This window comes from Peromyscus leucopus, chromosome 1 (assembly GCF_004664715.2).
Source record: "Peromyscus leucopus breed LL Stock chromosome 1, UCI_PerLeu_2.1, whole genome shotgun sequence".
Taxonomy (NCBI): domain Eukaryota; kingdom Metazoa; phylum Chordata; class Mammalia; order Rodentia; family Cricetidae; genus Peromyscus; species Peromyscus leucopus.
The window spans coordinates 5,600,531-5,666,627 of record NC_051063.1 but is presented as its reverse complement, the minus strand read 5'-3'; the positions used below and the strand labels follow the sequence as shown (position 1 = coordinate 5,666,627).

At 39.8% G+C, this 66,097-nt stretch overlaps 3 protein-coding genes across 4 annotated transcripts; all 3 read left to right on the top strand.

The window, feature by feature from the left end:
* Positions 1 to 6,883: 6,883 nt before the first annotated feature.
* Positions 6,884 to 14,523, top strand: Oosp2 (oocyte secreted protein 2). The gene is made up of 4 exons (XM_028884288.2): positions 6,884 to 6,959; positions 9,883 to 10,064; positions 11,915 to 12,018; positions 14,268 to 14,523. Exons 1-4 carry the CDS (start codon positions 6,884 to 6,886, stop codon positions 14,398 to 14,400), a joined length of 495 nt encoding a protein of 164 aa, XP_028740121.1. The 3' UTR covers positions 14,401 to 14,523.
* A 4,127-nt stretch (positions 14,524 to 18,650) lies between these two features.
* Positions 18,651 to 32,622, top strand: Ms4a3 (membrane spanning 4-domains A3). Its single transcript, XM_028884304.2, is given in 8 exon segments — positions 18,651 to 18,897; positions 20,219 to 20,377; positions 21,953 to 22,090; positions 25,206 to 25,262; positions 29,680 to 29,838; positions 30,717 to 30,818; positions 32,350 to 32,409; positions 32,412 to 32,622. Coding segments are annotated over 7 exon segments (693 nt in total). The 5' UTR covers positions 18,651 to 18,897; positions 20,219 to 20,239; the 3' UTR covers positions 32,451 to 32,622.
* Positions 32,623 to 39,925: 7,303 nt separating this feature from the next.
* Ms4a2 (membrane spanning 4-domains A2) lies at positions 39,926 to 49,700 on the top strand. 2 transcript variants are annotated; one of them, XM_037204880.1, is made up of 7 exons: positions 39,926 to 40,276; positions 41,070 to 41,193; positions 41,710 to 41,844; positions 44,560 to 44,616; positions 45,229 to 45,387; positions 45,724 to 45,822; positions 46,945 to 49,700. In XM_037204880.1, the coding sequence occupies exons 1-7, from the start codon at positions 40,215 to 40,217 to the stop codon at positions 47,041 to 47,043; spliced, it is 735 nt and encodes a 244-aa protein (XP_037060775.1). In that variant the 5' UTR covers positions 39,926 to 40,214; the 3' UTR covers positions 47,044 to 49,700. The 2 variants fall into 2 exon arrangements, with proteins under 2 accessions (XP_037060775.1, XP_028740172.1); XM_028884339.2 differs by having other exon boundaries at positions 39,927 to 40,276; positions 45,232 to 45,387.
* The last annotated feature ends 16,397 nt before the right edge of the window (positions 49,701 to 66,097 follow it).

Sequence of the window (66,097 nt, the reverse complement as noted above, 5' to 3'; positions counted from 1 at the left end):
ATTTTTGATACACTTGGGTAATGTCATCAATGATATTTCAAAAATAGAGATTTGATTCTTCCTATTGCTTCAGGTTGAGCATCTGAGGTTTTTGGAAAAGGTGCTGGGTGAGCTTTCTATGAAAGTGATTTTTAACTGCTTTCCCCTTAACCCACAGGACCAACTGCCTGTGAACCACTGGATTAATAGTTCCTGTGTTAAGACTCTCTTTGTTCCCTGAGATATAGAAGCAAGTGGTGGAATACTAGCCTGGGACCCAGTTTCGGCCACACTGTTGTTTTGTTCAAGACCAGTAGTGACATCTGTTAACCTGTTTAAATGCCTTCTGGAATTTAGGAGACTATAGCTCTGTAATGTCATGTTTAAATGTTTTACTGAGTTATTTCTAAGGGCATTTGTCACCAGAACTTTCTATATGGAGGCCAAAGTTCTAATAAAGCTGTTACCATATGAGAGCTTCCTTGTAAGTCAGGCCGCATGATGATTCCTTCTCCCACATTAAAATATGAAACACTCAAAGAGCATGTGTCTCTCAGCTTGAATTTGGGCTTAAAAGGGGTGTTCTAATTCATCTGTGAATTTAAATTATCCAGTATATCTGTAAAGATAATTTCATAGCAATATGGAAGTCTATGCTTCTGAGCACACATTGTTAAGGGTGCTGGGCCAAACTCATTCTCATTGGCCCAAATCACATGAAAATGAAGACAACTAATGAAGTGAAAGAAAGCACACTGACTGTTAGCTTCAAAGCTCAGCCCTGAGCTTGCTCCAGAATCCTACAACACAACAAACGGGTCCAAGCAACTCCTAATGGGATGTCCTCTATGGGTTCCATGCAAGTTTGGGACAATTGAAAACAGAGTTCTTTGAGTTATTTTTCTATTTCTGTGTAGAGACACCATGACCAGAGCAACTTAAAGAAAGCATGCAATTTTTTTTTTGGGGGGGGGAGTCATGGTTGTAGAGTGTGGTTAGGTCCATAACCATCATGGTGGGGAGCATGGCAGCAGGCAGTTAGGCATGGCACTGAGCAGTAGCTGAGAGCTTACATAAGATCCACAAGCATGAAGCAGAGAGAGGGACAATTGGAATGGTTTCGACTTCTGAAGCCTCAAAGCCCAGTGACACACTTCCTCTAACAAAGCTACACCTTCTAATCCTTCCCAAACAGTTCGCCAACTAGGCCAAGCATTCAAACATGAGGCTAGAGGAGGTCATTTTTATTTAAACCACCACACTCAGTAAATCCAAATCAGTAAATATGAATGCTCGTTTTCTCTTCTTTGAGATTGTGTCTCACCATGTAATTCTGTCTTGGAATTCACTATGTAGACCAGGCTGTCTCTGAACTCAGAGATCCTCCTACCTCTGCCTCTTGAATGTTGAAAATGAAGGCATGTACTAGCATACTTGGTAAGTGCTCAGTTTTTTTTTAAAAATATACTTGTTGAATTTTTGATATTTTGGTAAACTTGATTGTGTCATTTGAAACTGAATAGAGTCTTTGTTTCAAATATACCTGGGCTTACTTTATTGGTGCTTATTTTTAATAGAAATCCCATTTAGTATGCTGTACCTCTGGGTGTATTATTGGTGTATTTATTTTTCCTATTGATCCATAAATAGTTTCTTTTAAAGTGTAGACAGTTATTTATGTTGATGTGAAGTAACCTCTATAGACTTTTTTTGATCTATTATGTCAATCCACTCTGGCTAGCAAAGCTAAGTCTCCACACATCGAAGGATAGCCCGAAAGATCTGTGTGGGATAAACAGGGGCCTCCAAGAATTTGCACTCAAGAGTAATGCAAACAAAGCCCTTCTCATTTTTTATTATTATATCAAGCAAAAACATGAGATGATGTTTATAGTTAGTGTAAGCAAAAATAAAAGTACAACAAGGGACTACACTGGATGTTTTGTCTTATCTTTTGGTCATGTGAAAAGAGCCAAAATATTTCTCCTAGGCCTTTGCCTTTCCCACAGAGATAATATGCACATGTCCAGACATTCCCTTCATGTTCACTTTATGTGCATTCACTTATTGTAGATGAAATTTTCTTTGGTCCTGCCCAGCCACTGCTCCCTGGATAGAGGGCTGGCATCTCCTGACTTAGCCTTTATCTTCCCAGAATTCTCCTTGTCTGTTTATCCTGCCTATACTATACTTCCTGCCTGGCTACTGGCCAATCAGCATTTTATTTATCAACCAATTAGAGCAACACATTCACAGCATACAGAGCAATATCACCCATCAACTTATTATAGTTTATGCAATTCTTTCTGGAAGGCTACCTTGTGGGAAGAACATTCTGCACTCTTTACCATCCACACTTCACGTCTTTCTTACGTGGGACCCCACATACTAAACTCACTCCAATCAAGCCTTCACTAAGACAGTTCCATATTGGCAAATCTAGAAGCTGAGTCTCAGTCTTGGCAGCAGCACCAGACACAATGGAAAAACGTAAGAATTCCAATTTCCTATTGGAACAATGTAAGTGGGGACACTTCCATGACACACCACCCTTCCTTAGTGACTGCTGCTATCTTCAGGAGATCCATCCTGACTGAAACTCCTCTTCATATTCTGGGGTTAAGGGTGCGTCCCTAGGTGGCTAATCTTATGTCCCTATAGTTAGTTCCCTCTTGGTGAGCTCATCCATATTAGTTACTCTAATTGGAATCTCTATGCTGATAGACTTAAGTTGTATTTCAAGCTTAGGCTCTATCTCCTAGCCCTTGTCTTAGAATATACATTTAAATGTGCATTTTCCTGTACAAATTCATTAGGTTATTGAATAGAAGGGTTGGTCAAGTATGTGATACAAGCCAGTGCACACAGCTTGCCGTGAGAAGATCTTTATCCATGTGCAGCCGCAATGTTTTCTGTGTGTTTCCTTTGGCCACTCACAGTCTTGAGAAACTTGCACTTAAGGACTGATATCTAAATATTTTTTACTGCTTCAGGTCTTAAATGAAACCAGCTTTCTCTCTTTATAGCAAGGACACAGGAATGTAGACTATAAGGATGGCCTCAAACGGTGTGGGATGCTGTTTAGAGGCACTCAGCAGGCAGTGTGTGCAAACATCTGTACATGCATCAACATAAAAGATGTCATAGTATTCAGTTTGATTCTGTGAGCCCTCAGACTTCCACGGGCCACATATCAACTTTGCTTGCTTAAATAAAGCTAGGCACAGTGGTGTACACCTGCAAACCCAGCCAGAGGGAAGTAGAGACAGGAGAGTCAGGAACTCAAGGCCAGCTTGGGATACATAAGACCCTGTTTCAAAACACCTGAAAAGTGCTTGAATAAGGTTTAAGATTTTTACCTCTGCTTCATCTCTGTTCAATTTTCTTTGTAGTTACATTTTGATTTCATCACTAACAGCAAAACTCTGTATTAAAACTGGATTGTGAAGATGGATTTTGTTTATTTCTTGCCTTTGTGTAATCTTTGGAATATCCCTAAAACTCTACAACCAGCTGAGCTTAAGTTTGAGGAAAATGGTCATATGGTTTATATACATACATACATACATACACACACAAATATGTATATGTACTGATAATTTGGAATAGAGTGTTCACACTTGGTATGTCTCTTAGTATTCACCACAATTTATGTAGTATTTCTGTTTTCTTTGTACAGACACATGCCTTAAATTTTCTTTATTTTTGAGAATTTCATGAATGAATACAATAAAATATGATTACCCCCTTTTCCCTCCAACTTCTTTCATGTCCCTCCCAACATGTCCCCTCCTTACTTCATATCTTTTTAAATTAAAACAAATTTAAAAATTATTCTACATGTATGGGGTGTTTTGCCTGAATGTATGTCTGAGCACCACATGTGTGTCTGGTGACTGAGAAGACCAGAAGAGGGTTTCATATCCCCTGGAACTGGAAATACATATGGCTGTGAGCTGTCATCTGGCTGCTGGGAACTGAACCCAGGACTTCTTGAAGAGCAATCAGTGCTCTTAATCACAAAGCCATCTCTCCAGCCCCCACCCCTATTTCTGATAACTCAGTAGGTCCAGTTAGGGCTGCCCATATGTGCATGGATGTAAGACCATCCACTGGAGTGGGGAACCTACCAGTGGCCCCACCCTCAAAAAGAAAGCTGCTTCCTCTCAGCATCTATCACCTGCCAATAGCTTCTCAGTAAGGGGTAGGGCATGGACAGCATCCCCCCAATCAGTGCTGGAGTTCCAGCTGAGCCTTAGTTTATTTAAATTTCTAAAATTTACATGACTAGACTGGAAAGGATGGTAAGTCTAGAGGTTAAGCCATTTCCTAGTCAAGGCCTTTTAAAATTACCTTAAATGTTTATACAGGCATTGTTTAAAATGTAAATGGAGCCCAAACAGATATTAGATTACAGCAGAAATATTAGTAACATTGGTGAAATGTTTAGAAAAGGAAAATGAAAGAAAAATATCAGATGGCTTATTCCGTCTTCTCCTGGTAGTTGGTAACTGGGCTTTTCAAGCTTTAGCTTTTTTATTGTTATGTGTACATGTGCTTTGCCTGCATTTATGTTGATGTACACTACTATGTGCTTGCAGTTCCCATAGAGGTCAGAAGAGGGTGTCTGATCCTCTGGGACTGGAGTTTCACACAGTTGTTAACTGCCATGTGGGTGCTAGGAATCAAGCCCAGGTCTTCTGGAAGAGCAGCCAGTGCTCTAAACAGCTGAACTGTCTTTGGCCCCCATCCAAGCTTTCATGATACAGAGGGTGGTGTAGAACACAGACTTAGGGACTATGTTGCTTATCTTCTCATGTGATGCTGGAAATGGAAGTTCTTTTGATAACACTCAGAGAAGCATTGTGTTTGTACAGCTGCCCAGACTTGGTGGGGGATTTGCTCCAGGACTCTCCACAGACACCCACATCTCCATATGTTAAAGTCCCTTTTATATCACATAATTTGCCTTTTGTGTATAAACTATACATATTTTCAAATACTTTTAATCATCTCTATATTGCCTTTAGTACTGGGTACAGTGCAAATGCCACAGAGAACATCACACTGTGTTATTGAAATAACGGCAGGAGTCTGAAGATGTTAGCACAGATACATGTTTTTTTTTCAAATATTTGCATACAGAATTGGTTGTATCTGCAGATGTGGAACCAACACATATAGGGAATTGACCATACCCTTTGAAACAGACTGAAACCTTGAAAATATAATTAACATGTAACTGAGCAATAATAGACATTCAATCCAGACTCCTAATCTTATGTATTGTTACCTGTTGACATCCAACTTTACTTTATACAGTCAGTATTCCTTAGCTTCTTGTCTAGGGTTGGGCTCCTACAAGGTTTCCCTTTTCCATGTTATCATGTATGCTGATGTTGCTCTTGTTCACATCATGTAATTCCCTGACGTTTCTGGTCCTCCTCTGCCTCTTATAAGTTTTGTGACCCCTCTTCCACGATGTTCCCTGAGTCTTAAGTGCAGGAGTTGTGGAGCTGGGCACCACATGATCCTTTCTTTTCTGCATTTTGATTAGTTGTGTGGTTTCCTGTAATGGTCTCTATTGCAAAGAGAACCACAGGTAAATCAGAAATGCTGAGAGCAGGAGAAAAGTCTTCTCAGAGAGGAGTCCCCCAGTTGGTTATCTAAGTGGTCAGCCCTGAAATCATATACATAAGTAACATTATATAGACTGAGCAGGTCATAGCTACATATTTAGGAATATGTATGTTTATATTTTATATGTAGATATGCATATATATATTTATACACACACATATATATGTTTAACAACAAGGAAAAAGAGGGCAGAGGCTGTGAATTTGAGAGAGAACAAGGATGGAGAACATAGAAGAGGCTGAAGGGAGAAAAGAGAAAGGAGAGATTAAGTAATTATATTTTAATTTCAAAAATAAAAAATATAAAGACTACACTCTCATGTCCTTGTCATGACTGACACAACCAGAATATGAAGTAGACATACTTGTCCCGTACCTATATTGCTTAGTATTGGGATATGAATAAAGTTGTGTATTATATATCCATATGAAGTATTTTCTTCTGATAAAATGATAGCAAGGTTTGAAAGGATTGATATAATTAAAACACTACTAGGAGGAGTCAATAGAGTTGGATCTGTGGAGTTTTGTTATTCTAAGAAAAACGTTTTTTTCCTTTGGGTTCCCCTTGTCTAGGCATTTATATTCCTAATCAATACTTTTTATCTTTTTTTGGTAACTCAGCCATCCAAACTCATGTCAATTAAGAAATAATTGTCTTTTAATTTAACATATATATGATTTAGAGTATTCGTATATCAGCTCAAAGCTTATGACACCTGAAAATTATGCAATAAACACTATTTCCAACAACATGGTAGTTACTGTCAATATTGTAATTGTGGGCATCCAGGTGACTTTAACAGCCCATATGCAAACAGTTATCAATTGACACATTTTAAAATATAATATTTTAATTAATTCTTTGAGAATTTCATATATTATACAGTGTGATTTAATAATATTTACTACTGACTCTTCCTCATAATTTTTCTCAGCTCTGCCCCTCTCTTGATGCCCCCCTCCCCCCTTCTTGGGCTCTCTTTGTTGTAATTTGTGTAATTTGTGCTGCACAGCTGTGGGACCATCCGTTGGCCCATGATCAACCTACCAGGTAAGCCTCTTTGAACTTTGGGGTTTAAGTAATCAGAAGAACCTGACTTTTAAGTAGTTAGCATATTGATGAGAGTCCCTCACCCCTGCAGGCTGCCTAAATAAGTAGAAAAGTGAAGACAGCTGAACTTGGGCTGCCAGACAAAATCACTTAAACCAGTCATGACTTCCCCTTTGTTTCCATAGTGGTTCTGAGCTGGAGGTCTGCCTAAATGAAGGTCTCTATGGCTTTGGAGGTCTTAGTTCTCTTTCCTGTCTTGGTTTGGCCTTGTGCTGAGAACATCGAAGGTAAATGAGCATTTGGAGATACTTCCTTTAAAGGGTTGTGCATGAGAGTGCCTCCTTGAAAGGGTAGTGTGAAATGTTTCTTTTCCGTTCAGGTCCTCTCCTCTCTGCAGAGCTGTGATGTTGCTATAAATTTTCTGGAATACAAATACTTTCAGGCCAAGTAGACATTTTCCTCTTTCTGCCGGATGTCTAAGTTCTCAGACATCTCCTTTTCCTATGTTTTGGTCTTTTCTCTGTCATGCATCTCACTTACATAAATACTCCATGCTTCTATGTCTCAGCCTTTTCAAACCTACTGGCAATTATCTGTTCGTGGTAGTAATGAAATTTATCGTATTCTGTCTCTGAAACTGACCTTCCTGCTTCCAGAATCTTCATATTTCCACTTGATGATATTACTTTTTGTTCTTTTAAAAGTATTGCCTTCGCTAATAGTGGTGATAGAAGTCTATAATTCTAGGACTTGGGAAGGGGAAGCTGAGAATCAGGAGTTGAAGATCATCTTTGGCTACATAGCAATTTCAAGGCTAGCCTTGGCTACAGAAACATACCCACAAAAGTACTGCTCTGAGAGTTATCCACATCAGATCTTTGATGATCCTAGGAAGCCAAGAAGATTAAAATAAATCAATTTTGTCTTGTTTACAAGTTTATTTTGATATCTTTCCCCCATTTTACCTGGAATCAAGGTATTTCTTAGCTTTAAGAACTGACTAAATGCTAGCTTTTCTAAGGCAGAATTCTTTGTTATTATTAACAAAGTTGACTTGTCTATTGCCCTCTGTTGGGAGTGGGGTTTCTTTCAGAACTGATGTGCAGGTTTCTTATCTCTTTGGTCTGGAAACCTTGTAGGAGTAAGGACCATATACAGTCTGACATCCTGTCACTTTAAGATGAACCCTTTAGGCTAGTGCAGCTGAATTAGTGCAGTAGTTAATTGCTGAAATTAATGGCACATGCAGAGACAAAGTGATAACTGGCCTATTCTGGCTCTCTGAGATGCAATGAGTACAGTATCTGTGCCCTGGTCATAGTTAATGTTTTTGGGGGCAAGGAAGAATTTGCTTCAGTTAATATATCCACCAGCTATCTATACATGGTCCTTAGTAGTTTCTCAGATGTTGGAGGGACCACTGTACAGCACCAAGCTGATTGTAATGTGGGGATGGGTAGGATGGGTAGCAATAGTGAAGCTAAAAGCATGGACTTCCAGTATGCCCAAGTCTACTTACTCTTTCAAACCCAGTTTTAATCTCAGGTGTTGAGATATATTTTTTATTTTTATTTTGTTATATTCAACATCTTTTTTGTTGTATTTTTTATTTTATAATTTAATTTAATTTTACATATCAGCCACGGATTCCCTTGTCCTCCCCCCCCCCGCCTTCTCCCCAGCCCACCCCTCATTCCCATCTCCTCCAGGGAAAAGACTCCCTTGGGGATTGAGTTCAACCTGGTAGATTCAGTTCAGGCAGGTACGGTCCCCTCCTCCCAGGCTGAGCTAAGTGTCCCTGCATAAGGAAGATCTTCCTGATTCTCCTATTGAGGGGATATTAGAATAACATTTTAAACACACAAAGATGCATAGATGTAGAACACCTGCCTTCTCCAAACCTGAATTTCCCCAAATTTGCCTTTCTTCTTGTTGGTGGATTATCTGTAAAGGCCAAGAACTCACAGGCCCCATTGATTTTGGAGGCCTCTTTGGCCACACACTCATTGACTACATATATTTTCCATTATGGGAAAATCCAGTATGGGAAGCTCTTCCTAATGCATCCATTAAGAGCAGTGTAAGTGGTTGACTTCTGAAAATTTCAATGCAGAGGCCAAGGGTGAGTTGTAACTAAGGGCAGGTTTTACAACTCTTTCAGCACTTCCAAACCTGGAGGTGGGGGAGTTTTCTCTCTTTCTCTTCCTTCCTCTCATGGCTGAGGCTGTTTTGAGTTTTTCTGGACTATATTTTCTCTTTGTCTTCTCCCAAAGATTGTGAGAATACATCATTCCCTTTCACATACTCCTGAATATAGCATCCTTTGTGGAATCTCAGTTCTTCACTGTAGTAGCAGTGTTACTTTTGTTTATGTTGCATTTGTTTAACTTTGTGAAGCTGTGTTACTGTGCCTGTCTAAAACACCTGATGGTCTAATAAAGAACTGGCCAATATCGAGGCAGGAGAGAGAATTAGGCGGGGCTGGCAGGCAGAGAGGATAAATAGGAGAAATCTGTGTGGAGAGGAAAAAAAGAGTGCTAGCAGCCAGAGAAGGAGGATTCCAGGGGCCAGCCACCCAGCTACACAGCAAACCATAGAGTGAGAGTAAGATTTACAGAAGTAAGAGAATAAGAAAACCCAGAGGCAAAACATAGATGGGTTACTTTAAGGAAAGCTGGCAAGAAACTAAGCCAAGCTAAGGCTGAGCATTCGTAAGTAATAATAAGCCTTTGTGTGTGTGATTTATTTGGGAGCTGGGTGGCAGGCCCCCTATAAAGAGAAAAAGGAGCCAAGAAACAAACAATACTTCAGAAGGAAAAAATAATTTTATTTTGTTATCTTTGTATATTGATGATTTTCACCTGTGAAGTATCAGGCATCTATGTATGTGAGAGTAATTAAAGAGATGTATTTTGGGGCTGGAGAGATGGCTCAGAGGTTAAGAGCACCGACTGCTCTTCCAGAGGTCCTGAGTTCAATTCCCAGCACCCACATGGTGGCTCACAACCATCTGTAATGAGATCTGGCACCCTCTTCTGTGTACATAATAAATAAATAAATCTTTAAAAAAAAAGATGTATTTTGAAGATAATGGCAATCTCAAAGTCTTTCATAGGCTGTTATTTAAGCCATGTTTGCCTTTGACAGAAAAGTAGCTCTCTCTTGAAGGTAATACACACCTGACACTTTCTCATGTGTATCTTTCTGCAGTGGTGATAAATTGTTCTATAGACTGGGTGATGGTCTTCGTTAGCACACATTCCAAGAACAGAATCTGTCCATATATTTTTGCTGATGAGTTAGTTCTGGGACAGGGCTGTCCTGCAACTCAAATACATACATATCGGTACGATTTTGTCTACCCTGTTCATGACTGTGGCATCAGGACAAAGGTGAGAATGATGCTGTCTATAAAAGTATTAAGTGTTCTGTCATGCTTATTTGTTTACTGTTAACATTATGGTCCTTTAATCAAACTACATCCCTAATCCTATTGATATTAACTAATGAGTTCAGTCCATTCAGCTCTCCCACTTACCTGTCCCTGATTATTTGGTCAATTGCTTGCCCAGAACCTTGTAGCACAGATCCGAATAGATCCTAGTCTATTTCACAAAAGCTTAGCAAACAGCTTTTAAGCAAGATTTTATTTTTATTTATTTGTATTTGTGTATGAATATGTACACTGTATCCAGGTGCCTGTGAAGGCCAAAAGAGGACTTTTGATCCCTGGAAGTTGGAGTTATAGACAATTGTGAGCTACCTGACATGGGTGCTGGGAACCAAGCTTGGGTTCTCTGCAAGAGCCTCGAGCATTTTTGCTCACTTAGCCATCTTCCCAGCCCCTTGGCAAACAGTTTTACTTTTTTAAGTGCTCCTAATGTGCCAGACCGTCAATCTTCACAATATGCGTGATAGTGTCCAGTCATCTGAAATCTGTCCATGCTCCAATAGGATGTGTGCCTATAGGGCAGTGGATTTTCATTGGAATTAAGTATCTGTTGGCTATTCAGCTAGGGATGAATCTGAAACTGTACTCTCATTCTGAGACATTGTTTTCCTATAGATTTTAAATTTATATTTGTACTAAAGTATTATTTTGAGCCATTCACTGGTTATCTTAGTCACCTATGATAGGGCCCTGCATTTGAAAAATGAGGCACCTGCAGTTTCAGATGGTGTTTTCATAGTTGGCCTGGGGTGATTAAGGGACTGGTGGAGGTTACGATATCAAGACAGACCAATTTCCTGCCAAAACACGTGGCTTAAATCACTTTTGTTATTTGACTCTAAACTCTGTTCCTCAACCAACCAAACAAAACAAAACAAAAAAAAAAAAAACTGCCGAGGGCTAGAGAGATGGTCGTACAGATAAGAGTGCTTTCTCTGCAAACACCAGAACCTGAGTCTGAAAGCCCACAAATCATGTAAAAGGCCAGGCATGGCTGTATAGGCCTGCAGTCCTAGCACTGGCAAGTGGAGATAGCTGGATGCCGAGGGTAGGCTAGCCAGCAAGCTGAGTCCAAATGGTAAGCTTCTGGTTTAATGAGAGCTCCTGTCTACTGGCGATAGGTGGCATATGACAGAGGAAGACACTTACATCATACTTAGGCCTCTGTATGTGCCAATGGGTGGGTACACCCATACACTCACATATATCAGTACATAGAAAGAGATGGAGACAGACAGAGACAGATAGACAGACAGAGACATAGAGAGACATAGAGACACACACTGAGACAGAGACGAAGACAGAGTCAGAGAGGTACAGAGACACACACAAAGACACACACAGAGACACACAGACAGAGACACAGAGAGAGATGACAAAGAGATAGAGAGATAGACAAATAGAAACAGGGATCCACAGAGAGAGAGACACACAGAGAGGAATAGAGAGAGACACACAGACACACACAGAGATACACAGACAGACAGAGAGAGAGAGAGAGACAGACACAGACATAGATAACTATTGAAAGCTTTTCATTGATAATTTATTACACAATCTCTTCAGTGGCAGTTTGTTTGCTGCTATGTCTTGGGATGCTCCTATCTGTACTTTCAATTCCCTATTACAGTCCTTTTCTGTCTCATTCTTCAGTGGCTGGACCTTTACATGCACCTGAGAATGACAGAAGCCATCTTTTGAGATAATTGAGGCTTTATGTTTTGTGTTCACATCTCTGCATGGCTCTTGCATTGCTGGGGTACTCTCCTCCTAAACCGTATGATTTCCTAGGTTATCTCAAAGGACACTCTCTGTTTTGAAACTGAGCTGTACTTTATGCCAAGGAGGACTCGTTGTGAACCTCAGACGATCCCTTTGCAGTGTTCTGCCTCACGGTGAGTCCTGCAGACCGTCTCCTTTGACCTGCTCTCGCGGGAGCAGAGATTTTAGAGGCTATATCCTGACTTGCCCATGAGAAGAATGCAAACAAACCCCAAATTATTATTAATAAACTAGTTCAGTAGATGCCCTCTTATCTTTCATTTTTAAAAATTAAATACATTACCTAATTTTAGAATCAAAACATTACAGAGTTGAAAGATTCTAATATATAATCTAGTGGACTGAGATTATTTTACAGTTTTGTAGTTTACAGATACAAATCAAGATAATCAAATACTTTATCATCTTTATTAAGTAGAAGAATTAGACATTGAGACGTACATACTTTCTATAAAATTTTATATATATATTTGGGAATCTGGAAATTTAGTTTTGTAACATTTACTTGTTCATTTAATTATTTTGTGTGTGTGGATATGTGATCCAGTGTTTGTATGGAGGTCAGTGGACAACTTGTGGGAATTGTTGCTCTCCCTTCCAATCCGTGGGGTCTGGGCATTGATCTCGGGCCATAAGACTTGTTGACATACACCTTTACCTGTTGAGCCATCTCACTGATCCATGGCATCAATGTATTTTGCTGTTATCTCCTTTATAGTACACTTCTGCTAAACTTCATTTCATGTGAGGAGACTGCATGGCTAAAATGTGAATGGAAAATCAATCTGCCCCTTTCATATGAACTTGCAGAGGATGAAGAAGAATTTGTCCACCTGTATGATTAAATGCAATTGCTTACAGTTTTATGGAACTAATATTGGATCCTGAATGTCTTAGTTTAGGTTTTTATTGCTGTGAAGAGACACTGTGACCATGGCAACTCTTATAAAGAAAACACTTATTTGAGGTGGCTTGCTTACAGTTTTAGAGGTTCAGTCCATTATCATGGTGGGGAGCATGGTGACATGTAGGCAGATGTGGTACTGGAGCTGAGAGTGCTACATCTTGCAGGCAACAGGAAGTCAACTATCTGAGCCTGCCAGCACAGTGACACACTTCCTCCAACAAGGCCATGTAACAGTGCCACTCCCTTTGGAGACTGTTTTCTTTCAAAGCACCACATGCCCTACAGGAACTTTGAGATGGAATGCAATAGCATTCTTGTGCACTATTTACCATGTCATAGAAATGTTTATGTTGAATGTTGTAGACCCTTAGGGGAGAGGTGTAGAAATCACAGAACAACTTATATAACCTTGTCTAATGTATAAAAATACTTAACATCAAAAGAGAATTTAGAACTCAGAGCAAATGTGCAATATCTTTTAATATAGCAAATTATACTTCTGGGTTTGTTTTTGTTTCTTTCACTGTGGTAAAATACAAGATAAAATTGACCATCTTTGCCACCTTGAAGTGTGGATTTTAGCAGCAAGAAATACGTTTACCTTGCTAGTATTTCTGACCTTCCATATAACTATTTCCCAAGGTAAACCAAGTTGGATTTAGTGACATTGTGGGTTGTAACAGAACCCCTAATAAAAGCCAAACTTGATTAAGTCATGTATATACACATGCATATACATGCATAGATACACACAACTTTTCCATATACTACCAATTGCTGGTGTAATGTGGAGTTCTGACCTGTTGCCTCAGGCCTAGAGCTTCTGCAGAGTCTTTCAGATTAACAAGAGATGAATGGACATTCCTCTTCAACAGTAATTACTGTCTTGTTTCTTGCTTACCTTCCTTAGAAAAATGATGGCTATGGGCTGGAGAGATGGCTCAGCAACTAAGAGCACTTATTTCTTTTGCAGATGACCTGGGTTCGATTCCTAGCACCCATATGGTAGTTCACAGCCATTCATATCTCCAGTTCCTGGGGAAACAAAGTCCTCTTCTGACTTCCTTAGGCACCAAGGCATGCACATGGTGCACATGCTTGCTTGTAGGCAAAACATTCATACACATAAAATAAATAAATCTAAAACTTTAATATGATAGTGTATGTCTGTCTGACTAGCCATCAGAGTTTTGGTGCATAGAGTTTTAAGGTTGTACATAAATACACATCTGTCCATTCACATTCAAAAATCCAAATCACTTACTTGCCAGAAACTCCCTATGTAGACCAGGCTGGCCTTGAACTTGCAATGATTCTCTTGCCTCTGTCTCCTAAATCATTATATTGAAAATGATGGTGTTTAGTATAGATAGAATGATTTGACCCCAAGTCTAGACTCAATAAGACGTGGCACCAAGAACTCCAACTTTGATTCTCTCTTCCCTTTTTCTTTAGGAAGTCACCGTGGTTTACACCAGTGTCTACTGATGAGGACCTGAAAGTGGGTTCAAATTTCTTTATGGTTGACTTTGAAGCCACACCCAAAGAGTTGGGGTTATTAAATGTTCATCAATCTGCTTCCTCCTGAATAGGAGCTGAGAATAGTACTGGCATCATGAACTTCACTGCAAAACAAACCCTTTTCAATAAGAAGAACAATGCTGGCATACATTTCTCCTTAGACACCATCTCATTCCCATATATCACTTAAATAAAGGCTCTGCTTATGGAGATGTATTCTTCAATAATTTTATTCATGGATATGGCTTATTAATTTGAGTTACCTAGTAGACAATTTATATTATCCATTAAAATTTTGTTTTCTGTTTTGTACCTAGATTCAAGAATATGTCTTTCATGGCAATTTTGAACATTTAAAGTTTATTTTTTAAATTGTGGTTTGTGAGTGTACATGCATACCATGATACATATGTAGAGGTCAGAGGACATCCTGTGGGAGTAGGTCCTCTTCTCCAACCACGTGAGTCCCAAGGATGGAACTCAGGTTGTCAAGATTGGTGATATTAACCTTTATCTGGTTATCCATCCTACTAGCCCATATGTTTTGATCTAATAGAAATATGTTCTAAGTGTTTTCAGTAAGAATGATGAACAGTGGTAGGTGTATGTCTCAGAATAGAAACTTTGGGCTTAATTTAAATTTTAACCTAACTCCCAGGAAAGATAAATGTTCTCTTGTTTGCAGACACTTGAATTTGCTTAGTGTCTTAATTTAAAAAGCTATGTTCTAACCCTAATTTAATGTGACAACATATTCAGATGACTAATCTAGAAGAAAATTCAACTCATGGTTTTGAATTTAAGCAAACAGCCCCATTGCTGAAATTTGATACCATCTCATTTCCTTCTATAATGTTTCATCTACATTTGAAACAGTTGATCGAGGTTGGCAGGTATGGACTCATTCTCTGGGGGCAGTTGACTAGATTATTTATTGCCAAGTACTTCTGTCTTTTTCCTCTCAGACAGACCTGTCCTCAGAGCATGAGCCCATAAGCACAGAGGCAGGTGAGTATAGGTTAATGTCTCTTAATCCATGAGACAAAATATGTCTTTCTTCCTTCAAGTATGGTTCTTATAGTCTATCACGGCAGTAGGAAAGTTGACTAATAGACAAGGCAGATCAGTTTTTCCCGTCGGCATTCTTAGGGTGTAAGATGAACAGTGCTGGGACAGCCAGGCTTCAGGAGGAGGATTCTAAAACATCTTATCCTGATGCTCAATCTCACAGTCCAGCTGGTTAGACTGAGGTGGGAAAGCAATGTGTCTTAAATGCACATGGACATTTAGGGATGAGCCAGGGACAAATCAAGCTTCCTCCTTTATTTCACTATTTAACCTTCTTTAATTATCACAGCTGTTGTTTTTCCTATTAGAGAAATATGTGCTGGTTTAATGCATACAAAGATGCCTATTTTGACCTATAAAATGCCACTTCATGTGACTTCAATGCTTTACATGCATTCTGTCCTTTGAACCTTTTACTGATGGCTGTTATGGGTACTCTAACTTTCAGGTTACAAATGAGACAGCTGAACCCTCAAGATCTTTTTTTATGACTTTTCAGTTCTAAATTCAAAGAAAAATCTTAGATCTATTTTCTTCCACTTCCGTGTGTTCTTTCTTCTTTCCACAAATCATGTTCTTGCCATTTCTTTCTTTTGTGATATTCTATCTGCAATGGCTTTCACTAAAACAGTACATGAGTGCAGTGGGAATAGGGGTGGGAATGTGTTATGCCCTTTACCACTGTCCTTTCTACCAACCCCTTGTGACTTCTGTCCAGGTCTACTCTTCTATCTGTCCCTGCACTTGGCTCTGGGCTCAGGGGTCAGTCTTGGCTGCAGAGTTCCTGCTGAACCTCTGCTTGCCTCATATCCACAGTCTCTGGTCCCCAAACTGTCCTTCAGTTGTGGTATCATACCTTCTTCCTCTTTCATGCACTATGTCCACACTTATAATCTGGCTTTCAGGACTAGGACCTTACTTTTCATTCTTTTTCTCTTCCACAACTCCCCCCCCCACTTTACCCTCTCTTATCACTCAGAATATTGGTGGTAACATAGACATAAAAGGTATTTCTGATGAGATCTTATCAGTGAGGAATAAGAGGCTGGAAACTAGAGTCAAATTTATCCTTTTTATATAGCTGCAAAAAAGTTGGCAAGATTCCATGCATGAACTGGAGGTGTATTTGGTAGAGTGCTTGTGTACTATGCACAAAGCCCAGAATTTCATCCCCAGAACTATGGAAACCAAGCATGAAGATGCGTGCTTGTAATCTGAGACCTTGGGGAGGGGGCAGGCTCAGAAGTTCAAGGGCGTCCTTGCCTCTACAGTGAGTCTGAGGCTAGCTTGAACTACATGAAACCCTGTCATTAAAAGGGGTTATGTTTGTATCCTAGGACTTTATAGGATATAGAATGTAAGAGTATTTCAACTGCCATGCGATCATTTTAACAACAGATAGTGAGGTTCAAGAAGGAAAGAGCTCAATGTGGAATTTGTAATTGAAAAAAGAAACCAAAATGAAAGGAGTTGAAAATATTTACAGAATGGCCAGGTGAGAATACAAAGTCATGTGTGTAGCTAAGGGTCCAAGATTAGCATAGACAGAGGGATCATAGGCAATGAGAGAAAAGTCCAAGAAGGATTTCAGAGCTCCTCAAGGCTGCTTTTTCAAGCCTGGAGCTCTAGAAGAACAGAATGCTTTGGGAGATGGCCTCCAAGTGCTCCCTGACATAGCCCCTAGAACTCCACTCCTAATATTCTAGAACAGCACTGTTCAGATGTTTCATCCATGGCTCAAGTAAGCTGAGGTGTGGGTTAGCCTGCTTCAGAGAAGGTGCAAGCTGTGAACCTTGGTACAGCCCATAGGTCACCAATTCTCTAGGTGTGTAAGATGCAAGAGCTATGAGGCCATTTTAAAAGAATGTTTCAGACATTATGGAGACCTAGGCAGAAATGTATAGGCATAAAGCCCTCATGGAGGCCAGACTGTGGGAACAAGCCATTCCCACCATACAGAAACCACTTGACTTCTAGCCTCGGAGGGCTGCAGGTACAGGGCCCCAACCTGAGAAATCCAAAGCTTCAAATAATGCCCAAAAGGGTACAGGGAGTCAAGGCAAGGCACTGGAGGACCATCATTCATCCTAACACTCCCAGATCATGGGACATGGCTGATGTCATGATCAACAGCATCATGGGAGTGAGGTATAAGCAGAAGTAGGTCCTAATAGAAGATGGAGTTTGGACTCTGTTAGTTATTCTTATTGCTGTGACAAAATACCAGATAAAATCACCTCAGGAAAGGAAAGTTCTATCTCTGTCCACAATCTGAAGGTCAAATGCCAAAGGAGGTATGGAGACAAGGGCTGCTCTATCTGTGACATCAGGCTGCTTACACTCTCTGAAGTCAGGAAGCAGAGAGAGAGAGAGATGAATGCTGGTGCTCAGCACTCTCTACTTTTCATCCAGCCCAGGGCCTCAGACCATGGGATATTGAATCCCATATTCAGATTTGTATTCCAAGTTAAGCTTCAAAGGAACCTCACGGAAGTACTCAGTCATATTTCATTTCCCAGCTGATCTTAGATGATTCATTATGAGCACCCATCCTCTGTTTTCTTTCACATATTCTCCCTCACTCTTACTCTGCTGTGACATGGCATGAAGGACCCCAGCAGGTGCCAATGTTCTGGCACTGGACTAATCAGCTTCTATGACCATGAGGCAAATCAACTTGTATTTTTAATAGCTCACCCCAGTCAGTGGTATTCCCTTATATCATCAGGCAATGGACAAATATAGCTGGTTAAATGTGAGGGAATCTGTTTATCTTTTCTATGCCAGCTTTATCTTCCATCCCATTGACTTAGGAGTGTTATCTAGGTCATGGGTTATCCTGAGACTAGAAGAAATTGATGCCCGTGAAGCAAACTGAAACAGCAAACAGCAGATGATATATAGTAACCATAATATATTTAAATTACCATTGCTTTAATTTATGACAAATGAACTAACCTTGCTTGGCCTGAGAGGATTAAACATTGTCATGCATGTAAAACAATTTCAGTAACATCACCGGTGCATTTTGTAAACACAGTCCCTTAGTGGTCCTGGTATGTCCCTCCTTCCAACACTACTTGTTCTGCCTGCCTTCACTTTTCATTACATAGCCAGACCTATTCTTCCTCCATTCCACAATAGTTTCCCACCGACCTACCCATATTTTCTGTTTCTACTTCTTGCTCCATTGATGTGTGAAGCAACATCTTAGAGCCAGAGGGTGGTGGTTCCTGATACCAGCTTCCTTCTTTATGGGTGAGCCTTGGGGAAGTGGATGGGTCATTGGTGCCCTCAAATACGGCTAGGATTAGCACACCTTCCAGGCAGCCAGCAGAAACACTTCCACTGGATCTGCTGAGGTATTGCACAAGGAAGATATTCGTTAAACCTGAGGAAGAAAAGACGACTGTTTTTTGGGGGACAGACTGATTCCTCTTCTGTAACGAGATGGACTTGCAAGGAAAGGAGTTTGTCAAAGCCTGAGGTCTCCAAGGTAAACCTTACAGGCTCCTAACTCCATAGGAATCCTCCTTTCATTTCTGTCTGCTAATGGTGCCTCCTGATGGCCTTCTTGGGATGCCTAAATGTTTTCTATTTGGTTGCTCAGTAAAGGTTTGGAATTTTTAGATGTATGGATGACTGCCCTTAGAATGCAGATGCTACCCTGGGTGCCATTATTTTTGGCATAATATAGCTATTTATTTGGAAAATGCAGACATAGACATGAACAGACAGACAGACAGACAGACAGACACACACACACACACACACACACACACACACACACACCCTTGATATATTAAGAGGCTGCCTCTGAGTTTGGTGGCCAGTTCTGGTTATGAGAGGACACTCCTGAACTATGAATGAGGTTTGGTGAGACAGTTCCTGCACAGGCTCAGGGAAGACTGTGGTGATAACTAGAGACAGATTTTGACCCTTAGCTTCTTTGATTCCTGCCTGGTGGACTTGGGGATGTTATTTGATTCTCTGTTTCTTAGCTTCCCCATCTAATGTGTAAGATGGAAAGGGTCATAAGGACAATACCCATTCCAATGGATGTCCTGAGAGATGATATGACTAAAACACCCAGAAGAACTCCGGCTACTCAGTCAGAGCTGGGGAGGTGAGCTACTCAATATGATGTGAAGAAGCCTATGTTTTCTTGATTTTCAAGAAAGCTTAACTGACCATATTTTATAGAACATAATTTGCTTTATCTGGAGGCGGAAGCTCATCTTTGATTCTTTCTAAAAAAAAAAAAAAGTCGATGTGTCAGACTACATTTTCTTCCCTCCAAGTCATAAAAAGACCTGATGCCTGCTGATGGATTTTCTATTATTATCCTTAGACACGACTGTTTCTGAAGTGTGTGTTGGCTGAGTACCAACCTTGAGACAGTGGGACAGTAGAGTAAGGATGATGAGCACACAGAGAGACACAAGCACACACCTTGAAAATTGAAACTTGGACTGAGGAATGTTAAAGGGGTGCTGAGTGGATTCCCAGAGCAGGCAGAAATGGTTCATCATTCAGACGGGGCCAGGACTAAAAGGAGTTTCTTGGAAGTTTGACTCATGGGCTGGAATTTGGTTTGGGAAAAGAGAGGTACTATCCAAGCCAAGTTGTAACGGGGAGGGAGGGGTTGCTTTGTGAAAGGAACAGTTCTAGGGTAGAAAGGGACAGAGCAGGTTATGAATCCTGTCACTCAGGAGAGTTATCTTGATGAATGAACAAAACAGAAATTTCCTGTCACACTCAAAAATATTACTAGAAAGTGATAGAAGGGAGCATCAAGCTTTTGAGTTCTTTCCCAGGACAGCCACAAGCAGCCCCAAATGGCCTCCCAGGGATTGGATAATGCAGGACTGGGAACCTCAGCAGGTCACGTGAACCAAGAGGAGACTGATGGTTCTGGTTATCAGCTCCTGGATGGATCACGTGATGTTCAAAGAGGAGCACTGCAAGCCCTCGGGGTAAGTCAGCCTCTGTCACAAGGTCGGTTTGTACAAGAAGTAACAAAAGATTGCATAGATTCCCTCTGAAATTGCTGAGTTATCTCTCACTAAGTCATTGAAGACAAGATGGGGCCATCGAGACCTGAGGAGTAGAAATGGAGACTCAGTCTCTCATAGGGTAGAGTGTCCTAGCAAGCCCTGGAGAGTTTATTCTAAGGCTATTCATTGTTTCTTGGTGCTTTCTGACCACTCACATCAGGAAGTTGAGTTCTGTGAAGTCCCTTCCCTTCCCTTCCCTTCCCTTCCCTTCCCTTCCCTTCCCTTCCCTTCCCTTCCCTTCCCTTCCCTTCCCTTCCCTTCCCTTCCCTTCCCTTCCCTTCCCTTCCCTTCCCTCCCCTCCCCTCCCCTCCCCTCCCCTCCCTTTCTCTTTCCTTCTCCTCCCCTCCCTTCCCCTCCCCTCCCCTCCCCTTCTCTCTCCCCTTCCCTTCTCTCTCCTCCCCCTTCCCCTCCCCTCTCTCCCTCCCCTCCCCCTTTCTTCCCCTCCCTCCCCTTTCCCTCCCCTCCCCTTCCCCTTTCCTTCCCCTCCCTCCCTCTTCCCTCCCCTCCCTCTTTTCCTTCCCCTCCCCTCCCTCTTTCCTCCCCTCCCTCTTTTCCTTCCCCTCCCCTCTCTCTTTCCTCTCCCTCCTCTTTTCCTTCCCCTCCCCTCCCTCTTCCCTCCCCTCCCTCCCTCTTTCCTTCCCCTCCCTCCCTTTCTCCTCCCCTTCTCTCTCCTCCCCCTTTCCCTCCCCTCTCTCCCTTCCCCTCCCCTTTCTCTCCCCTCCCTCCCCTTTCCTTCCCTCCCCTTCCCCTTTCCTTCCCCTCCTCCCTCTTTCCCTCCCCTCCCTCTTTCCTCCCCTCCCCTCCCTCTTTCCTCCCCTCCCCTCTCTCCCTCTTTCCTTCCCTTCCCCTCCCCCTTCCTCTCTCCTCCCCTTCTCTCTCCTCCCCCTTTCCCTCCCCTCTCTCCCTTCCCCTCCCCCTTTCTCTCCCCTCCCTCCCCTTTCCCTCCCCTCCCTCTTTTCCTTCCCCTCCCCTCCCTCTTTTCCTTCCCTCCCCTCCCCTCCCTCCCTCTTTCCTTCCCCTCCCCTGTCCTTCCCTCCTCTCTCCTTCCTTTCCCTCTTTCCCTTCCCTATAGTCCTGGGGATTGGACCCAGGTCCTCATGCATGCCAGGAAAACATTCTATTATTGACCTACAGCATGACCCCTTTGTGCATTTTTAGACAGGGTCTTACTAAATCATACAGGTTAGACTAGAACTCATTTTGTAGCTCAGACAGATAGATGCTTCTGCCTCATTCTCCCAAGTAGATGAGATTGCAGGCCTGTGTCATCAGTGATGGCTGTATTCTATATTTTAAATAAAAAAATTTAAAATAAAAATTTAATAGCTGTTTTACTTTGCCGTATTATGGTTCTAAACAAAATCTTCTTAGAACAAGATCTTGCTCAGTTAATTTAGCCTTTGCATTTTGACCATTTAAAGTCATGATATCTCCTTTCTGAGGAAAATAAAAATGTTAGTATGCCTTTTATCTTTTTTTTTTCTTCTTTTACAGGCCATCCAGATCCTGAATGGAATACTGATTCTGGCTCTGGGTGTATTTTTGGGTTGTTTACAATATTTGTCTCACTACTTCAGGCATTTTTTCTTCTTCACCTTCTACACAGGCTATCCATTCTGGGGTGCTGTGTTCGTGAGTATTTATTTCCTCAGCCACAAACTATCTCTTATCCTGCACAGCTAGTGTGCTGCAATATGAAAGTGTTCTTTGAAGATTAGCGGCTGTGGTTTTGATTTATAATTTCTGACAAAAGTAGGCAAAATCATTTTTCTTTCTATTTTATAGGAACCACTTCACTTTGTATAACAATTCCCAGTTCCATCCATTTTCCTATGCAAGTTATGGCTTCACTTTTCTTTATGGCCAAATAAAGTTCTGTTATGCATATGCAACACATTTTATTTATCTATTCATGTATTTTTTATTAAGATATTTTCTATTCATTTTATATATCAATAACAGATTTCCCTGTCCTCTTTCCTCCCACCACCCAGCCTTTCCCCCCAATCCACTCCCCTTTCCCATCTCCTCCAAGGCAAGGTCTCCATGGGGAATAAGCAGAGCCTGGTATATTCAGTTGAGGCAGGTCCAAGCCCTTCCCTCCTGCACCAAGGCATTGATGGGCATGATGGACATGGCCAGTTCTATCTCCTGGGTGGGACTTAGAGTTCTTGGATATGTACACACACACACACACACACACACACACACACACACACACACACACACACATGCACAGAATCCTATAGCTTTGAAGCTTTCTAGACTCAGGAATATAAATTCTGTATGTTTTCTCTTCTATGCAGTGCCTAGATTTTAATTTTTATATATGTGCCTAAATGTGTGTGTGTCAGGGGGCATAAGTTGTGAAACTAGAATAGAGACCAAGAAAGGAGAAAAGAGGTCATAAGGGAGTGAGGAGGAACAAAAGACAATAACTGACTATGTGAGTCATAAAAATAGATTGAGGGCTGGTATCAGTTCTCAGTCTGATAAAAGACTTGCATATTTTCAGTTCACAGTGTGAAGCATGTACTGTGGATTTTACATTCCTGAAATTGTGAGATAGTTAATATAATTTTTTTGATGGAAGAGCTAAACTCTGAAATATTCCTGAATTGTTCTGCATAATAAATCTTGACAACCCAAGTGAAGAGTTTCTGCTCTGAATTTTAGAAAAGATAGAAAGGAAGAATTTCATGTGTTCCACAAGCACCGTGTTTTATTTTCTTAGAAAGTGAGATTAGTTTATTTTTAAATGGAAGGGAGCCAGAGGGATGGCCTAACAGTTAAGAGCACTGGCTGTTGTTCCAGGGGACCAAGCTTCATCCCAGCACCCTCATCTGTAACTCCAGTTCTAGATCTGATGCCCTCTTCTGACCTCTACAGGCACTGCACATATGTGTGCAGACATACATGCAGGCAAAACACTCACACACATAAAATAAAATTTAAAAAGGGAAGGGATCAGGGAGCCCTTTGGTGTCACTTTAGCATCACCAAAAGATTGGATCATTGATTCCAATTCTAGAAGCTTCTCTCTGGCTCGGAGACTCTTTCAGGGCAAGCCCAAGGCATATGACCCATTCTCCTTATCTGCCCTTGCCTCCTCCCTACCGTGAACATGCCTGCTGCATGCCCACTATATGCAGTGTTTTCTTTCTATTGCTTCATCTTTTAGAATCCTATCAAGGATGTGGTGCTAGAGATTAAATGTGAAATTTTGCCCTCAGTTTCCTTATTAGGCTGTCAGAAATAGCAAAAGGATCTTCTTTTGGGAATCTCTGGAATTAAATGAGAGCTATATGTTATTGTTAATTTGGATGCTTTCTGTATCCTGGGCAAACAGGTACTCCCATTTTTTGTATCAATTATTTTAGCACCACACAGCTGTTAGTAGGTGATATTAACATGAGGATATGATGTTAGATGGGGGAAAGAAGCTGAGGTGAAGAAATGCTTAGTAATCTACCCATGAGATGAAGCTGGTATTGAAAACAAAAGTGCTCTTTTATGAAGTACAGTGACAGGAAGATGTGTGATAATCTCTTTTAATCTGAGGCAGAGCTCAAAGCCTGTTCTTGTGTTTTCTTTTTTATTCTTTTCTCATACATTATATCCCAACCACAGTTTCCCCGCCCTCCATTTCTCAGTGTCCCCTGCTCCGCCAAGATTCACTCCTCCTCCATTTCCCTTAAAAAAAAAAAAAAGTAGGCCTCCCAGGGATATCAACTGAACATGTCATAGCAAGTTACAATAAGATTAGGTACAAAACTTCATATCAAGGCTGGATGAGGCAACCCAGTAGGAGGAAAAGGGTCCTAGCACAGATAAGAGTCAGAGATACCCCCCACTCCCATGGATAGGAGTCCCAGAAGAACACCAAGCTACATAATATATATGCAGAGGACCTAACTCAGACCCATGCAGGCTCTGTGAGCCTCATGAGCCCTGCTTAGTTGATTCTGTGGGCTGTGTTTTCCTACTGTCCCTGACCCCTCTGGCTCCTACAATCCTTTCCCCGTCCCTCTTCTGCAGGGTTCCTCTGGCTGTAGCTAGTGTTGGCTGTGGGTCTCTGTGTTTGTTCCCATCAGTTGCTGGATGCTGCCTCTCTGATGACAATTGGACTAGGCACCAATCTATGAGTATAGAAGAATATCATTAGGAATCATTTCATTGACTTTCAGAATTCAGTAGTTGAATTTTATTTAGCAAGCCTTTATTCTCCAACATTTGGTAACTTGGTAAAGGATTCTAAATCTTACCAATTTAAAATATGGTTAGATAATCATAAATATATAGAAAATTCTATTTATCAAAATTAGAGTCATGGAAATAATAACACATTAAAACGGTGATTTAAAAACTAGAGAATACAGAGATGGCCATTTGGATTTATAAATTCTCTTTTGAAGCATCTAGACAGATAAATCAGATGCATGGGCAGTGATACAAGAATTTTAAAAATGTATATTCACATAAACAAGAGCATAACTATAGTATTCATTATTTATATCAATATATAAACCTGTTAAAAGCTAGACATAAACAAAATGAAATTATGATGAATTTACTTAGAATATGAACTATGTTAAAATTTTAGTCATATAAAATAATGAGTAATATGAAACACACTTTGTGTAAATTTGTGTAACTTCTGTTAGATAACTACTGTCAAGGGAATGCTGAGGAGAAAGTGGTCAAGACTAAATGTCCCTTTGTCTGTCTTACTTCCTATTTTAAACAGTTTATCAGCTCGGGATCCTTGACCGTTGCATCAGGGAGAAAACCCACAAGAATGCTGGTAAGTGCAGTTCTTCCTCTTTTTCTCTGTGACCAGAGGAGCAGAAACAAACCACTCATCAATAGTGGGAAAGCAGAGGTTGGTGAACCCAGCTGAGGAATCAAATCTCATTTAAGGTGTATGTGTGTGTGTGTGTGTGTGTGTGCGTGCGTGCTGCGCGCGCGCACGCACACACACACACACACACACACACACACACACACACAGTCAATTTTCTTCCAGCATTCAGTGGTAGACAATAAGGGAAATCAGATAAACCGTGAATACTCATATCTGGGATTGTTATTCTGAATAGCTAGTGCATCTGAAGCTTAGAAGCAGGCTCCATAATTTTTGTGTGTTGTTAGGTTTAACAAAGTATTTTTAGTGAATGGGCTTTCACTACTACATCACAAACTGAAAGCAAAAATTTCTATCCTTTTAATCCTTTCTTTCTTTCTTCCTTCCTTTCTTCTTTTCCCTCCCTTCCTCTCTCTTTTCTTTCTTTCTTTCTTTCTTTCTTTCTTTCTTTCTTTCTTTCTTTTTTCTTTCTTTCTTTTTTTTTTTTTTTTTTTTTTTTTTTTTTTTTTTTTTTTTCTTTCTTTCTTTCTTTCTTTCTTTCTTTCTTTCTTTCTTTCTTTCTTTCTTTCTTTCTTCCTTTTCTTCCTTCCTTTTCTTTCTTTCTTTCTTTCTTCTTTCTTTCTTTCTTTCTTTCTTTCTTTCTTTCTTTCTTTCTTTCTTTCTTTCTTTTTCCTCTCTCTCTCCTCTCTCTCTCCTCTCTCTCTCTCTCTCTCTCTCTCTTCTTTTTTGAGACAGGGTTTTTCTGTGTAGTCCTGGCTGTCCTGGAACTAGCTCTGTAGACCAGGCTGCCCTCAAACTCACAAAGATCTGCCTGCCTCTGCCTCTTGAGTGCTGGGATTAAAGACATGAGCCACCATTGCTTGGCCCTTTTAATTATTCATTACAAAGTTACTAACTCTCTGTGTGTTCTCTGAGTTATCTAGCCATTTAACCCCTGTCTGTTCTGTTTCCCTTGTCCTGTCATGGCTGCTTCATCATAATATTCCATCCTCAAACACCCGTCTTTTTCTCTCATCCCCACTCCATGATGATGGGCTTGCTCCCTGTTCTGAGAAACTGAAGTCATGGAGAGACTTTCAGACACACACACTATAACATCTGTGTGTGCACTAGATCTGCTCCAGTGTATGTTTCCCTCCAGCCTTTGACCATGGAGGAACTTTTTAAAGCTAATCCTTCTACTTGGGTGTTCTAGACCATGTCCTTTTCCACTATGTAAATTCATCACTCCAATTTGTCCCCATTCAGTCCTTTAAATTAGCATATAAGCACATTACTTTCTATCTATCTATCTATCTATCTATCTATCTATCTATCTATCTATCTATCTATCTATCATCTATATCTATCATCTATATCTATCATCTATATCTATCTATCTATCATCTATCATCTATCTATCTATCTATCATCTATCAATCATCTATCTACCTATCATCTATCTATCTATCTATCATCTATATCTATCTATCTATCTATCTATCTATCTATCTATCTATCTATCATATCTATCTATCTATCATCTATATCTATCTATCATCTATCTATCTATCTATCTATCTATCTATCTATCAATCATCTGTCTATCTATCTATCTATCTATCTATCTATCATCTATCTATCAATCATCTATACCTATCTATCTATCATCTATATCTATCTATCATCTATATCTACCTATCTATCTATCATCTATATCTATCCATCTATCATCTATCTATCTATCCATCTATTTATCTATCTATCATCTATCTACCTAGCTCATCTCGGCATTATTTTTTCCTGTTGTGGAATAATCATTTTGTACACTGTGAAGATGTGCCACTCAGATTGGTTTAATAAAAAAACTAAATGAATGGCCAGCAGCAAAGCATGATTTTCAGGGCAGAGGGGATGCTGGGAAGAAGAAGAAGAGCTGAGTTGCCAGCTAGACATAGGAAGCAGGAAAGCAGCATGGACAGTACAGAGTAAAGGTAATAAAGCCACGAGGAAGAAAGTAAATTAATAAAAATGGGTTAATTTAAGTTATAAGAGCTAGTGAGACAAGCCTAAGCTATAGGCTGAGCTTTGATAATTAGTAATAAGTCTCCATGTCATTTTTCATGAGGTGGCGGCCCAAAGAAAAATCTGCCCACATTTTCCTGATAGCTAGGTGCAGTTTATTTTTCTGTTTGTGCCTAAACTCTATTTTTTTTTTTCAAGACGAGGTCTCTGTGTGTAGCCTTGGCTGTCCTGGAACTTGCTTTGTAGACCTGACTGGCCTCGAACTCACAGAGATCTACCTGTCTCTGCCTCCAAAGTGCGGGGATTAAAGGCATCTACCACCACTGCCTGGCCCTAAACTCCATTTTAAAAGGAATTATTCATACTCTGTCTCCCATTCTTGTCTGTTCTGTTGCAGTTAAATCTTCCCAATTCTTTACTTCCTGTCCTCTGTAGCTTCTCTTCTTAAGAATATTGAAAGTGTCCAGGTTGCTAAAACAGTGCTCAGTTCTTGTCCGTCACCTGACTTTACCTATGGGCAGCATTAGCTCACCTCCTCTCCTGATGTTTTTTCTCTTGGGCTCCAGCACATCCTCCTGTCCTTTACAGTCTTCTTCCCCAGTTCCTTTTATTTAGACTGCTTAGTGTTGGGTGCTCAATGTTCCTATCTTTGGCAGCTACCTGTGATGATATTTTATTTGTGCTTTAATAAAAAAAGCTTGCCTGGAGATCAGAGGAAAAAGCCAGCCACTATATTAAACATAGAAGTCAGGCAATGGTAGCACATTCCTTTAATCCTATCATTCAGGAGGCAGGGATCTGTCTGTATCTCTGTGAGCTCAAGGCCACACTGGGAACAGAGCCAGGCGTGAAATTTCAACAGTAGTTAACCATAAAGGTTGTACAGACAGACAGGAAGTGACAGAACTGGACAGGAAGAAGAAGTGATGTAGCTGGACAGAAAGAGCAAATGAGATAGCAGAGCAGAAAGGCATACAGGTGTGGGTATACAGGAAGTAGGTCTCTTTGGAAACTGAGAGTTGGTAAGGTGAGGTTTGCTTGTGGCTTTTCCTATTCCTCTGATCTCTCAGGCTTTAACCTCCATATCTGGCTCCAGTTTTTTTTGTATTTAATAAGACCTTTTAGCAATTTGTCTACAGCTAACCTGCTCAGTCCATATTTACTTCAATGATTTCAGCCATTTTCATTGTTTCAAATGATACCTCTATGGCCACACTCCTGAAATACATGATCCTGCCAAGATTTTTCTCCTGAGCAGCAGATTGGATCATCGACTTTGCTTCCACTTAGAAGTCTGAAAGGTCTAAAACCTAACTTAACCTATCCCTGGAACCTGTTTGGTGACATCTCATCTTCATGTCAGCTGATGGAAATCTCATCTTTCCAGATTCTTAGGCTGATAATATGAGCATATCCCAATCTCTTTTTTCACATTCCTGAAGCTAGTATTTCAGCAAATCACCTGCGCTCCATCATCAAGTTAAGCTTGTGTTTGGCCTTTTCTCATCTTTCCTCTGATGGTATTCTAGGTAGTCTTTTAAGTGGGCTCTCTGCTTCCATTTGTGAATCTGATATTTCCTGTTCTCAACAAAGACAAAGTGACCCTTTTTAGGCTATTGATCTGTCACCTCTTTGCTCAAAATCCTTCAACAATTTTATATTTTTCTCAGAATTAGAACTCAAGACTTCTTTTTCATGAATTACAGGGCTCTATATCTCTATTAATTTTGACTTAGTTTCCTAATCTTATCCATCTTGGCTCTCTTGTATCCTGGGGACACTGTGGCCTCAGGGACTTTGAACTGTGTTTTTTACCCAGACTTCCTCTGGACCACCTGGGGAAATGCTCAATTATATATCCCTGATTCCGTATGTTATTATTACTTAATGTTACAAACCTCCACTCCTTTCACTAGATTTCCATTCTTCTTATATCATTCTATTAGCCTCAATACTTAGTTACTTGAAAATATGGCATAATTTATATGCTAGTGTATTTTCTTTTTAAAATTGAGGTAGGGTTTCATACATTATAGGGTAGCTTTGAATTTTAATTTCTACTATCACAGAGTACTGGAATTACAGGCATCCTCAACAACACCCAGTTTATGCAGTACTAAAGATTGATGCCGGGGCTTCATACATGTTAGCAAGTGTTCTACCAACTGAGCTGTGTACCTCAACCTCTTTGTCTTAATTGCTAGATTGTACCAAGGGGGAATCTTTGTTCATGGGAGCTTGCGCTGCATCTATAATGCTGTTGGGTGTGTAAATAGATACTTCTTTAAATGGAATGTTGCCAAGGTGTTAAAGGATGTTCTACATATATTAATGAACTATTTTTTTATTTTAGATGCAAAACAGTTTTGGGATGAACATTGCCAGTACTATAATTGCATTTGTTGGGACTGCTTTCCTTTCTGTACATTTGGCAATCAATACCCAGGCTTTCAAGAGTTGCCAGTCTTCACAGTCACCTGACTTATGCATTTACCTGGGTTCCACATCAAATGTATGTTTTAAAACTGCTAATAACATATTTCAAACCATTCGAAATACACAGAAAAACAGTGTGTTATGTACTATGTTAACCTGAATGTTGGCTTTGCTCTGTATTAGTTTTGTAATGAAGGGTACATTAGATAAACTGTCTATAATTTAACTTTCTTATCTTTGAAGTGAAGATAATAATGAGTAACACCCATCTAATGGATTGGTACAAAACTCAATATGTTAATATTTGATAAATAATAAAAACAGGGCTTAACTATCATGTTGTAATATTATTACTACTATTTATTATACTCTCCAGAGAGAATACAATAACAATCTATTTCACATACCTCTGTTTGATGAAACAAACTTCAGAGACACACAGCTTATTCTGCAGTCTGGAATGTTTGGTCATATTAACACACTTTATCAACTAAACCACATCTATCTTTATCTATCTGTTTGTCTGTCTGTCCATTCGTCCATCTGTCCATCTGTCCATCCATCCATTCGTCTGTCCATTCCATCTATCCATCCATCCATCCATCTATCTTTCTTTCTATCTATCTATCATCTATCTATCGTGTATTAATTTCTGTAATTTATTATATTGATAAGTGTTAGTGATAGTGTCAGAAATTTTCTTCTATGATTTCTTCTCCCTTTGACTAGTTAACATAGGTTAATGTAGAAATAACATATGTATTTCTCCTGGGACATTATTTTTATGATTTGGATTGATACTGAACCTCTTCTTCAGAATTTGTGTGTCTGCACCTGTCTAATTTGTATCTCACTTTATTCCCTGCTGAGGATTTTACAGTCTGTTTTGTTTTTTCTGACAATTTTCCCCACTGAATATTTCTACTGATTTGATCTGAGGCATCATTTCCCTAGGGCCTTGTGTCTCTAATGTTGATCTTCACCCTGCTGGAGCTGGCCATCACCATTTCCATCTCAACCATATGGTGCCTAGGAAATGTTTGTGGTTCAAGAGAGGTGAGTTTGTGTAAATGATGAGCAAGTTCTATCATCTGCAAATTCGACAATGTGTGAAGTAATTTCTAACTTTCAGAATAAGAAACTTTTATATGGTTATGATTAGTAGGGTTCTGGAAATTATTTATTAGATCAAAATGTGAGATGAAGTAAGGCTGGAAATGATTCAGATTTGAAAATGGAAGCTATATATTAATATATATTTTAATGTGGTTAAAATAATTTTAATTTTTTGTTTTTTGTTTTTTTTTTTTTTGAGACAGGGTTTCTCTGTGTAGCTTTGCGCCTTTCCTGGAACTCACTTGGTAGACCAGGCTGGCCTTGAACTCACAGAGATCTGCTGCCTGGCTCTGCCTCCCGAATGCTGGGATTAAAGGCGTGCGCCACCACCGCCCAGCAATTTTAATTATTTTTTATAAGTTTTTACTTTTGAGCTGTACAACTCAGGTGGTCACATATTCTTGCTAGATATTTAGAGCTTCTAATTTGGGTTCTTAAAATTTTCTACTTTCAATTTCTTTTTGCCCAAGAAAGCTTTACACAGCCCTACATATGTAGGTATACAAAATAGGTATTCAGATCAAACATTTATGGGTAATAAATAATAAAGAAATTTATTTAAAACAATTAGTTGCTATGTAATTTTACTACTTATTAAAGACCAAAGCAATTTTGCATATTAATGAAATAAATGTGCTTGTTTATGTTTCCATAATAATGAAATCTTGGATATATATTATATGCTTCAGGATGGAGATCATCTTGTTTCTGAGAGTTGATTAATATTCTGATTTTATTATTGTCAAGGCTGAGAATAGTGCTTTGTAACACATAGTACAAAATGACAGGAATATGTTTAGTATGTTTACAGTCATTTTGAAAACTGCTGAAAATTCTATTCTAATCCTGAGTCAAAATTCATTCAACAATGTTTTTTGAAACAAGTCAACAAACAGCAACTTTTAAAATCAAACACTCTGACATAAAGCAACCCAAATATGTGCTAATTTGATGCTTACATGCTAAGGAAGAATTGTAGAAAAAATTACAGGTATTTGCTATCTGTAGTTACACCAGTATGCTTTTATGAAGTGAGGTTGCTGCCATTCATACCATACAAAGAGTATACAACCTGAGCAATACCCACTGGTGTTTGGTGGTGTGGCAACAGCATGCTGTGTGTTCAGAACCAAGTCCACAGTGAAGGCATGCAATTCAACAGGGGCAAGCATGACCAGAAACACCTTGGATAGGTTATACGTTTGATTTTTTTATTGATTTTCCTCTTCACAATTTCCATATTCAGTTCTGAAACCACATACGTAGCAGCAACCCATAGAAATGAAATAAAAATGTTTTGTTTGTCTCCTTATTCATATGCATATAACTATTATTCAGTGTTTAACAGAGTAATCATCAGTGAAAGAATATCTGTGGGTCTGTAGTAGTGATCATGGTGGCAATAAGGAAGGATGGAGTGGACAGGGATGATGATGATCCTCTTATTGAGAACTGATGTCTCATTTTCTAGGCAATTTCTTCACCTCCTAATTCTGTGGAATCAGGAATACCCCCTGATAGAAGTGATTCTGAGAGAACCTGAACACTCAGCCTCAACTCACCACACAGTGAGAACTTCACTTGAGAACTCAGGCGAGAATGAATAGATGGAATGCAACCCTTCTGTCATGGCACTATCCTTGAGAAAGCTGGACATCTGTCCCAACCCTTCTCCCTTCCCTGTTAACTCACTAGCATGTTCTAGATCTAGATGAATAAATATATTTCCTTAGACATTCCTGGATTTTGCAGCTTCTATGGTCATTCTTCCAAAGCTGTTTCCAGATCTCTCTCTCTCCCTCCCCCCCCCTCTCTCAACATAGTGTCTCATGTCCTGTAGGCTGGCTTCCAACAAGTCTGGGTTTGAACTACTGATTTTCCCAAGTTTCAGGATTAGAAGCATGCACAAGCATCCCTAGTTTGATATTTTATACTCACAGTCCTCCTCCCAGCTGCTAAGATTACAGACATGAGCCACCACATCCAGCTATAATCCCTATTGTGTGCATTTTCCACAAAATCCAAATTGCATCTACCTCATGGGAAGGAGAATGAGCCAGATTTTTTTTCAGCACAGAAAAAAAAATGCTCTTGATTTTGGCTGATATCAGTATTACAATCTAGAAAGTAAAACAAAAACAAAACAAAGCCAATGTGATTAATTTACACTTTACTATCCTTGAAATTTAAAGCTTTGGTTTTTATTTCACTTGTGTTCTGGGAGTCACACATGTCCCAACACAGTGGTGGTTTGGATTAGTGGCTTTTGTTCCTCAAAGGACCTTGGCAAACTATAAAGTAGAGACATGAACAGCAAGGACAAATTTGACAGATCTGGGGTTCAAATTCAGGTTATATCATTTACTAACATCTGTATGGCCATTTTTTTCATTAATTCTACTTCTATTATGTTATAGATAATCTACTTCCTTTTATTTGAATATGTCTTCAAGCATCCCTTATCAGAACATATTAACAGTGTACAAGGACATCGTGATTTTATCACTAGCATCCCCTATATCCTGAATTGACAGCCACCTTCAGTCTTTGGTGGAACTAACCTCACTTTGAAGTTCAGGGACACATTCTGAATGATCTATCTCTATTTAGATACTCACCTAGATGACTGTGTTGGTCCACAGCATCTCCACAGACAACAGTTTGACTCTAGTGTGGAGCTTTATAACTTTCTCATAAAATATATAACTCAAATATAACTGGAAATAGAAGCCATTAGGAGATAACGACTTAAGGTTGCTGAATCACTAAGCTGAAGGCCACACAAGAGAAATTCAAACAATAGAAATTGACTTTAACTTAAACACTCCTGGGATTGGCATCTAGAATCTAATGTCTCTTGAGTTCATGATGTGAGTATATGCAGGCCACGGGACAACCCCAGGTGTCATGCCTCATTTTTTTGAGTGGATCTCTCACTGGAAGTAGGCCTCATCAATTAGGGTCAGCTGGCTGGTGAAGGGCTCCGAGGATCTTCCTGTCTACTCCTTGCCACTGCTGTGATTACCAGGGTATGCCACCACACCTGGCTTTTATTTCAGTTTAAAAAATTTACTTAATGCAGGATCAAACCCATGTCTTTGTGCTTGTACAGTGAGCACTTTATGAGTTGAGTTATCTCACTAGACCTGTATGTTGTTGTCAATAATTTCCATTTTTGTTGTTTGTTTCCTTCAATTTTTCAAGTTTCCCCAACTCTTGCTGTAGTCAATTTAACTTTTAAGTAAGATTTATGCATTTTCCTTTTTGTAAAAAAAAAACCAAAACCTTTCTTTCCTCAATGTCTGAGATATTGTTTCACTTTTTATTATTGTATTTTTAAATGTTTTAAGTTATGAATTTCATTTTCATCCATAGAGAATGACATTATTGTACTGTTATTAGTATAACATCCTTGTAGAAAACTAAACATTCTAGAACTTTCCACTAAAATGTTGCCATATTCAGATACAGAATTGCACACACACTTCCTAGTTCAGTGACATTTCCCCCTCTTGTTAGGATAACACATTATTGTAGGTTAATAATATCACTTATATATTTTTACTATCTAGGACAGATTTCATCTGTATTTTTTTCATGATTTGCTTGTTTATTTACATCTATATTTTTTTTAAAAAATAACTTAACATTCTGGTTATATATGAAAATTTGACTTAACATAATTTTAGAACATCTTTTATTTATTCTTTGAAGATTTTTGTCCATGTATACAATGTATCTTGATGAAACCCACCCCCAGTTCCTTCTTCCACTCCTTCTGGACAATTCCTAAATTTTCTCTCTCCCACTTCACATTCCCTCTATTTCTCTCTTTCATTTTGTAATCCACCAGGTCCATTTAGTGCTGTTATAGGCATGCTGACTGATCTTGTTGCCTTGACCTTATGCAGGTCTTGTGCAGTTATTCATAGATCATGAGTACAAGATTTTGTAAGGTAAATTTTTTATTTAAAAAGCAAGCCACATAGGATGGAAAATTACTTAAAATTTCTGGAATTATAGTGGAATCAAAAAATGGACTTGGTTAAACATTCAGATGTAATGATTTAGGATCATGGGTAGGGGAATGTTTGACTTAAGAAAGCTGTCATGGCAGCCATTCATGACACAGTATGACAGCTGATATGTAAACCTTATCTGTGAGTCTAGAGCTCATGATATTCCTTATCAGGAGATATTCTTATTTCTTAAAATACAAACATATATCATGCTTACTTTTCCCATGAGAAGCATCCTTTTGTGTAGTTGAATATATATAATATATTTACTCTTTGGAGACCTGCCGCTCAGCACCCAAATAAATACAGACTTATTTTTATGAATGCCTGGGCTTAGCTTGGCTTATTTCTAGCTAGATTTTCTTAAATTATTCTTTCTGCCTTTTGCCTCTGCGTTTTTACCTTTCTCTCTTCTATACACCTTTCTTTCCTTCTTACTCTGCAGCTGGTTGTGTGACTGGGTGGCTGGCTTCCTCCTCTCCTTCTCCTTTTTTTCACTTCCCTCTTCTTTTGAACCTGTATTTCCCCTCCTATTTATTCTTTCTGCCCAGCATCCCAGCCTATCCCTTTCCTGCATAGCTATTGAGCATTCAGTTCTTTATTAAGCCAATCAGGTGTTTTAGGCAGGCAAAGTAACACAGCTTCACAGAGTTAAACAAATGCAACATAAAAACCTGCAATACATCTTTGCACCATTAAACAAGTGTTCCACAGAATAAATGAATGTAACTCATTTAAACTAATATTCCACAACACTTTTGGATAACAGAGGGTATATGGACAGATAAGAATTAGTATGAGTTAGATGATCACCTTGGAGTTAACTGGCCCATGAGTTGTAACACCAGACAAAAGCTGTCTACAGTGAGGATTCAGGGAAACTTTAGAGCCAGCATGAACTGCATGAATCTTGCTCTGAACATTTCTGAAGTCATATGGGTAAAGAAATGAAGGTTTTCCCTTAAAGTTTGCACTCAGTACTCGAACTCTTAGAACTGTTTGTCCTATGACCATTTCTGTAATCACATTTCCCATGGAACACTGGAGCTTGATGTCAGTCTAAACTGTTTCATTCTAAATAATATTACATATGTATAAAAATCATTTCTTTTTTCTGTTTGCATGTGTGAATACACCCATGGTGTGAATATGGAGGTCAGAGGATGTTGTTGTGGAATCAGTTCTCTACTGCCACCATGTGAGTTCCAGGGATTGAAACCAGGCCCCTCAGGATTGGCAGAAAGCATCTTTACTCACTGAACCTCTGCACCAGGCCTCGTAGTCACCTATTTTGAACACAGACTTGGCTCTAAGTTGTGGAAATGTGAATATAAGACAGGAAGGAAGAGATGAAAGGGGATTGTGGAAAAAAGGAAGATGAGAGATGAGAGAAACAGAGGCTGTAATTCCTTGGTGGAAAGTACCAGAAAATACCCTCTAAAGATAACCTAATTAAAAAGCTTTCACAACGGGGCGGTGGTGGCACATGCCTTTAATCCCAGCACTGGGAGGCAGAGCCAGGCAGATCTCTGTGAGTTTGAGGCCAGCCTGGAAAAAACTTTTCACATGAAAATTTGTGCATATTTATTTTAAACAAATTTAGCATTTATTTTGAGAAAACATTTTCTCATGAGGGATTTAAAAAGTAAATTTCTTTTGAATTCGGGGACACACCCTTAACCAAGGAGCTATTTGTAATTGATACCTGCTGCAAGAAGGAAAAACAGTTTTGTCCAGTGGGGTGATGTTGGGTATCAACCCACTCTGGGGAAGGTCCCATGCTTAGGATTAGTGGAACAACACAAAAGGGTTCGATGTTTTTTGTTGTTGTTGTGTATTCTTTTTTGTTTGTTGTTTGTTTTTTTCCCTATTTTTGGTGGGTTTTTTTCGTTGTTTGTTTTGAGAAAGAGAGAGAGAGAGAGAGAGAGAGAGAGAGAGAGAGAGAGAGAGAAGGAACATCAAGTTGGGTTTGTCAGGAGGTAGGGAGGATGTGTGAGGACTTGGGGGGAAGAGAACAAATATAATGAAAATACTTTCTATGAAAATTAAGAAAAATAAAAAATATATAATAAAAAAGATCTAGGATCTAAACTGTAAGTATTGCAGCTCAGATGGAAAAGTATCCTGGCAGTCAGGAGCCAAGGAATACCACAGTCACTGTAAGTGTAGCAGCTTATAGTTATGCTCCAGGGAAAGGTTTCCCCAATGTAAGTACAATTCTGCTCCCCTAGCCAAAAGTTTCCCAGTGAAAGTGTTACAGTTCTGCTCCCCTCCACTCTACTCTCAGAGTGTAACAGTTCTTTTCCACTAGGGAAAAGTTTCCCCAGGGAAAGTGTTTTCTCTGAGGCTCTGGTGAAAATTGTTACCACTGGGCTCAGCTCTGGCAAAAATGTCAAACCACACAACAAACCTCACTCAAGAGATTGATTAAGAAGGAAGAATCCAGGACGGTGGCTGCCTCCAGGGTGAGAAGCAGCAGCAAACTAAACAGGGTACAGAGCTTATATAGGGTTTCTTGGGGCGGGGGGGGGGGGGAGCTTTCCAGGGTGGCTTGGGATTGGTGGATTTTTGTAGCCTGATTCTGGGGCAAGCTCAGGAATTGGTAGGATTTCAAGCTCTGGTTCTGGGTTCATGTCAGGGTCAGGGTGTTTTTCCTGGGCCCTGGTCTCTAGTCTAGTTAGGGACAGGTTGTTTTTTTCCTTGGCTCTTTTCACCTTACACTAACTAAATAAACAAACTTGATAGTCAAAGAGAAAGCCAGAGTCAGAGCATGTGAAAAGTCTGTGTGTGCCAGAGAAGAAATGCTATGTAGTGGGGAATAAATGCTAACTGTTATCTCTTCCTTCCAGGCAGACATATGGTTAAAACTCATCTTGATAATAGTGGCCAGCCCAAGAGGAAGTCATTTGATCATATGTTCTGATACTCGCTGTTATGGAAGGGGGAACAACATGGCTGTGGGGAAGTGGGCTATGAGTACAGGATGTGCTTAGTATCTCAGGAAGGGTGAAGCTGTTGATAAACACTGGGGCATGAAATAATTGGGAGGTCATAAGTCACCTTTCAGTACTGTATTTGCATTTCATGAGTTGCTGTTGACCATTATCATAGAACAGTGTTACGTCCAAACATGGAAGGCCACCTCAGTCTGTTAACTGTCAAAATCTTAAACAGGATTCTGATTTTTTTGTTGTTGTTGAATATAAATCTTTATATACTACTAGGAGACACTGTAAAGGACCATTACATTGCTTTAGGGCATCATCCTGCAGACATGTATGGTTTTGCAAAGGTTGGGTAGGGGAATGAGATTTCTAAGGCAACCGTTTAAAGGCTAGGTTCAAATATCACCTTCCCTGGCAGTTCCTTCTCTGAACTCTATGCATGCTCCATCAGGCAGTACTGTTGTGACCTCTTTCACATTTTAGCAGTCTCTGACCTCTGACCTGCTGGATAATCATTTTTCTTTGTTCTCATCTACAATACTGTGGCATAGATATTGGGATCATGGTCCTCAATAGTGCCTGATCCATGCTATGAGCAGTCAATAGCATTAAGTCCTTTCTGTATGAAGTCTGGGGTCATGGTCCTCAATAGTGCCTGCTCCATGCTATGAGCAGACAATAGCATTAAGTCCTTTCTGTATGAATGAATAAGAAGATGGGGCTTAATCCTTAATTCAAATAATGTTGTCAGATTCACTGATTCCCAAAGATACAGAGGAAAGAAAGTAGAGCTGGGGCAATGAAATTTTGAGGAAAGATTTGGCAATATGTACATTAGAATCCTCTATTAATATACATATCTTAATTTCTCTTGAGACATTTTATATCTGAGGAAAATAATTCAGGCAATTAGGGTATCATGCAGAGTATCTTGCAATAATAAAAAAGCATTCATAGAATTAACTGAAATATAAGCAAGGCAGACCTGTGAATTCCCTTTGTTTGTAGTTTTCTGGGGTAGTTAGTTGTGATATAGTTGAGTGAACACTTTGTCTGGGCAAACATATTGCTCAGTTCCTACCATTTAGATTTGCTCATAACATTTCTGTTTATGAATTCACATCCCTCCATATTTTCCTTGTCTTGTTCTTACCATTATAAAGATTGCAGCAGTTGCCATGGAAACATTCAGATAAGGCATATTTCTTTTTTTTAATTAAAATATTTTTTATTCATTTTACATACCAGCTGCCAGGGGCCCCTCAAACAGACCCAGCTACACAACTGTCTCCCGTATGCCAGGGGTCTTGTCCAGTCCCATGCAGGTTCCACAGCTGTCAGTCTAAAGTTTGTGAGTTCCTTTGAGATTGGTTCAGTTGTCTCTGTAGATTTCCCCATCATGATCTTGACTCTCACCCCTTGCTCACATAATCCCTCTTCCCTCTCTTTGACTGGACTCCCAGAGCTTGGCCTGGTGCTTGTTTGTGGATCTCTGCATCTGTTTCATCAGTTACTGGATGAAGGCTCTATGATGACCGTTAGGGTATTCACCAATCTGACTACCAGGATAGGCCAATTCAAGCACTCTCTCCACTATAGCTAGGAGTCTAATCTGGGGTCATCCTTGTGGATTCCTGGGAATTTCCCTAGCACCAGGTTTCTCCCTTACCCCAAAATCTCTCCCCCTATCAAGGAACATGAGGGAATGGGATTATCAAGCTGGGCAGGGATGGAATGGGAGAGCAATGAGAGGCATATTTCTTAATTCAAATAGTACGTTGGTTAGTTTCAGTGGCGTGGGGGTCCTGTTTTCAAGATCATTTGCTGCAGATAGAAAATACTATCTGGGAGATAGGAAGAGAGAATGAGAAGGAGGTGAGGAAGAGGGAGGGAAGAGGAGTGGGAGAGGAAGGGGAAGAGAGGATGCGAAGTCCAGATACATTTTGAAATTTAGACTAGTGCTAATACACACATTTCAGCTTTGAGGCCACACATGAAAATAAACTGAAGAACTCATGACATAGCAGATGAAGTTTCTAAAGAGCACATCTATTTTTACTTCTCTTTTTTATCCTCTCAGAGCCTAGATGCTTCACTATTAGGTTCCATTAATCCCACTTCTCAGGCAGAATTGTGCTCTAAAATGCTCGTTTCTCCGTTCATCCTGCTCTCTATTCAGTAGATGTGTCAGTCTTATTACTTTCCATTATAGCTAGAGAAAAGAACCACTGATATCAATCAGCTGGGAGACTTATCTGCATGAAGATAGCCATTGGTATTCAGAGTCAGCCCATCTTAACTGCCAACCCAGAGCACACCACATCTCTGCACAACAGTATCCTTCATTTCTGGGTGGCTCAGTTCATGAAAAAATGGACACAGAAAATGAGAGCAGAGCAGATCTTGCTCTCCCAAATCCACAAGAATCCCCCAGGTAAGCAAAGACTATTGCTTTTTCCATTGAAGTTATTTATTCAAGACAGAGAAATTTACAGTGCTGGGCAGGCAGATGCCAATTCATAGATTGGTTCACAGACTCAAGTTAAGTTACTTAACTGTGCTGATTACACATTCTTAGTGTCTTTTTCTCTCAGCAGTTGGCAGCAAGGTTTTTACTTGGCTTGAAAACTGAGGATACTATATTTTTCTAAAACTAGAGACTTACGGTTTGGGGTATGAGATGGGGAGTTTGAACATACAGATCTCTTACCTATATGTCTAATGCGTGTTATAGGGGTCAAAGGCTTTCTAAGATGTCTGCATTCCAGGTTGGCTTTTGTTAAATTTAGGGCATGGAATCCTGCACCCAAGATTAAAATAGGAATGGAGATTGAACTAATCCCTCTGTGTGTGAAGTTGTGTGCATTTGACAAAACACACGCAGATACATTTCTATGCTAAAATGACTTTGAAGTTGACAGACTTGATTGTTTTTGTTTTATAGATAGAGATTGGTAGAAGGAACTTATGGCAACTTAAGATGAGCAAGAGTATGAGGCATGGTTTTTGTTCTATTCTGTTCTATAGAAACACTTAGATAATATTCAAATGTCCATGGTTGATTGCTTTGACTCTCCCAGCCTTCTTCTCAGGCACTACACTAAAGAGTTCAACTGCTAGATTCTTCTGAAAAACAATGAACAAGTAACATTCCAGTTTCTGTCAGTTAACAACTTAACATAGAGAGTTAGAGAATTTTCATATGATTGAAATTTTGTAAATTTCAGTGCACCTGACATTGAGCTCTTGGAAGCATCTCCTCCTGCTAAAGCTCTGCCAGAGAAGCCAGCGACACCCCCACCACAGCAGACATGGCAGACAGTTTTGAAGAGAGATTTGGAATTCCTGGGGGTAAGTGCCTAGCCTCCATTCTCAACTCCAATTAAGGCTGGCTCTAGAAAAGAATATTTGGATATATTAAAATTTCCTCCAGTGGGCTGATGAGGAGTGATAGGTCCTGTAACATTTTTGATAGGGGAGGAACTGATGAAAATCTTTGCATATTCTGGGAAGAGAGAAGCATTTTCTCAAGAAGACTGTAAGTGACTGGGACATGGATAGAGAACAGGAATGAAGGATAGATACATAATGTCTGTTGTTACTTAGATAGAAAAACAATTACTCACGTCCACCATAACTATGGAAATAAAGATGTATGTGACATGTATTGACCATGTGTACATTAGAGTCTACTAGTCATAGTTCTGTTCTTTATACTGAAAAGAAGACAGTAGAGAATCTCACATTTGGTTCAATCTCAGGAAGGCATGAGACACTAAAGAGATTTCTCATGTTCAGTCTTACAGAGAAATTGGTATACCCTTGAGAAAATATATCCTAACTTTATAAAATTCATGTTTTCCACAGGCAACACAAATTCTGGTTGGCTTGATATGCCTTTGTTTTGGAACAATTGTCTACTCTGCACTCCATATTTCAGACTTTGATGAAGAAGTACTTTTATCGTATAGAGTGGGCTATCCATTCTGGGGAGCAGTGCTGGTGAGAACACATCTGTAATTGTTTTTGAAATAATGATGATCAGAGATTTTCTCTTCATCAAATCTACATATCTCTAGCATTTTGATAAAATCTACAATTTTTCACTTATATGCATATAGCATCTATAAATTCAGTTTCCAAAGCTCTCTCCACATATAACTCATTAACAAGAGCAAAAGATTCTTATCACCCTTAGATGTGGTTTAAACCACTAACATACTTATTAACTGAAAAACTTGAGACTGTATGAAATTGTAAAAATAAAAATTAATATTTAGGATATTAAATGATTTGCCTAACAATTGTATTATAAGAAAATGCCATTAACACTCTTAATAAAATTACATACTAAGTACATATATTTTATCCATTAATAAAAACTAAAGCTGGAGAGAAGCCTTAGTAGTTAAGGGTGCTTGCTGCTCTTCCACAGGACCCAAGTTCAGTTCCCAGCGCCATGTCAGGTGCTCACGACTGCCTGTAACTCCAGCTCAAGCGGATAAGAACCTTTTTCTGGTCTTTCTTGGGTCAATATGTCATACACAGACATATGTACACACTTGCAGATAAATTTTTTAAAAACCTAAAAAAAAACCCACAATAACATAAAAGGTTGTCTTTAAGAAGAGAGCGGGGAGCTGGGCGGCGGTGGCGCATGCCTTTAATCCCAGCACTTGGGAGGCAGAGCCAGGTGGATCTTTGTGAGTTTGAGGCCAGCCTGGGCAACCAAGTGAGTTCCAGAAAAGGTGCAAAGCTACACAGAGAAACCCTGTCTCAAAAAACAAAACAAAACAAACAACAACAACAACAAAAAAAAACAAAAGAAAAGGAGGGAGAGGGATATTGTTCAGGTGAGAACAAGGTAGCAACACTGGATGGATATCTGTTGGGCCCTTGGCATACTTTTGGCCACTAATGTGCTGGATTCCTTTTTAAACATTCTATCTAGAAAGCAGGTGGTGGAATCAGAGCACATTCTGTGTATAGAAGAGTTCTGTGTATACAAGGTATAGAATTTGATAAAATTTGACTCTCACACAAACATAAAATGTTAGCATATATGTCACCCTCAGTACAAGGAGTCTGTCTATGATTTTGAAAGTTACATTCACTTCCTTCCAACTCTTCCTGTCTTGGTGCTCCCTGACTTCTCATCCAGATCACTAAGACTGAAAGTTAGTTTTCAATGTTTAGAGCATTATAGAAATAAAATTGCATGCTGCAAGGTCTCTTGTGCCTATCTTCCATCATTCCATATCATTATTGTGTATTACTTTTTTTTTCTTTTGAGACAGGGTTTCTCTGTGTAGTTTTGCACCTTTCTTGGAGCTCACTTTGTATACCAGGCCGGCCTTGAACTCACAGAGATTCACCTGCCTCTGCCTCCTGAGTGCTGGGATTAAAGGCGTACGCCACCGCCGCCGCCGCTGCCGCCGCCGCCGCCACCACCACCCAGCTCATTATTGTGTATTACTTTTATTGATAATTCAGTTATAAAGACATATTTAAGGCGCAAAGCTACACAGAGAAACCCTGTCTCGAAAAACCAAAAAAAAAAAAAAAAAAAAAAAAGACATATTTAAATCTAAGAAAAATATCACATTGGTTTGATACAATGCTAAGTATGTAGTTCTCAGATCTCTTGGTCACTTGCTCAAGAATCTTCTTGACCATCTACCATATTTTCCTTGAACTTTCTTTCTACTTTATTTCCAAACATTTAGCTTTAAAATTATTTATTCTCTCCCCCCTCCCCTGTGTGTGTGTATGTGTGTGTGTGTGTGTGTGTGTGTGTGTGTGTGTGTGTGTGTGTGTGTGTGCGCATGTGTGTGTGCATGTGTGTGCCATGGTGCTCATGTGGAGGTCAGAAAACAATTCTGGAATGCCATTTCTCTCTTGCTACCTTGTGGGATCCAGGAACTGAACTCAGGCCATCGAGCCTGTGTTGTGTTACAAGTACTTCTACCTGCCGGACCATCTCATAGGCTCAGATATTTAGCTTTTTAAGTGCTCCCCGGACACACACACACACATGCCAATTTCTTAGAGGGTGTTCTGAATTTGAGGTCTCATCTTTTACTTTTACTAAATATTCCCATATTTACATTTTCATAGTTAACTGTACGACCATGTGCTACTGAGCAGCCTCCATAGGTCTGCACAGCATGGATACAGGTTTCTGACCTGGAGGAGCCGACAGCATAAAACAGGTCATGCGAACAAAGCATTACAATCAATGAGACTGCTATTGCCCTTGCCCACCAGATGCCACTAGCCCCTGCTGCCTACCCAGGAAGTAGCAAAGTCTACCTCACAGGGGAGCCATGTAAAAAAAGTGAAGACTCACAGGTCCCATTAAGATTTAATGACTAAGAGCCTGAATGCTCCTTTTTCTGTTTCTCATGGTATAGCTCAGGCTTTCCTCAGACTTACAACCTTCCTTCTTCAGCTTCGTAACTACTGGGATCACAGGCATGTGCCACCATACTCAGTTCAGAACCTGCATTTTATCAGGACTTTCAGATGGTTTGTATAAGCAATAGACGTTGAGAAGCACTTTATCGGATATAATAATGAATACTGGTCTCATGGGAGGTTTTAGTAGATAGCCTTATGGGGCACCTAAAGCTTGTTTTTGTATTTCAATGGTAGAGGAAGGAATATCCCAGAGAGCAGAGACTCACTTTGCTTTCTCTCCTGTTTCTTTTTGGACAGTTTGTTTTGTCTGGATTTTTGTCAGTTATGTCTGAAAGGAAAAACACACTGTATCTGGTGAGTCTCATTGTGTTTTTATTCATTCTTCCAAGTGGAATTTCAGGGGTGTTAAGGGAGACCCCCCAGTATCAGCTGTATTACAGAGAGTGTGGATATGTGGTTCACCTCAATTCCTTTGCGATGGAAGGCTTTTTACAGCAAAAGTTGGATACAATTATTAGACACATAAATTGTGTCACTTAATACGAAGTGAAATTTGATTATTTTGACACCATTTAAAAGGGACCCATGCAGGCATTGTCCTTGTACGTATTTAAACAGAGTCTTACAGCTGTGCAATTAGTTTCCAACAGAGATGACTTGAGGATAGACTATGCATGTATGTATCCTTTTTTTTTTTTTTAAATGCTGAGCATTGAGTCTCTGACCTTCTGCAAGGCTTACCCCTGTGGTCCACTGCTGAGCTACAACCCCAGCCCTTATGCTACTCTTGAGGGCCTCTCAGAGGGAAATGGATGCTTACTAGATGATGAGTACATTTGCAAGAGTTACCTATTTAACTGGAGTTTTAGAAAGCTTTGAGTTACTGTACAGGACCAGCTCTGAAAGACAGATCAGTTGACTGGCTGCTGCTGCATGGAACTGCACGGCTGAATGTCCTTTTGCCAGCAGGTGAGAGGAAGCCTGGGAGCCAACCTTGTCAGCAGTATCACTGCAGGAATAGGGATCGTCATACTGATCCTCAATCTGAGCCACAGTTTCGCTTACATGAACTACTGTAGGGACCTAAGCGAGGACGATGGCTGCTTCGTGGCATCTTTTGTCACAGTATGTATCTCCTGAGGAAACGCTGACTCTCTGGGTCCCAGCCTAAGTGTGAAGCCCCATTTCTTTTCCAGAGACAATATCCCCCATTTGGAGTTTCCATCTCATAGAGTTATGAACTTTGAGGGGTTCATGGCCTTACTCCCACTCCTGGCCACATTCCTTAAGCTTAGAGTTATCATCTACAAATATCCACCCCTGGCTTCCTGTGTGCATGTCAGTTTATAAAGTGTGCTCCTGAGAGAGGGTGGAAGAGGGAGCTTCTGTAAGGGAAAGGATTGGGCGGGGGGCGGTGCATCTGTCTGTGACTTTGCCTGTTGGTCGGTTGTCGTTTGGCAGGAAATGGTGCTGATGATGCTGTTCCTCACCATCCTGGCCTTTTGCAGTGCTGTGCTGCTCACTACCCATAGGCTTGGAGAAGAACTCAAAAATAATAAGGTCAGTAGGAAGTCCTGAAGAGCGTGGTAAAGAGTTGGTGCTTTGTTCTTTTAAAACACGGTCTTAATTTTCCACAATTATTCTTTTTTTTTTTCCCTCTGAAAAAGTACCTCTCAAGAACCGGCTTTCATATCTCATATTGGAAGACTTATTTTTCACATTGAAATGTCATGTGGTCACAGCACAGTCCCCTGAGGGTTAGACAAATGGAATCTTTATAATTATAGAAACTGTGGGTGCTTTGAAGGGCCTGCGTGTGAGAAGTGAGTTAATGGCAGTGTGTGATAGAAACATGCAGCTGTTAGGGTTTTACTTTTCTTTTTTGTTCCCAAAGAGCTTGTTCATTTGTTTCTGCCCTCTCCTTCCCCCACCCCCAAAATGCATTTTTCTTCCTCTCTCTATTGCTCTAAATAAGCCTCAAGGTTTTTTTCTCCCCTGACTCATGGTGACAACTACGTTTTCATCTGCTACACACATTCATTATACCCTCGGTGGGGATTTCCAATTCTCAGCCACTGTACTAACTCCAATCTGAGTTACATATACTCTCTATGTTCACTTTTTTTTTTTTTTTTTTTTTGGTTTTTCGAGACAGGGTTTCTCTGTGTAGCTTTGCGCTTTCTGGAGCTCACTTGTAGCCAGGCTGGCTCGAACTCACGAGATCCGCTGGCTCTGCTCCGAGTGCTGGATTAAAGCATGCACACCACTGCCCGGCTAAACTAGTTTTTTTTTTTTTTTTTTTTTTTTTTTTTTGGACCTGAGGATCGAACCCAGGGCCTTGCGCTTGCTAGGCAAGTGCTCTACCACTGAGCTAAATCCCCAACCCTCTATGTTCACTTTTAACACACTCCAGTTTCTACACTTCTTATAACCACAGTCCCGAGTCAGAAGATAAACCGTTTCAGAAACAGAGTAGCCTTAGTAACTTGTCACTGACATAGTTTCTTTTAGCCCCATTGGCCAGCCCATCTGATTTGATTTCTAGACATTAAGGGAATAATTTGAGTGTCGTGAGAGTTAGGGTGAAATTAAAAAAGACAAAAGAAGAGATTCCTGTTCGATAAATCTTCTAGCAATGGGAAATTCTGGGTAATTGATAGGGATCATTTTTCTCTTTATTAGGTCACAGATGATCGTCTTTATGAAGAACTAAATGTTTATTCACCAATTTACAGTGAGTTGGAAGACAAAGGGGAAGCACCTTCTCCTATTGGTTCATAAGCATCAGGGGACCAGAACAATCTGCTTCATGGTAGACTCCTGAAAGCCAACCTTTAAATGCCTTTACAAAATTTTGGCAAAATTGGTTTGCTCCACATTCTGCCGGTTTTACAATTAGATTGTTTTCTGAAGCCAACATTTTAGTTACGCTGTTTCTGATCTTCTAACCATCCCCCTTTTCGGGATATCATCCACTCTAATTTCCTTGTTTTGTGTCACAGTCTCACAAACATTCGTTCTGGATAGTCATCAAGAAATAAGTTAGCTCTTATTCTATGCCCATAACCATGAACAAAAGGAAAACAAGGAGGAAATAGGCTGAGAATTTAACTAAACTTAGATAATCTGGTAATATTTGCTCTTCATTCTTTTTAGAATTCTAAACAACTATAGTTTGGCATGATATACATCTACCCATATTCATTCCTACATATATATGTATTTTTAACATGATATATAATTTCTATATGGAAATATTTTGCACCCCAGTGATAATGGCTTTTTCAAAGGTACAACATTTTATAAAAATATGTGTATCTTCTAATTCATCAGTATATTCACTAACATAGTCATTGTTCAGTGATTTTTACCAATTGTTGAGTAGTGAGTAGTAGGAAATACCATTAAGTCATTCAGTCTAGTAGATGGATAGGCAAAATCAAGGACACTTTGAGTGTTTTATCATTCAGGTAGACGTGATGAATGAAGAATAAATTGATTAAGACTTGAGTTAAAAGGAATTCAATAGAAAAACAAGAAACAATCATGTATAACACATGTAGATAAATATATACCCCACATTTGGTAGATCTGGGCATGTATGCTTAGAATCCTAGCACAAGGCCAGCCTCCATTACATAGAGAGTTAGAAGCCAACCTGGGTTACACAGGATCCTACATCAAAGGACCAAAGAGGAAATTGGTTTAAGCTGTTAACACTTTAAAAGATAGACAGGCAACAGTTTGACTGATATACTGAGTGTTTGAGTCTTTAATAAAACTGAATATTAATAACATTGTGGGGGAGGGAAGCAGTAATATAGAAATCTGAATGGTGAAGAGTAGCAGAGACAAACTAAATATAGAAGCTTAATTTTAGATTTATATTCTGAGACCATTATGAGATGTCATTAAATGAAGAAGATCAAGATGCTAGCAGAATTATTTTGAGATAGAATTAAGGCAAGCTAATCTCCGCATGCCTATACTTAGAAGGGGAAAGTAAGGATCAAATCCAGAAAGCATAACAACTGGAAAAGCATATTACAAAACATCAGACAGCAGGTAGCCTATGGTGGAGAAGAGTTAAGCAAAGAGAAAATGATTAATCACCAGAGACTGACTGTACATGGGACAGAGAAGAGAAAACAGCAATCTTAAATGAACACAAAATATAAACAGGGGTTGGGTTGGGGAGGGCAGAGGGGCAGAATGTTTGCAAAGGTGATTAGAGAGGAGGTTGTGAATAGGAGGTAGTAAAAAAGCAACCGAGAAAAATGCTTTTGTCGTTGTTGTTTAGATTTTTAAAAGAAATAAAAAAAAGTTCATAACAATCTACTTAATGGAATCCAATCAGACATGGAAAAATCCATTTGGAGAATCAGTTATCTGCCCCTTGAACATACCTAGAACATATTGGGCACACTTCTATAAATTTTCGTATCTTCATACAGCCATAATTCCTTGCTTGACAGTCTCTCTAGCCACCGTGTGAGTAGTAGAGTGTGCTTGTGATCTCCTTATGCATCATTCAGCTGGCATTTGTATAATGAATCAGATTTATTTCAGTTGATTTTTGAGCGTGCAAATAAAGTTGAGAGAATATGGGGGAGTTTTGAGGAAGAAAACTGAGAGTGGATATGGTCATATTTCATTGTACACATTCATGAGGTTCTCAAGAATAAAGAAATCATTTAAAAAAGGAATCGTGTAGATTAAAACAATTAATTAAGTAGTGTCAAGAACAAACAGTAGTTTCTAGGGTTTTCTTCCCTACTCCTTTCCCAGTAGAACTGTGTGTGAGTAACTCTGAAGGCAGAAAACAGAATGTGGGACTAGCTACCAACATTTTGTAAATAAATTGGGTAAACAGGACGTGATCATGTTTTACTCATTGCTACTGATACTAATTCAATTGCTATATGAGTTTGAGAAAGTGGCTTCTCTTGATGAGCCTATATCATTCATGGTTCACACAAGAGGCACAAGCTATAGAAGGCAATGATAGACAGATGGACAAGTGTAAGAAATAAAATACAAATGGACAATTCCCTAAACCAGAGGTGCATGAGATAGATGTAAATTTATTAGGCTTTAAATAGGCAGGAGGCATTGGATCCTTTCTTTTCTAGCAGCTGGTGTCTGCTTGCATGGGCACTTTTAGTTTATCTTAGGGCTAAAACATTACAATCTGTTAAATAACTGAGGCCATGTATCAGGAAGGAAGAGGAATGTTTGAGCTCCAGGATGTACACTAGATAAGATTTTAAGTTCTCAGAGCACAGAACTTAAACTAGAAAAAAATTTAAACAAATTTGGAGTGATGGCTGTATCAGACATTGGGAAGATTTCTCCTCCAGAAGCACCCTGTCAATGACGGAGAGCAAGCGAGCAAAGGATTCTGTTTAAAATAAATAAAAACCACGATTTCATGCTAATCCATGTGTCACCTTCATTGACCTTTCTTTGGGTTAATGACTTGTTCAGCAGAAATAAAAACAGAACTGCCAGGCTTTTGCTACTTGAAGTGTCTTGAATTTGTTATTAGAGAGTGGGGAGGGGTCTTGTTTCTCACAATAGAGACGTACAGAAGAGGATCAATTAGGGAGACTGACTCAAATGCTTACAGAGGCTGATTAATCACTTGACAGGGTATTTGCAAGGTGGAGACCCTGAAACACCAGGAGTGTGGTTTAGTCCAAATCCCAAGTCTCCAGAATCAAGGAAGCTGTGGTGTAGTCTGTCTGAGGCCTTGGACATACAGACCAAGCCCAGGAGTGTACAGCTTTCAAACTCCTTCTCCCACAGCTGACCCGAGCTCATGGGACACAGACTCTGGACAGACAGGGAGGGAGCCTGCATGGGACTGAACCTAGGCCCTCTGCATGTGGGTGACAGTTGTGTAGCTTGGTCTGTTTGTGAGGCCCCTAGCAGTGGGACTGATTCCCTATGGTTGGGTGTCTCGCTCAGCTTTGAAGCAGTGGGGAGGAGCTTAGTTGTGCCTCAACTTGATATGCCACGCCTTGATGACTCTCGTGGGAAGCCTTACCCTTTCTGAGGAGTGGATGGTGGGATGGGGGGGGGTAGGAAGGAGGAGGGGGAGGGATTGGGAGAAGAGGAGGGAGGGGAAACCATGGTTGGTGTGTAAAATGAACAAAAATATTTAATAAAAAAGTTCCTTTCCCCGTTGTAACTCAGAACATAGCAGGCACCCCCACAACTTGCTTACAGTAGGTCACTATCTTTTCTGCTGTGTTTCAGTCAATCAACTAATGAGCTCTTAATGCCCCCCTTTTTAAAATTTTCTGTTTATTATGTGTCCTTCACCTTATGTATCTTGATCACATTCATCTTCCTGTCCTTCCATATCTGCCTGCCGCCCTTACATCCTTCCTGAAAAATCAAATAAAATAAAATTTAAGAGAAAATTAAAAACTAAGAAGAAAAACCTTATCATGGAAGCTTAGTGTGACACAGTGAGTCACGCAGTAAACCCCCTTTTCCACACATCTTTACGTGCAACATGCAAATGTTCACTAATGAGTCATTGGACTAGTTTGAGTCCTCTGGCTTCTGCTACACTATCAATATTAGATGCTCACTGAGATTCCTCCTGGATATCTTGTTGTTGCCCTGAGTCATGGAGATCGTCCAGCTTTGGTTCTGGAGGATGTGCCCCTTCACATGCTCCAGCAGATCATGGATGGGGTGGATGTTGGGGTGAGCCAACTCATAACCCTGGGTCTGGGCCTGGGTAGTTTCAGGGTTGGTCAGCACACCAGCTCTTCCTTGTCCTCACTATCAGGGTGAGTTCTCCTGCATTGCCCCAGCTAGTTTATCCTATGCAGCAAGGAGCAAGTGGAGGGAAGAGTCTCCTGCTTTTATGTCCTCAGGGGCAGCTCACCTACACTTACACCAGCAGGGCCAGCTTGACTGTGTTGCCCAGGTGCAGGGGCCACTCACCCGAGTGCTGCAGCTGGTGAAGGGCAGGGACAGCTCTCCCACTCTTATGACTTCAGGGCCAGCTCTTCAACTTCCACAGGTGGCAAGGGGTGGGGTGGGGGGCATCTCTCCCTTGCCCACACTACCACATGACAGAGGTGGGGCCAGATCTCAGGCCTGTTCACCGAGTCCCACCAACAGAGTCAGCTCTACTGTACTGTGCAGGCAAGGTGCAGGGACCACTTTCCTGAGTGCTGCAGCTGGTAAGGTGGAGGGTCAGCTCCCTCTACTGCTGCAGGTGGCAGGGGAAAGGGGAGAGGGCATCTTTCCCTTGCCCTCACCACCACACAGCAGATGAGGGGGAGGATACCAGCTATCCTACTCTTATGCCCTCAGGGCCAGCTCACCCGTGCCCCTGTCTACAGAGTCAGCTCTATTGTGCTGCCCAGGAGAGTTGCAGGACCTGCTTTCCTGAGTGCTGCAGCCGGTGAGGGGCAGGACCAACTCTGTACAACTCTATCCTCTCAGCCTTCAGTGGTATCAGAAGCCTCAGAAGCCATGGACATCAACACAGACCATGGCTGAAACAGGACCATGAGCCCAGACTCGGACTCTGGCAGCATCCCAGGCCTAGATATCACCATGGCCCCGAGTGGCAATCAAGTCACTTACCTCAGCCTGCTTCTCACCACTTTTACCTCTTCAGATATGCCTCTGTCTACAGCACATGAACCATCTGTCTCTTTTTCTCTCCCATACCACACTATACATGTGCTCATCATAATAGCACCTGACTGACAGGCACTGCAAAGGCCATGCTTTCTAATTGGTACTTTGGGCAGCCACCTGGGGCATGGGTCTCCTTGTCATGCTCAGTCATGATAACACTGGGAAGGGCCCGTTAATGACCTTCTTAATCCCCAACCTAAAACATTACATTTAAACTATCTGCTTAGAGAGTTCATATCAATAAGTGTATCTAGAGCCAAATTCAACAGACCTTTGGTTGCTTTCCTATACACGCTTAAACATCTGTTCTCACATACATTCCCCAGACTTCTTCTGTGTAATTGTAATGTAGAAAACTCAGGCAGTCATTTTCATTTTCTTACAGATCAATAGATGACATGGCTCTAAATGATTATTTTGTGATTAACACAATGTTTATTTTTACTTTGCCAGTGTGTGGTGTATGTGTGTTGGAGGGGCACGTGTGTACACATGTGGAGGTCAGAGAGAGACATCCGGTGTCTTCCTCTATCACTGTCCACCTCATTGCCTTGGGAGAGGAGCTCCCAATGAGCTGGTAATTTTGTTTGCCTAGCTTAGCTAGCCATCTCTCCGACTCCATGTATCTCTGTTACTCCTCTGGGGTTATAGACATGTGCAGCCATGACAGACTAAGGGGTAGGAGGGAGTATTACATTATTTTCTAAAGGAGAATATTTTTCATTTTGCTCTTTATTCTGAGAGCCTTCTAAAATTCAGTATATATCCCATTAATCTCTTAGATAATTATTGTATGAATATATATATATATATGTCAGGCTCTGTATAACTGCCAAACATGTCACAAATATAAAGCAGTATCTTCTTTTTAAGAAAGCTATTAAACTCTTTTCAGCATTTAGTTTTTTAAAAATTGAGATGTCTTGAGAAAGATTATGGGGGACCGAAAATACTCAGATACTTGTTATGAGTGGAGATGGGAAGGGCTGAGTATGAACACCTGCGTTGTGAGTACTCAGTTCATAGACACTTCACTTCCTCTAGTGATGCCCTGAATGCATGGGGTAAACTGTTTCACAGAGGCTCATCTCTGGGTCTGCTCCTGTTTTGACTTCGCTGCTTCTCTTTCTGCTGATGGCTAGAAAGACACTCCTGCATCCTCATCTGTTTTAACAGAAGGTGTTTTCTTTTCCATTAAGGTATGTGGAGGTGAAGGAGGCGCCCTCAAATACTGTAACTGAACCTCAGTCTTAGGTCCAATTAACCTGGGATTCAGGCCCGTGGTCTTCTCAAGAATGCTACCCCCTTCCAACTATAACGATGAACTCAGTGCTCACTCCCACCTCATCTGGATGTAGCTTTTTGTTTATTGATTTTCTTTCCCAGATGAAGTAGATTTGCATCCATGACTTCAGGTTACCTGTTTTTTTTTTCTGATTAAAATTTCTTTTATTTTCCTAAAGGTGAAGAGAAATAATCTCCCTCTGTACCTCACAGTGTTCCTGTAGGAAGAGCCTACAAAGAATTGTGCACACTTTACTCTGGATCCCCTAGTTTCTGTTACACTGTATCTTGTACTATTCCTGAAGAAAATGCCTGCAGGGAATTGTGAATCTCTTTTCTCTGGGTCTCTCAGTCTCCATCACACTCCTCAAGTCAAGTCTTCTTTCACACTTGTATCTCTGTGTAAACAGTCCTGAATGGCCTCATTCTCTCCAGTTTTTAGGTTAGTGGTGTGTTTCCTGCAGACTTCATTCTCTAAGGGATCCATGAACCATGTCAAGATTGAACAATTGAGATGAAAGACAGGTCAGAAGCAGTGTTTTAATCACAGAAGAGCAAAAACAAGAAAGGAATATGGAGAAAATAGCTCAAGAGTGCATGGGCTATCCAAGCGCTGGAGGGAGATTAGTTTCCTTTTTTTTTTAAAAAAAAATGTGAATTGCACAATGAGAGAACAGAATATCACAGAGATAACACTTGAAGAGATAAGGCTAAGGATGGCAAAAGACATCAAAGCATAAATTAAGGAATTCCCAGGAATGTCCAATAACCAAAATAGGAACACAAATTCCTCACACCAAAAATACCATGTACCCAAGGAAGATAACATAAGGAGAAGATGATGACCTTTAGATCAGGCACAGAAAATAAAAATACAGGGAATCAATAAGCTGTTGCTCCTATCTGTGAGAGGAAATTGCAGCAATCACTGAAAGTGATGACATTTATTTTAGAAACATCGAGGTAACTGAGCACCCACAGCAACAGCAGCAGCAGCAACAACTCACGCCTTCGGCAAAGATTGTCCTCCCCTACCACTCAAGGACAAAAGTATTTTCATTACATGTAGTTTTTTTTTCTGACAAATCTCTCCTGGATCATATAATTACACATTACAAATTGCAACATGAATGCTAACCAAACTCTTATGGGAAATACCAACCTACTCCTGAAGCTCCTTTAGTGTGTGATAGAATACGGAATAAGAAAGGACAACCTGGCTTCAAAGAAAAAAAAAAGACAGCACGAGAATTCTAGATAATTTTTTTCTAAATTCTTGCTGCTGATCTTTATATCCACTCCTTTCCCACTCATCAATCCATTAAAAACTTTATCACAGAGAGGGAAATTTAGGATGTCATGGAACCTCTGGGAGGAAACAGATGTCTGTTCCTGGGGAGGAGGGGGGAGTGGTCTCTGTCTGGCATTGAGGAGGTTAGTGTGAAGAGAAGAAAAAAAATGGTGAACAATGACTTCAAGGTAGTTTTTCTTCCACATCTTTGTGGAAATGCCCTGTATATTTCTGGAGTTGTACAATGTCTGTCCAACTTTTACATATTGGGCTGGTCCTATATATTCATTATAATGTTGCTAAAGATAATTTCACTTCCTGTGTGGAAAAGGTGTCCTTGTAGATTATCCTAGAAGAGGAACCACTTTGAAAAACAACATTATCTCTCTGGCCTCTCTTCCTTTCTGAGTCATAATTTATTTGACTAGATAATATAATCTCATGTTTTCATATGATCTTTTACTTTTTCCTTTTTTATTTCTCATTCATACTCTAGAACATAAATATGTCCCCTCATGTTCTAAAATATTTAACATTTAAGCACTATCATGTTATGATTAAATAAGCATCTTTTCTGCTGGGGTTCTTCCAACTAAGGGGAATTTCTCTTGGTGGGATCAATTGACAGTGTTTCATCAGGGGCTGAGAAGGGTCCTCAGCCAGCTAAGTCCATGCTTCACAAGCAGGAGGACTTGAGTTCAACTTCTCCAGAACCCATATAAAATAGCCACATGTAGTGGCACGTGCCTCACCCCAGAACTGGAAAGGCAGAGACAGGCTCGTCTCTGCAGCATATTGTCCAGCCAGTGCAGCCAAATAGGTGAGCTCCAGGTCTGGTGAGACAGCCTGTCTGAAAATATGAGGTGGAAAATGACTGATGAAGATACCCAACACTGACCTCTGGCCTCCACATTTACACACACTTGTATCCACCCACACATTTTTACTCCCACACAAACATGTGCACACACACAGAAGGAGGAGGAAGAGGAAGAGCTTTGTGATGGCCTGGGTGCAATCAGAAAACTCACAGTAGATTTATTAGAGTACATTTAAGATCTTGAGTTATAAAAGAGTAATGGAGAAATTCTAGATGGCATCCTAGACTTGAGTTCTTCCTCAGGGAAGGACAAATTTGAAATGGGTTCATTGCCTGGAGTAAGTGTGGTTTAATCACCTGATGGGAGTTTGCTGTTTTATCCAGGCTGGAATGAGTCTGCAGTTAAGCAACAAATAATTCACAGTTTCCTAAGTGTAGACAGAGAATGGACAGTGAGCATCGGTTCCACTGCTGTGCAGTGAAGTTTTGAGTCCAAGTCCGGGCAATGCTCTTCAGGATGCACGAAGCTTATGGAAGAAAATGCCCACAGCCACAGGAGGTTGTCTGTGCCCAGGTTTCCTGAGGATTGTCAATGGAAATAGTATGTCATGTGGGTGAGCATCTACTTTTCTTGGCCAGAAAGTGTCTACGTTGTCAGTTGGAGGATGCAGGGCTAGACTGGACTTGCTGTGGCCTGTCCAGAGATGGCAGGATGCCTCTTGCTGATGCAGTGACTCTTTTGCTCCCTCTACTGAGAAACTGAATGCATATTCCTTAACACATGTTTCTGTGTCTGGAATATATTATGCAATGATTAATAGATTTTGAGTTACTAGACATTCTTTCTTAATAAGGAACATATAAAAAGTCATGTAATATATAGTACTTTCTATAGTGTACATATATACATACATATATGTATGTATATGTATTGGAGATTGAACCTAGGGCCTCATACAGGAACGGCAAGCACTGTACCCCTAAGTTATATCTCCAGCCTTCATTTTAGTTTTTATTTTGAAACAGGATTTCACTGAGTTGTCCAGGCTGGCCTTATGTTTACTCTCTAGCCCAGGCAAGCCCTGAACTTGTGAGGCTTAAGCCTTCCAAACAGCTGGTATTATAGGCACATACCATGACGTCCAGTCTATGTGAGGGTCTGTCAATCATCTCTTTCTTTTCTTTTTAAAATGTTTCTTCTCTCATATATTACATCCTGACCACAGTTTCCCCTCCCTCCACTCTTCCTAGTTCCCCTCCTCATCTCCTCTCTCTCCCAGATCCACTCCTTCTCAATTACACTTCAGAGGAGAGCAGACCTCCCAGGGATATCAACTAAACATGGCATAACAAATTACAGCAAAACTAAGCACAAATCTTCATATCAAGGCTGGATGAGGCAACCCAGTATGAGGAAAAGGATTCCAAAAGCAGACAAAAGTCACAGACACCCCCACTCCCACTATTGGAAGTCCCACAAGAACACCAAGCTACACAACCATAACATACATGCAGAGGACCTAGCTGAGACTCATACAGGCTCCCTGATTGTCGCATCAATCTCTGTGAGCCCCTATGAGCCCTGCTTAGTTGATTCTGTGGGCCATGTTCTGGTGGTGTCCTCCGCCCCTCTGGCTCCTATAATCCTTCCTCTCCTCTTCCATGAGATTCCCTGAGCTGTGGGTCTCTACGTTTGTTTCCATCAGTTGATGGATGAAGCTTCTCTGATGACAACTGGGCAAGTCACCAATCTATGAGTATTGCAGAATATCATTAAGAATCAATTCATGCCGGGCGGTGGTGGCACACGCCTTTAATCCCAGCACTCGGGAGGCAGAGGCAGGCGGATCTCTGTGAGTTCGAGGCCAGCCTGGACTACCAAGTGAGTCCCAGGAAAGGCGCAAAGCTACACAGAGAAACCCTGTCTCGAAAAACCAAAAAAAAAAAAAAAGAATCAATTCATTGACTTTTTTCTGCCGTGTTTGGTTCTACCCTAGAGGTCTCTGAGCCATCCAGCCTCTGGTTCCTGGCCATCCACGCAGTGTCAGGTGTGGGATCCCTCTTAATGTGAGGGCCTCAAGCTGGACCAGTCATTGGTTGGCCAGTCCCACAATTTCTGCACCACCATTACCCCAGCATATCTTGCAGGCAGGATAGATTGTATAGCAAAGGTTTTGTAGCTGGGTTGGTGTGCCAGTCCCACCACTGGAAGCCATGGCCGGTTACAGAAGATGGCTGGTTCAGCTTTGTATCCCCCATTACTAGGAGTCTTTGCTAGGGTAACCCTTGTAGTTTCCACATTACACCCCCCCCAACCAATGCTTTCCAATTCCAGTAATCTCTCCTAGTACTCTCTCTCTACACCCTTACCCCTCCTGTTCTCATCCTCACCTGGCCCCAGTCCATCTCCAAAATCTGTTCTATTTCTCCTTCCCAGGGAGATCTATGCAACCCCACCCCTTGAGCCCTCTTTGTTATTTAGCCTTTCTGGAGGGCTTGTAAATCATTTCTACTGGAAGATACACATGTGGACATTAAGTTTACAACTTACCATCTTAAAATTTACTAATAGGACTAAATTACTATTTTAGGATAAACTGTATTCCTCAGTGCATCTGTACCATATGCCAAGTGAAATTAGCTGGACATAGAGAAACAAACTTCATGAGCACATGTCCTTACACACAGAATCTAATACTCAGAATCTAACACAGAAAATTCAGAGGAGAGAAAGAAGTCAAACTATGATGGCCAGAAGCCTGCAGGTGTGAAATAAAGAACTACTTGTCCAATGAACAAAAAGCCTCAGTGACACAAGAAAAAATATTTAAAGACATATGCTGTAGTCTGGTCATCATTTCACAAACAAAATATATTTAAAAATTATTAATATGTCCCCACCCATCACTGCCCCAGTGGCTGGCCAGTAGGGAAGACTACTATGGGCAGGCTCCCCCACTAAAACCCCCCATCTGACCCTGCAATATACAAGACCCATGCCCTATTCCAAACGTGCCCATCACCCTGTGACCCCAGTGGCTTCCTGAGACACAGAATCTACCAGTTCTCATTGGACCAAGAGTGACTTCCTGAGACACAGAATCTGCCAGCTCTCATTGGACCAAGAGTGGTTTCCAGAGACACATACTCCACCAGCTCACATTGGACCAAGAGCTCTCATTGGACCAAGAGAGGGTTCCTTAGACACAGAATTCTCCAGCTCTGATTGGACCAAGAGCCCTGATAAGACCAAGAGCAACCCCCAGAGACACAGAATCAGGCAGCTCCAATTAGACCAAGAGCTAAGATTGGACCAGTGTGGCCCCATTAGACATAGGCACAGCAAGCACAGATTGGACCAAGAGCAGCTCACTCAGACACAGGCACCTCCTTCACTTATTGGAGGAAGAGATGGGTAGATGCCAGTGGAAAAATAAATACAACATAAAGAGCAATATGACATCACCAGAACCTAGTGGTTCTACAACAACAAAACCTAAACATCACAACATAGAAGAAGCAGAAGAAATCAACCTTAAAAATAATTTTATGAAGATGATAGAGGCCTTTAAAGAGGAAACAAAAAAATTCCCTTAAAGAAATGGAGGAAAAGATAAATAAAAAATGGGGGAAAAAATCAATAAATCCCTTAAAGAAAGCAAGAAAACCATGAAAAAGCAATTAAACATGTGTAAAAAACAGTTTAAGACCTGAAAACTGAAATAGAAACAATGAAGAAGACACAAACTGAGGGAATTCTAGAAATAGAATAACTGAGTAAATGAACAGGAACTACAGATGCAAGCATAACCAACAAAATACATTAGATGGAAGAGAGAATCTCAGGCATAGAGGATACAATAGAGGAAATAGATTCATCAGTCAAAGAAGACACCAAAGCCAAAAAAAGTCATAACATAAAATGTCCAGGAAATCTGGAACACCATGAAAAGGCCAAACCTAAGAATAATAGGGATAGAAGAAGGAGAAGAATATCAACTCAAAGGCACAGAAAATATATTCAATAAAATCATGGAAGAAAACTTTCCCAACTTTAAGAAGGAAATACCTTTGAAGATACAAGAAGCAAACAGACTATTATCATCTCTAATTTTCTGGGAAAATATTTGAAATTTTCATTAATGTTTACTTGAATCATAAGTCATTTAGCTCATAGCACAAAAGAAAACAAAATGGAAGTTGACCCTGGAGGACAGGAAAGATTTTTTCCCTTATTGTTCCTCTCCTGAGCTATATGGACAGCAGAAATTTCCTTGACCTTTTGAACTACCATGTCCTCATCTTTATAAATGAACAGAGAAGAGTAAATTATGTCTAATTACCTTTCAACTTTGACCTTCCATTTCTAACCAGGCAACATCTATTATATTTATAGAGGGGCAAAGACTTTAAAAAAATGTGTCTAAGTATGCTTTTAGATTTGTTAACCTTGTTCTTTGAATAGCTTCTCCAATGCATTGTCTAAGACATCATCATGAATTTCCCACTCATTCCTGATACATATAAATTAGAAGAAAAACAACTTTCTGAGGGAAAAGGTGCCTCTACTTCACCACATAACTTGAAGGCTCAGAGAAAGACTTTATGGGAATTTAAAAAATATGCTACTGTTTGAACTTAGTGACCTTGTCTTGTGTATTTGATTTTCTGTCTTTAGATTTAATATTCATTAATAACACTGTGAAAAAAGAAATATTAATGGCATTAATAAAGGGAGCATTATTCAAGCTCCTACAATGATGTTTGGGCATATATATATATATATATATCCATATGGCAAAATAGACTGATTATAAAAGCTTTTGACTATCTCAAACTTTTTTAATGAAAATTTATTGTAGTTCTTTGTGGGGTAAAATCATAGTGGCATTCTAAGCTTAAGTTCTTAACTCCTAAAACTGGAGTCAAGTCAAATGTTTCTCATTTCAATGCAAGGATTATATTTTTGTTAATGGAATGGTGGGTCACTTAATTCCTGTACCTAAAATATGTTTTTTCTTTGTTCATGTTTGGTAAATATCAATGATAGTATTTCCAAATGCATAGAGTTGTTATGGTGATTGTGTGCAAAATATGTGTTTAACACTTTTAGAACAAGTTTGTCCTCGATGGATATTACCAGCTAATGTTGTAAGTACAGTCATTACAATAATAAAAAAGCATAATTTTTATTTCCTTGAGTCAAGAAGATAAAGAGCACTGGTTTGATAAATTAATTTACTTCATATTTATTATCTTCTAACAGTGAAGAAACATAAGAAGACACTGGTCAATTCTCAGGTAATAAATGAAAGCAACACAGAGTATTCCATCTTCCTGGCTTTAGAACTCATAGACAGATGGCCTGTTTTGACATATTGGATTTCAAATGCAGTCTTGTAAAGTTCAGTCAAATGAAAACCACACTGTAAGTCATGGTACAGGGAATCAAGCATTTGGCCTTAGCTGAAATGCATGTGGTGGTTCAAAGTAAACAACCTCAGAAAGCAAGTGCTACTAGATGAAGGGATTTTTCTGCACAAAATTATGAAGCCACATCTTCTGACAGACAGCCATGTAGTCTGTAGGAAAATCCCCTCACCAAGTATAGAGCTTATTTAAGGAGCTCGCCATTTTCCTAATAAACATCTTACATATGATATCTAGGAGCATGTGTCTTGGGGAAAATCCTCCAAAGTTTTCCAAAGCTACTTTAAACATACATATATCAGCTAGGATGTAGACTCCAAGCCTAGAATATCTCGGAAATTTATTCACTATGATAATTAAAGTTAATGCTGCTTTAGTAAGTATTCCATCACTCCATGCTTTTGTATTTTGTTTAAGCCCCACTTAAAAGTCAGAAAGGCCTTTCCATCAAGTATGGTGTATGTTTCCGTGTGGCTTATCCAAGTAGATACCATGAACTGCATTTGTTTTTCTCCCTAACCTTCAAATGCAAAGGGAGTGCAGTATTCTGAGTAGGTAAATACCTTAATTACCAAATGGAATATTTTACCTCAAAGCATAGTTTCCAATAAGAAACAACTTATTTACAAATGACATGAGATCCAATTTATACATGACATAAACATGTAAATATCTCCTGAGCATTAACTAGTTGAATCATAAGAGAATCATAATTGTTGTGGAATATTCTACACATAATACTAAAAATTCATAATGAAGATAATACCATTATACCCTTCTTTTCTTTCTCAATGGAGACACTTGAATAGTAAGCTTTAAATGGCATTCTCTTTTAGTAACACTTGCATCTTGTACAATTTATTGTCACTTGCTCAGCAACATGTTTTCAGAGAAAGATTGTGCCCAATGTTTCATCACTTCTCCCTCCATAGAACTTATAGAGATATCAAATTGGAACATTTGAAAGCCAATGGACAATGATCAGCAGATGTGTATGCCAAGATAGCATTCTGAGAAGAAAATCTAAAAATAAAATACAAATAAAAAATTACAACTGAAAAAGAAGCAAACAGACTAGACCTCCTAGAAAGTCCTCTTGCCACAAAATAATTAAACCACTAAACATACAGAATAAAGAAAGAGTATTAAGGGCAGTAAAAGAAAAAGGCCAAGTGACTTATAAACGCAGACCCATCAGAATAACACCCAGCTTCTCAATGGAGACTCTGAAAGCCAGAAGATCCTAGACAGATGTAATGTAGACACGAAGAGACCACAGATGCCAGCCTAAACTAATATACCCAGCAAAACTTTCAATTACCATGGAGTGAACAAGACATTCCAAAACCAGATTTAAATAATACCTATCCACAAATCCAGACCTACAGAAAGCACTAGAAGGAAAACGCCAACATAAGGCAGTCAGATGCACCCATGAAAACACAGGCAATAAATAACTCCACAGCAGTAAATCCCAGAGAAGGGAAATACATGCACACTACTAACAAAAGATAACAGGAATTAGCAATATTCCTTAATATCAATGGACTCAATTTGCCTATAAAAAGACACAGGCTAACAGAATGGACACAAAATCAGGATCCATTCTTCTGCTGCATACAAGGAACACACTTCAATTTCAAAGACAGACACTACCTCAGAGTAAAGGCTAGGAACTTCCAATCAAATGAACTTAAGAAGCAAGCTGGTGTAGCTATCCTAATATCTAACAAAATAGACTTCAAACTAAAGTCAATTAGAAGAGATCAGGAAGGACATTACATATTCATCACAGGAAAGATCTACCATGATGAAGTCTCAATTCTGAACATTTATGCCCCAAATACAAGGGCACTCACACCTGCAAAAGAAACATTACTAAAGCTTAAATCACATATCAAAACCCACATATTAATAGTAGGAGACTTCAAAACCCCATTCTCACCAGTGGATAGATCTGCCAGACAGGAACTTAACAGAGAAATAAGGGAACAGATGTTATGACTCAAATTGACGTAATAGATATCTATAGAACATTCCATCCTAACAAAAAAATAATTTATTCTCAGCACCCCATGGAACCTTCTCTAAAATTGACCACATACTTGGTCACAAAGCAAATCTCCACAGATATTAAAAAAAATTGGTATAACCTCCTGTATTTTAGCAGACCAACATGGCTTAAGGTTAGATTTCAACGACAAAAATTACAGAAATCCTACAATCTCATGGAAACTGAATAATGATTAACTGAATCACCACTGGGTCAAGGAAGGAATAAAGAAAGAAATTAAAGACTTCCTAGAAGTCAATGAAAATGAATGTACTACATATCCAAACTTATGAGACACGATGAAAGCAGTACTAAGAGGAAAATTCTTAACAGTAAATGCACACATAAAGAAGTTGGAGAAATCTCACACTAGTGAGTTAACAGCACACTGAAAAGCTTTAGAACAAGAAGGAGCAAAGTCACCCAGGAGGAATAGACGCCAAGAAATTATCAAACTGAGAGCTGAAATCAATAAAATAGAAACAAAGAGAACAATGTAAAGAATCAATGAAACAAAGAGTTGGTTCTTTGAAAAAATGAACAAAATAGATGAGCCCTTATCCAAACTAACCAAAAGGCAAAGAGAGAGCATTCAAATTAACAAAATCAGAAATGAAAAGGGAGACATAACAACAGACAATGAGGAAATCCAGAGAATTATCTGGTCATACTTCAAAAAACTGAACTCCACAAAATTGGAAAATCTAAAGGAAATGGACAATTTTCTGGATAGGTACCACTTTCTATAATTAAATCAAAATCAGATTAACAACTTAGGTAGAGCTATAAACCCTAAGGAAATAGAAACAGTTATTAAAAGTCTCACAACCAAAAAAAAAAAAAAAAAGCCCAGGACCAGATGGTTTGAGTGCAGAATTCTACTAGATTTTCAAAGAATAGCTAATACCAATAACCTTCAAATTGTTCCACATAATAGAAACAGAAGGAACATTATCAAACTCCTTTTATGAGGCTAAAGTTACTCTGATACCCAAATCCTACAAAAATGCAACAAAGAAAGTGAGTTATAGACCAGTCTCCCTCATGAACACTGATGCAAAAATACTCAATAAAATATTGGCAAACCAAATTCAAGAACACATCCAAAAAATTATCCACCATGACCAAGTAGGCTTCATCCCAGGGATGCAAGAATGGTTTGACATATGAAAATCTGTCAATGTAATACACCATATAAACAAACTGAAAGAAAAAAAAACACATGATCATCTTATTGGATGCTGAAAAAGTCTTTGACAAAATCCAACACCCCTTCATGACAAAGGTCTTGGAGAGAACAGGAATACAAGGAACATATCTAAATATAATAAAGGCAATTTATAAAAAGCCGACAGCCAATATCAAATTAAATGGAGAGGAACTCAAAGTGATTCCACTACAATCAGGAACAAGACAAGGCTGTACACTCTCCCCATATCTATTTAATATAGTACTTGAAGTTCTAGCTAGAGCAATAAGACAACAAAAGGAGATCAAGGGGATACAAATCGGAAAGGAAGATGTCAAACTTTCATTATTTGCAGATAATATGATAGTATACATAAGTGACCCCAAACATTCTACTAGGAAACTCGTACAGCTGATAAACACCTTCATTAATGTGGCAGGATACAAGATTAACTAAAAAAAATCAGTAGCCTTCCTATATATAAATGATAAATGGGCTAAGATTGAAATCAGAGAAACACTACCCTTTACAATAGTCACAAATAATATAAAGTACATTGGGTAACTCTAACTAAGCAAGTGAAGGACCTTTATGACAAGAACTTTAAGTCTCTGAAGAAAGAAATTGAAGAAGATGTCAGAAAATGGAAAGATCTCCCATGCCCATGCATAGGCAGGATTAACATAGTAAAAATGACAATCTTACCAAAAACAATCTACAGATTCATTGCAATCGCCATCAAAATCCCAACACAATCATTCACAGACCTGGAAAGAATAATACTCAACTTTGTATGGAAAAGCAAAAAACTCAGAATAGCCAAAAGAATCCTGTACAATAAAGCAACCTCTGGAGGTATCACGATCCATGACTTCAAGCTCTACTATAGAGCTACAGTAATAAAAACAGCATGATACTGGCATAAAAACTGACATGTGAACCAATGGAATTGAATTGAAGACCCTGACATTAATCCTCACACGTATGAACACCTAATTTTTGACAAAGAAGCCAAAAGTGTACAATGGAAAAAAGAAAGCATCTTAAACAAATGGTACTGGCATAATTGCATGTTAACATGTAGAAGAATGCAAATGGATCCATATCTGTTACCATGCACAAAACTTAAGTCCAAGAGGATCAAAGACCTCAACACAAATCCAGTTACTCTGGACGTGACAGAAGAGAAAGTAGGAAGTAGTCTTGAATGCATTGGCACCGGAGATCACCTTCTAAATATAACACCAGTATCACAGACACTGAAAGCAACAATTAATAAATGAAATCTCTTGAAACTGAGAAACTTTTGTAGGGCAAAGGACATGGTCAATAAGACAAAACGACAGCCTACAGAATGGGAAGATCTTCACAAACCCCACATCTGACAGAGAGCTGATCTCCAGAATATATAAAGAACTCAAGAAACTAGACATCAAAATATATAACAGTCCATTTAAAAAATGGGCTATTGAGCTAAACAGACAATTCTCAACAGAAGAATCTCAAATGGTCAAAAGACATTTAAGCAAATGCTCAACATCCTTAGTCATCAGGGAAATGCAAATCAAAGTGACTCTGAGATACCATCTTGCACCTGTCAGAATGGCTAAGATCAAAACCACTGAAGACAGCTTATGTTGGAGAGAATGTGGAGTAAGGGGAACACTCCTTCACTGTTGGTGGGAATGCAAACTTGTACAGCCACTTTGGAAATCAATATGCCAGTTTCTCAGAAAATTGGGAATCAATCTTCCTCAAGATCCCACTATACCACTCTTGGGCATATACCCAAGGAATGCTCAATCATACCACAAGGACACATGGCCAACTGTGTTCATAGCCGCATTATTTGTAATAGCCAGAACCTGGAAACAACCTAGGTGCCCCTCAACTGAAGAATGGATAAAGAAAATGTGGTACATATACACAATGGAGCAATACTCAGCAGAGAAAAACAATGGCATCATGAAATTTGCAGATGAATGGAACTAGAAAATATTATCCTGAGTGAGGTAACCCAGACCCAGAAGGACAAACATGGTATGTATTCACTAATAAGTAGATACTAGATATAAAGCAAAGGATAACCAGACTGCA

What these genes read in the sequence shown, in the direction of transcription:
- Oosp2 (XM_028884288.2), top strand. Translation starts at nt 6,884, where the DNA reads ATGAAGGTCTCTATGGCTTTGGAGGTCTTAGTTCTCTTTCCTGTCTTG. An exon ending in TTGTGCTGAGAACATCGAAG is followed by an intron (nt 6,960 to 9,882) that starts GTAAATGAGCAT and finishes ATCTTTCTGCAG; the next exon opens with TGGTGATAAATTGTTCTATA. An exon ending in ACTGTGGCATCAGGACAAAG is followed by an intron (nt 10,065 to 11,914) that starts GTGAGAATGATG and finishes ATGATTTCCTAG; the next exon opens with GTTATCTCAAAGGACACTCT.
- Ms4a2 (XM_037204880.1), top strand. Translation starts at nt 40,215, where the DNA reads ATGGACACAGAAAATGAGAGCAGAGCAGATCTTGCTCTCCCAAATCCA. An exon ending in GAGATTTGGAATTCCTGGGG is followed by an intron (nt 41,194 to 41,709) that starts GTAAGTGCCTAG and finishes TGTTTTCCACAG; the next exon opens with GCAACACAAATTCTGGTTGG. An exon ending in CATTCTGGGGAGCAGTGCTG is followed by an intron (nt 41,845 to 44,559) that starts GTGAGAACACAT and finishes CTTTTTGGACAG; the next exon opens with TTTGTTTTGTCTGGATTTTT.